We start from the raw sequence: 72,089 nt of genomic DNA, 5'->3' as shown, positions 1-72,089 counted from the left end.
TAATTTTAACTGGTTATACATCTTATTCATAGTCAATTGAGCTAGAGTACTATTGGAATATATTATAATGCTATTAGCGTTTAGGAACTACAAGGAAATAGTATGAGAAGTAGGATTTATTGCTTTCTAAAACTTTCACTAGGTTTACAGTCAATTACAAAGCTAATAGAACTCATTTGCATGATGCATTGGCCTAGATGCAATAAAAGTGCGGCCTCATTAGTTCATTGCAATTGATCCCTTCAAACTATTGGTAGAACCAGGGAAATTCATTTCGAAGAAGGTAAAGACTCGCAGTTGGTTCACTGAAATGGCTTGTCAAAACATGTTACTGCTGTCTGAAGTATTACATTGTCTCTTTCTGGAAACTAATTAATATCCATCTGTTATTTAACATATTTTAGGGTGTATTGGATATTACGACAACTGGGGTTGCAGATTCCGTAGTTGGAGGTGTCATGGCATGTGATAGTTTCAGATTTGATGCAATATTAGAGAAGAAGACTCCTTTGGTTCTGAGTGTGGGAGCATTGGATATGGTGAATTTTGGTCCTAAAGCTACCATACCTCCCGGCTTTCATCAAAGAAAGATTCATGAACATAATGAGCAGATGATTCATCTTTTCATTTTGCTCCTTGTTTGTCTCTAAAAGATTTCCTTAAGATATTTAGCAGTAATATCATCTAAAAGTTAAAGTTGGACCACTTACCATCTTACCATTCAAGTTTGACAAATATGTGGTCGTGAAACAAAGTAGTGTGTTTGATGTCATCTTGCATAACTTAGAACACCTTCGGAAAACATCTCAGGACGTCATGCTTTTTTTGTCATTAGGAGATATTTTACCATACTTTTGAAAGTTTATAGTATTGTGTCGTGACTGTGCAACTAAGCATAGGGGTTCAATTTGTAAAATATCAAATAAGTACTTGACGTGTGCCTTTTGAGTTAAATCAACGGAATCCTTATGTTACAGGTTTCCCTAATGCGTACGTCGGTAGGTGAAAATAAGAAATTTGCTGCATTTATAGCAGAAATGTTGAGCAAGGCATCATCAAGTGTATGCGTTTGCTTACCAGAGAAAGGTGTCTCTGCATTGGATGCACCAGGGAAAGCCTTTTATGATCCTGAGGGCTGAGGCCACTAGTTGTCTTACACATGAGCTACAGATGCTTCTTGAAAATATTGAACGTTGTCAGGTACCACAGTTATTTATAAGGAAGAGGATTGGCAGCCTATGGTGTTACGTTCCACTGCAGTTTCAAAAAACAAATGTTATATTCCACCGCAAAACTCGAATCAGATAATTGAAATGTTTGTTCACATATAGGTTAAGGTCTTTCCTTACCATATCAAGGATTGTTGGAAATTTGGGAGAGCAAGACAACACAAATAATATTCAAAACTCACTAGAAGAGAAATTGAGGAAAGATGATTTTCTATTCAACTTGGCTTAATTCAAATGGCTAGATTACATGACTATTTATAGGTAAATTTATCCATATATCTAGCCTAGCATACATGTATCACTATTAATAATTTCACACTTCACATCTTCCAAGTACATAAATAAGAACTCACTAAACTAATCTAGAATTTTCCACCAATTCATGTATCTCCTAATACATTAATCTACAAGTTCATGAACTAAATTAAATATAATGTGAACAAATTAAATAATGCGAACAAGTTTATTTTTTCAACATCCCCCTTAAACTTGATTCACTACTCCAAGAGCCATCCGACTTTCCGAAAAATATCAATACGCAACGGCTTGGTGAAAATGTCCGCAACTTGGTCTTGAGATTTCACAAACTCAAGCTCTACCTCCTTCTTCGATATGCAATCTCTAATGAAATGATACTTAGTATCAATATGTTTGCTCCTTTCATGAAACACTGGGTTCTTGGCCAACGCAATGGCCGATTTGTTATCAATACAAATCTTAGTTGCATCTTCTTGTGGTTGGTGAATTTCTTTCAACAAGCTCCTTAGCCAAATTGCAGGACAAACACAAGAAGAAGCTGCTACATACTCTGCTTCACATGTTGACAAAGTCACAATCGGTTGATTCTTGGAATTCCATCTAAATGCAGAATTTCCAAAAAGGAAAACAAACCCGGTAGTACTTTTCCAGTCATCAACATTACCAGCCCAATCACTATCACAATAGCCAATAAGCTTGAAGTCCTTGGAAGATGAATAAAAAATTCCATAATCAAGTGAACCTTTGATGTCTTACGGAGTATTCTTTTGGCTGCTTTTAAATGAGAAGTTGTTGGAGTTTCCATAAAGCGACTGACAAGTCCAACACCAAAAATAATATCGGGTCTCGTACAAGTTAAATACCTTAAGCTTCCAGCAAGACTCGTGAAATATGTGGGATTGATATTTTCTCCATCTTCACGCTTGGACAATTTAACTCCACAATCCACGGGGGTGCTAACAGGCTTGCAATTCTCCATCTCAAATTTCTTAAGAATCTCCTTTGCATATTCTCCGTGAGAAATAAAGATGCCATCATTCTTACGCGCTCCACTTTAATGCCAAGATAGTATGACATTAGGCCAATGTCTGTCATCTCAAATTCTCTTGTCATTGATTTCTTGAATTCATCAAACATCTTTGGATTATTTCCTGTCAAGATCAAATCATCCACATACAAACAAACAAGTAATGTGTCACCATCTTCATTAATTTTTACATAAAGTGCATGCTCATGTGACACTTTAAAAAACCATTTGCTTGGAAGTATTTGTCAATTCTACAATTCCAAGCCCGTGGAGCTTGTTTCAAGCCATAAAGAGCCTTCTTCAATTTCAACACTTTATCTCCATCTCCTTCAACCTTATAGCCCAAAGGTTGATCAATGTATACTTCTTCCTCCAAAATCCCATTCAAGAAAGCCGACTTCACATCAATTTGATGGATTTTCCACTGATTCTGAGCATTGCCAAAGAAATAATCAAGCGGATTGTCTCCAAACGAGCAACCGGTGCAAACACCTCATCATAATCAATACCGGCCTTTTGCTTGTACCCTTTGCTACCAATCTTGCTTTGTACCTCTCTCTTCTCCTTTGGAATTTTTCTCTAGCTTGTAAACCCATTTGACTCCAATGGTGCTTTTTCCTTTTGGAAGTTTTGCCAACTCCCAAATGTCATTCTTCTTGCTTGCCCTGATTTCTTCATCCATCGCATCTCTCCATTTTGGATTATCGGCAGCATCTTCATAACTTACAGGCTCGTTGTCCACCAATAAACAAAAGTGAGTTCAATCACTTAAATTTTCTGTTACTTCTTTTGTTGCGTCATACAAGTCTCGAAGACTTCTAGACTTTCAAGGTACACTGCTTGAACTTGATTCCCCAACTTCTTGAACTTGCGGTGGAGGTGTTGTAGGTGGTGTAGTAGGCTGCTTCATAACTTCTTCATCATGTTCATCATCAAGGAATGGACTAAAAGAGTAATCTTGCTCTTTAGATTTCCATTCCCAAGTACTATCTTTATCAACTTCAACATCTCTGCTTATGGTAACCTTGCCGTTTCTTGGGTTATATAACTTATAACCTTTAGATCTTTGCGCATAACCAACGAAAACATACCTCTCACTTTTTCATCAAGCTTAGATCTCTTCTCATTCGGCACATGTGCATAAGCAATGCTTCCAAACACTCGCAAGTGAGCAACTTTTGGTTTGAAACCACTCCAAGCCTCTTGCGGTGTTTTGCCACGAACACTTTTGGTGTGACGCCGATTTGATAAATACACCGCACAAAACGCTTCAGCCAAAAACTCCTTTGGCATATTTTTGCTCTTCAACATACTTCTTGCCATGTTGAGAATAGTTCGATTCTTCCTCTCCACCACGCCATTTTGTTGAGGCGATCTTGGAACGGTCAAAAAATGACGTATTCCATTTTTTCCACAAAAAGCCTTGAATTCATTTGAAGTGAATTCTCCACCATTATCGGACCGAAGTGACTTTATTTGGTAGCCACTTTGTTTCTCCACCATGCTCTTAAAATTCTTGAAGTTTTCAAACACCTCAGATTTTTCCTTCAAAAAATATACTCAAGTTTTTCGAGAATAATCATCAATAAAGAGAAGTAAATAATTACTTTTACCAAGTGAGGCTGGCTTGATAGGTCCGCACACATCCATATGAATCAACTCTAAAGGACACCGTGCACTTGTCAATGACTCTTTGGGAAAGCTTTTCCTTGCCTGCTTTCCAAAAAGACATCTTTCGCAAAGCTGATTAGGATGGTTAATGGTTGGCAACCCTTTCACCATATTTTCCTTTTTAATCAACCTTAGACTATCAAAATTCAAATGGCCAAATCTCAAATGCCAACGCCAAGATGAATCTTTGACACATGAAAATAAGCACCTTGGTACATCACTTTGAAGATTCAAAACAAACATTTTATTTTTAGCCATAGGAACTTTGGCTAACAATCTCCCATTTTCATCTTTCATAGTCAACTTTTTATCTTTCAAATGAATGTCATAATTTTTCTCCAAAAGCTGTCCCAAACTCAGAATATTACTTTTCATTTCCAGTATATACATGACATTGGAGATAAATTGATGACTTCCATCGTTCAAACGAATTAAAATCGTCCCTTTTCCTTTGATTTGAACTTTTGAAGAGTCTCCAAGAGTGATGTTGCCACCATTAAATTCCTCAAACTCAGCAAATAAATGCTTCTTCCCGCAAAAATGGCTACTTGCACCGGAATCAAGGTACCGCTTATTTCTTTCTACACTTTCTTCTTCTTTACATGCCATGAATAAAGTGTCATCTTCATCTTCATTTTTGCTCTCTACAAAATTATTTATCTCCTCCAAATTATTTTTACATTCCCAGGAAAAATGACCATATTTATGACAAGTATAACATTCAATATTTGATTTGGCATACCTTTCTTGATTTGACCTCCATCCTCTACCTCTTCCGCGGCCTCTTCCTTGGTTGGAGTCTTGACTTCTATTTTCTTTGGTCAGAGGTTGACAACCACCTCTTCCTCCTCTACCACGACCTCTTCCACGCCCACGACCTCTTTGTCGTGAGCCATACCTTTCATCTTTATCCTTCGAAGAAAGTTTTGCTTGCAAAGCTTGTTCAACCGACTCTTGTTACCCGTGAGTTCTTCTATGTTCATGGTGTCCAAGTCCTTGGACTCTTCAATGGCAACAACAATATAATTAAATTTTGAGTCTAGGGATCGTAATATTTTTTGCAACGACCCTATCATCATTCAACTCTTCACTATATCTCTTCATTTGATTGACAACCGCCAAGACTCTTGAAATATAATCCGAAACTGATTCGGATTCCTTCATTTGCAGCGATTCAAATGCTCCTCTTAAGGTTTGGAGACGAACCTTTTTCACCTTGTCCAAACCTTTTAAGGAAGTTTGAAGAATATCCCATGCTTGCTTGGAGTTGGTTGCATTTGCAACCTTCTCGAACATCTTTTCATCCAAACTTTAATGGATGAGTGTGAGTGTCTTTTGGTCTTTCTTCTTTGTCGCAGCGGCATCATCTTCTTCATCAACGCCACTCTCCACAATTTCCCATACATCATAGGTTCCAAGGAAAGCCTTCATTCGGATGCACCAACTTCCATAATTTTCTTTAGTGAGCATCGGAGAATGGAGTTCCATTGGTGTTAGTCATTTTCTCTCTACGTTTTGTTGTCTCTCAAACACACCGGCTCTGGTACCAAATGTTGGAAATTTGGGAGAGTAAGACAACACAAATAATACTCAAAACTCACTAGAAGAGAAATGGAGGAAAAATGATTTTCTATTCAACTTGGCTTAATTCAAATAGCTAGATTACATGACTATTTATAGGTAAATTCATCCATGTATCTAGCCTAGCATACATGTATCACTATTAATAATTTCACACTTCATATCTTCTAAGTACATGAATAAAAACTCACTAGACTAATCTAGAATTTTCCACCAATTCATGTATCTCCTAATATATTAATCTACTAGTTCATGAACTAAATTAAATATAATGTGAACAAATTAAATAATGTGAACAAGTTTATTTTTTCAACAATGATGTGGAGTTTGCAAATGTTTTAGTTGATTCGTTCTTGGAAATCTCCTCAAATTCTCAACATGTTGAATATCAGCCAGCCGAGTCTGAATCTATCCAAGATATTCAGAAAGATATTGCTGTTCGCCAGATAAATTCCCCACGCAACGGATAAACCTTTCCCGCGTCAACAACTTTCCAAATGCAAAAACAGGTGACAATTCTTCCTAAAGATCCTATGGCTTCTTCTTCTGTTTACTTTTTAAAATTTTGTATCCATTTAGTGAAATCCACTGACTTAGGATATGTGTCAACCTTAGCTTGCCACAGAAGCCAGTTAAGTGAAAGATGACAAGAGAGTAGCATTTATATTGATCTTATCTCGGGAATTATTTGCTTATCAATGGATTGTTATTTGAGGCTAGATTGAAATGCCATCATGGATTCTTGTCCTTTATTGTCATCATAATCATCTCTATTATCGTTCTGTGAGTGTCTTTGAAATGGAATATGTTTGGCTTATCAGCAGCCAAATGAATTTCAACGTGTGCAAATATGTTTTCCTCATATTAAGTTAGTAAATCAATTTTTTGGCTTTTTTTTTAATCATTTATTGTTGATTTATAAAGTGCAATACTCTTTTATATGAGTAAGGTCTAGTTATACAGTGGAAAGAACTCGAGCAGCCAAAATTGTCATGCACAAATGTGTCGGGCTTTGGGTGTTACCTAAGCCCGTCAACCGGTCCGGTTTGACCGGTTCAAATCGGTAACCGAACTGGTTAAACCGGAATCGGTGGAACCGGTTTACCGGTGAAACCGGTTTACTGGTTACGGTTAACCTTAGATTTTTTACCGGTCCGGTTTGCATTTTTTGGGACCGGATAACCGGTTAACTGGTAAACCAGAACCGGTTAAAACCGGTTAACCGGTCAAAAAAAAAAAATAGTGTTGTTGCTGACTGGGCTGGACCGTTAGCCAACAGTCCATTTTGCAAAAATGGCCGTTGCCAACAGCTCCAAACTCTCCTTTTGGCCCCCCAACTCCCCTAAACTTATTTTGTTAACACTTTAACCCATCCCCCACTCCTATATAAATCCCTCTCCATTTTCAATTTTAATCCACACCAATTCACTCTTCTCTTTCTCTCAATTTTTCTCAATTATAGCTACTTTGCAACAATTAGCCACTTTAAATTTCTCTCAATTAAATATTATAAAGTTTTATTCTAGTTTCAATTATTAGTTTTGCAATTATAAAAAAAAAATTGTTGGTGGAGTTGGTGATTTTGCAACAATCCGAAATAGCTCCAAAGCTTTGGTGGATTTGCAATTCTAGCCGCCTTCACTTTGTTGAAAATTAGTCTGGCAATTTGGTACCTTCGTTCCAACTCAATCTTTATTTTCCGCTATTTAATTTACGCAATTTAATTCTAGCAATCTAATTTGTTGCAATTTATTTTCTTGTGATTTATTTGAGTGTGATTTAAATTAATTCTATTTAATAATGGCGAAGAGATTTAGACGTGGTGCCGGTAGTAGTGGTATTGTTAGGGGTGGGTTTAATGAGGAAACATTTGTGAACGGAACACCAAATTTAGGTATTGATATTGGTGGAAATAATTCACTTTTAGATCATGAGGTAATGCAACAACATTATACCGATACTTTTAATGAAATTGATGATGATGATGATGATGATGATGAAATACAAGGCCCCGAAAATCCCATAGGAGATACAGGTCATGCACAATTACATACACAAGACAAACCGCCAAGAACTCGTAAGACAACCTCTAAAAGTTGGCAATTTATGATTAAGGATAAGGAAAGACAAACAGTTGTTACATGTAATTTATGTAAACAAGAATTTATTTTTAGGCAACAAACTAGTAAGGATGGTGGAACTGGTACACTAACGAATCATATGAAAGGTAAACATAAGGATGTTTGGGGAGAGCAAACAGGTTCAAATGTGGAGGGTATCCAAATGACAATAGACCCACGAACCGGTAAAAATTTTAAGTATGATAAGAAAAAAGAGCGTGTAGAAATAGCTAAAATGGTAGCTTATGATTGTTTACCATTTTCCTTTTCTTCGGGTTTAAGGTTTGTTACTTATATTCAACGTTGTTTTAATCCGTTATTTGAGGATATTCCTAGAAGTATTTGTAGAGCGGATGTTATAGATTTGTATGAAAAATATAGATTTTATTTGCGTCATGTATTTAATTCTTTAAATTGTAGTGTTTCTCTTACTGCCGATTTGGGTCTTAGTCTTAACAAGTTAGATTTTTTTGCTATTACATGTCATTGGATTGATGATAATTGGGTGATGCAAAAAAGAATTATAGCTTTTTTATATGATGAAGGGAAAGGTCGTCATGATGAAAAAATTTTAGCGGATTCAATGTCTACTATTATGAAATTTTTTAACATTTATAGAAAAATACTTTATATTACTTTAGATAATGCTTCTAATAATACAAAAGTGGTTGGTTTTTTAAAAAGGGAATTAAACCCTCCGCTAAAAAATATTTTTCATATGAGATGTAGTTGTCACATTTTAAACTTGATTGTTAGAGATAGTCTTAACTATTTTGAAGATTCTATTCAAAAAGTTAGAAATGCGGTTGCTTTTCTTTTTTGTAATGCTATAGGCATAAAATGAGAGATTTTAGGAATTCTTGTGTGGAAAATGGCCTTAAACCTAGAAAAATTCAAGTAGAAGTTGACACTTGGTGGAACTACGCTTACATTATGTTACAACAAGCATATGATTATAGGATTCCCATACAATAAGTTCACAATCATTTTAATAAGGATAGTGATAATTGGTTAAATATTACTGATTGGAAAGATGTTAAGGAATGTATTGAACTTTTACCAAAAATTTATAATGCAACTCTTGCTTTTTCTAGACAATTTTATCCCACCATAACCGAAATTTTAGCCTACTTAGTGAAAATAGCTAGAGTTTTATATGAGTATAAAGATAAATCCGGTTGTCAAGGGGCTATTTTTAATATGACAACAAAATTTAAGATGTATTTTTTTTCCATCTCAACTTTATTTATATTGGGTTCTCTTTTAAATCCTTATTTTAAAATGTCTTATATTAGAGCATTGGTTGGTCAAATTTATAACTATTTAGAAATTAACGAGGAAGTTGAACCATCTTTAAATGAAGCCGAGCTTGCGATTGATGCCGAGTTTAGAAAAAATTTTAGTCATTATTCTAATTTGGAAGAAAGTCTTTACACTGTTCTTTCACACCCTACTACTTCTCAAAGTAGCAAAAAGGGCTTAAAGGGTTTGTCAAATTTAAAAGTTTTACATTCACAGCCAGCTCCTTAATGCAAACTTTGATGCAGCCAAATGTGGATATCAAGGAACTAGATGATTTGGACGTCTTAGCATGGTGGAAGAGATACAACACGAGTCATCCGGTACTTTCAAGAATGGCTCGAGATATCCTTACGGTTCAAATATCAACTGTGGCTTCGGAGAGTGTATTTAGCCAAGAAAGACAACAAATTGGAGACCATAGACCCTCATTATCCGAATTTAGCTTGTAAGTACTAGTGTGCATTCGCGATTGGATTAGATCGGAGCGAGGCAACCAAAACTTAGAAGCGATGGAAGGCGAATAGGAAGAGATTGAAGATTTGATAGCAAGTGGAATGGATCAAATGGAAGATTTTGAAGATAGCTCCATGATCGAATATGATATGAGGATATTAGCCAAATGATTGGCACTTTTTGATTTTATTATTCTACTATTTCTTTACAACTCATGTATTATTTGCAAGTTAAAAAAAACTACAACTTGCAAATAAATATTATCCATGAATGAATAAAATATATGGCTCATTAAGCTTTCTTCTATTTACTTGTGTTCATATTTTTACTTATATTAAGTTAGGAATATACATAAAATATACTAAGAATATACTTATAATATACATCTACTTAAATTAAAAATTAGAAAGTTATATACTTGAAAAATAACTAAAATATACTAAGAATATACTTATAATATAAATATACTTAATTTATAAAATATGAATTTATAAACTTAGAAAAAACTTAAGTTATAATACATATAACTTAAACATACATACATATAAGTTATATAAGTATATATAGTATATATATAACTTAAACATATATGTATATATATATATATATATATATAAGTTATAACTATATATAGTATACATATAACTTAAACATATATATATATAAGTTATATAAGTATATATAGTATACATATAACTTAAACATATATGTATATATAAGTTGTATAAGTATATATAGTATACATATAACTTAAACATATATATATTTATTTAAGTTATAATACATATAAGTTAAGTTTTTTTCTATTAGTTAAGTTATTTATAAGTTAAGTTTTTTCTAAGTTTGTAAATTTTTATTTTATAACTTAAGTATATTGATATTATAAGTATATTTTAGGTATATGTAGTATAACTTAAGCATATAACTTAATATATATATATATATATATGCTGTTAGTTAGTAAATATATAAACTTTACTTATAAACTTATATAAATATACCTACAATATACTAATAAATACTATAATATATATATATATACAAAAAACAAAAACAAAAAAGGTTTTTTTAATGGTTTGGACCGGCCGGTTCCGGTTCCGGTTTCCATGGTTGGAACCGGTGGCCCGTTTCGATTTTTAGACCGGAAACTGGCCGGTTTACTAACCGGTTACCGGTCCGGTCCGGTCCGATTTGAACCGGTTGCCAGGCTTAGTGTTACCGAATAAAATAAAAAACCACTAAAATATTACTCCTTCCGTTTCAAATTAGTTGTCATGTTTCTTTTTCCGAGTAAAGCCCAATTAGATCCGATGAACTCAATATTTTATAATTAAAATTTAAATATTTAAAAACTATATGAAAAAAAAATTACAAGTTGTAATTTTTCTCATGTCAATATGATGAAAAAATACATTTTAAAATATTGATCAAAATTTACATGATTTGACGCATGAGAGGCTAAACATGATAACTAGTTTGGGACCGAGGGAGTACTAGTATATTATGACCGACCAACTTGTCACTTTGCAGAGACGAATGAGGTGCAACAAGATAATAAAAAGACAACTTTATATATACTGACTAGGGGTGTATGGCCCGTGCCAACATGAAAGAGATTTTAAGGGTATACAATTAGATTTATTTGTAAAAACTTGATACTCACTTTTCAATTTTTGAGTATATGCTATAAGCTTCGAAATGCAAACATACCAAGACTGAAAAAATGAGCTTGTTACATATTAACCGCTTGATGCAGTCCTGTACCGGCACGGACATTGCGTATTTTTGATAAACCAACGTTTATATAATAAGTATCAAATCAGTCGAACAACACTACATGATAGCTAATTGCGAGATATAATATACATAACATTTTGGAATAACATCCATGGCTGCATTCATATAAAGTAGTACATACTTTTTACATTATATATGGGAGAACTGTTCATAGGTTTATTGTTACACCTCGCATTTTTGTACGTTGAGTTTCGCCGAGTACTAGTTGTCCTAGTCTTGGGAAGCAGGACGAAATTTTCGAGGTTATGAGGATAGATATGTCCATCTTGGGTATATAAGAGAGCAAAACCATGTTTAGTAAGCTTCGGGAAGGTTTAAGACTTGTCAGATCATCGAAATTAAGTTTAAGCGGAAGTTTGACAAAGTGTCACATTATGGCGCTATATGTGGCTCTCAAAGCACAACATGTGGGCCGCAAAGCACGCTTTGAAAAGACGCAGTTGTGCAGCATAGTGTGACAAAAAAATTTGGTGATGTTGCGAGGTCTGCAACACAACATGCGGCTCTCAAAGCGCGCTTTGCAACGCCGCAAACCTCGCTGCATGTTGTGTCGGTCCAGAATTTTCGGGACTACTATAAATAGACCCACTTCGACCCTAAATCATTATTTCACCATTTTTGAACCTAGAAACTACTAAACTCTCTCAACAAGTCTTCTTAGGATTTAAGACCAAAATCAAGGGGCAAACCAAGTGATTCTAACATAAAGAAGTCCATGATCATCATTGGATTGTTCTTCCTCTTGTGGTGTTGAATTTGGAGACTTCTTGGAGGTGAGGGAAATTCGAATTTAGAGTGATCCTTGTGATTGAGGGTAAGATTATCACTCCATCTTCATGTTTGTAGTATTATTTGGCATTTATACAACTTATGGGAAGGAGAAATTGTGAAAGTAAGGTTTAAGTTATGCTAGAATTTGTTCTTAGCTATGTTTGAGTTATAAATTGTTCTAGACTTGGCATGGTTGTGAGGTTGTTGGGCTGGTTTCTGCAAATAAAGTTGTAATATGAAGTGGTTGGATTGTTAAGTGAGTTGTGGAGATGAAAAGGAACTAGTGAAGGATTGATGGTACCGATATAGGTATAGGATTGAGTGAAAAAAGCTACATGAATCTTATGCACATAAAATGTTCGACAAAATGTCTAAATGAGTTCTCTTATAAGTTATGAACCCATCGTTGATACGGATACTTCGTTTACTGTAGATAATCATTCATAGAGCGTACGAGGACTCATGGGATCCGTATACTAAGGAGACAAGGTATGTTAAGGCTAACCCTTCCTTTCTAAAGGCATGATTCCCTTATTGTGAACCCACACATGATATCCATAATGTCCTATTTCCTAGAAATGCTAGAATTCATATCATAATTCTCAAGGTTCCTATGGCATTGTTGACAAAAGTTCCCTATGATGATGATGATGATGATTCCATTTCTAGAAATATCAAAGCTTAAAGTTGTTGATGTTCTCATGATATTATTGAACTTGCTACATGATTATTGATTTTATTCATTCTTATTGATCTCACCTTGTGGTAATTATTCTTTTAAGGTGAGATATAGTGATAATGATGATTCCGTAATGATAATCGGAGGTTACCGACCTTACGTCACTCCGATAGACTTATAGCTTCTAATTGGGCTCTCATGCATGCTTTATATATATGTATGTATTATCTTACACCGCGCCGCGCTATAATCAGCCGGGCAGGCACGCAGATGTGCACACCACTGCAGTGGGCAGCTTATGATATCATCCCGGACGCGGGATGATGATAATATGATGATAACACCGTGCCTATATGGCCGGGCAGTATATTATATATATGTATGTATAAGATGTTCTTTTTAAAGCTAAGTATGCATGACATCCGCCTTAAGAGGCATCCAGATGTACAGGGTGTCTCTCTTATCTCATGTTATTTTCCACATCTTTATTATGTTGTTATTCATGCCTTACATACTCAGTACATTATTCGTACTGACGTCCTTTATGTTTATGGACGCTGCGTTCATGCCCGCAGGTAGGCAGGGAGACAGATCAGATCCCTAGGAGCTTCATCAGCGATTGTATAGGGGCGCTCCATTTGTTTCGGAGCTACAGTCTATGGTACTATTCTTTTGGTGCACATATGGGCATGGCGGGGTCCTGTCCCGTCTTTATGATTCCTTGCACTCTATGTAGAGGCTCGTAGATAGATGTATATAGTTAGAAGTTCCATAACCTTACCGGTTCATATTTTTGTACATTATTTTTGGCAGGCCTTGTTGGCTTTTATATATATATATATATATATGGGCATAGTTGATGATGATCATATAGATGAGCTATTATTTTGTGGATTCATGCCCTTATAGATTATAATATTCATAAGTTATCTTTCATGGTCCACCTACAATGATAATGAGAAGTATGTTAAGAGGTACTCAGTAGGTTAGCTCCGGGTGCCCGTCATGGCCCTCCGGTTGGGTCGTGACATTTATATGGTATGTGTCTATGGTCCTATTGAAAAATGGTATGTGTCTATGGTCCTATGTTTAGTCTTATTTGTAGCCTTCTTCTTAGCAACTTTTGAAAAAAAAATATGTACAGTTGTGGAGAATTAATCAAATGTTAGTGCTTCTATCTTGAAGCAAGAAAAGAAAAAAGACAAATAGAAATAGACATTTGCCAAAGCACAGGGAAGGGGAAAAAAGGAGCATGTTAACATTCAAACAATATTTGCAGATAAAGTGCTAAACGAATCTGCCGAAATAGAACAGTGTACTCCTCAATGCTAAAGTGGTTTACATAAATACAGAAAATAAAAATCCTAATGCCATTCTGCAGACTATTGGAACAAAAAAACAGCTCTCCCATTATAGATGTAAGGAAGGCACAATCTTCTTAACTTAATACTGTTAAGAAATATAACACGCATTCTCTACCCAAAGTTTGTATTTATTTTTTAATCCACGGGAAGAATACAATCTCGGCTGGTAGTAAATGTTTTTTCATAGTTCGTTAGATTTAAAATCGTTCACCAGCTTACACATGCCTCAATTATCTACATTCTTTCCTCCCCAACATATCGACATCCAACTTAGACAGCCTCAATCACGTTCGGAACTAACAATTCAGAATTCATTTCTAAGTCTCAAAATCAATAAACAAATAACAACCATGTTTTTTCATTCTGATTACAAACCAAAATGCTTGTGGAGGCTGAAAACCAAGTAGCATTTGGATACCTTCACATGACACATCCTCTGTTTCCTTCAATCTTGACTTTTACAAAGGCAATTGACACAAATTAAATATGCACCAGAGAACTCCTCATATCAGCCAGAAACTTGGAGAGAACAAAGGATAAACATCACTAATAATCACTGGAAAATATATTTTAGAGACATGTCTTCTAGAATGCACGATCTAATCTACAAATGTTAAAACCTGTGTTGGCATGTTTTCATCTCACACTGTGGCAACATAACGGCAGTGAAAAAACAAACAACATCGTACATTGAATTTAACATAAAATTTAAAGCAATATAACTCTTCTAAAGTTTCATGTTTGATTCATTCATCCTTAAGTGGAACACTCATACAACTAAACTGAATTGCAGGCTAACTACAGGGTGCCAGAAGTTGGAAATTAAATAAAAAAATTTAAAAAAAATAACAAGGAGAAATGATAATATAATTTATGAAATAATCAAATCCTAGAACAGGTGGAATTCACAATACTTACCTTGCAATATTAATCCTGACTAAATGCAGTAACAAATAAATTGCAGGGCAAAACTTTACTACCTATGTGGTCAGCCTGTCATCTTCCATGGTCACTGCAGAATGGCACCCTAATATCATTAGAGTTTATTGGCAATCTATATATGTGAAACGCAACCAAATCCCTTTAGGGCTTTCATCTATGAGGCGCACTTACCTGAATCATACTCTCGAAGTTTTTTTAACATGATTGAATGCTTCCCAGTAGGGTCGGCACATTTATTCTACAAAAACAAACTACAAACCACTTCCAGTTCAAAACGAAGGAAAATTTACTCTAAAAACATTGACATGGCAAGGTATGCACTATCCTCACCATTAGAAAGAAAAAAAATATATTTAGTTTGACAAGTACAAACCACTTATACGAAAAATGAAAGGATCAGAGATACCCCAAATAAGAATTTATAAAAAGAAATAAATATATGTAGCATGTGTTGGATATAGTTTTACTCTTTTGGTACAAGGGTACAATTGAGAGGGTTTTACCAGCGCTGATACCGATGGTTTGAAGTTGTCTCTGATGTTGCTCAATATAGATTTCTAATGACGAAATTAGATGACGCAAACGAAACAAAGGCAAGGCAAAACCCCAAAAACAGGGGACGAAGAATAAGAAGAAAAGTTAGCGAGAAAGGTTCAAGGAATAGTAATGGCAGACAACTGGGTAATGGTAAATGAACGATCCTTAAACTCGCTGGCGGTTGCAGACGACTGCACAAGGCAACAATGAACGGATAGATCTAAACATCATTCCAAACGGTTAGATTACTTCAATCGTGGTGCACATGATTCTTGAAACTTGTACTTATGACAGTAATTAAAATAGGTGAACTCGAATATTAATTACTGTATCATTAAAAAAATTAATTATCACAAAAGGGTATAGAGATTACCTGATTTGATGATGATTAGAAAAGACTCAAAATCAAAGATGAAGTATGATGATGATTAGAGAAGACCCAAAATTTAAGAGTAAAGTAAAGCCTAGGAAGAAGCAGAAAGACACGTAGCAAAGTAAATATTTCAAAATGACTAAAAGAGCCCTCATATTGAATTCTAATCCCACTAAGCAAAGAGAAATCTTCCAAACTCAAAAGTGTTATAATCTATATACAAGATACAAGAGCTTCGAGGGAGAGTTTGCATAAAGAGTAATACGTACTGGTTGAAAGACTCAAGTTGAGAGTCTGGAAAATGCCATTTTCAACTGGTTCGGCTTGGATCAGCACTCCTAATTATCCAAGTATCGTCCAAGATCATCTGAAGGAAACTTCTCTTGATAATGTTCCTCACAAGAAACTGAACAAACAAATAGAGTACATCATTAGGCATCATTGTTCACCGAATTGATGCATATACACCTACGTTCTTACATGGCTAATGAAATTCTAGAGGCATTAGATGATATACATAAACAAACAATGAGCTGCTGCTTCCCCGAGTGATTTTATATGAAATTCATGAAATTTTAGCAAATGAGACATAAATTATATATATGTGACTGCAAGGAGCTCTTCGATAACAAAGAGAACCACGAACATATAATTCTTTGTACTGGATTAAATTTTCAAACCCCACTTTAATTTAGTTCTTGATAAATCAGTTTTTCTCATTGGGAATTCCTAAAATCTTCTGCAACTATAATCTCTCATCATGTGTGGTGAAAATAGAAAACATAAAAGAGGGGCAAGAAATTAAACAGTACCAAACATCGTTTGTATTTCTATTTTCTCTCTTACCTCTAGAGGATGGAAAAGACCACGGATGCATGGTGGAACAGAAAAGCCTCCATCAAAAGTTCCTATCACATAGAAAATCGAAAGATTTCAACAGCCAAAAAAACATAGAATCAACTGAGTTAAAATCAAAGTGAAGTAGAATTTGGATTGAGCAAAGAAAGAGATAGACTGTACATTGCGAATTAAACCAGAAAATCAGCAACGAAGACTGAAGATGGAAGAAAGGTCACCACAACGTAGAAAGAAGAGAAAACCTCGGAAGGTGATAAGAATGAGGAGACTAGTGATTGGTGTAGCAATCAAAGACCAGATGTGAGATTTTCATATGTGAATGAATCTGGATTTCAGTTCTTCCAAAGAGTAAATTGCAGCAATAGGAAAACGCCAGAAGGCCGATCGGAACGTAGCGATAGAAGACATATGCTACGTGGTTATTGCTGCCAATACACTTATTAAAAATTTGTTGCAAAGTCTAATATGCCCTTAGTTCTGAATTTATTTACATGTAAGCAACCTTGTTGAAACCCACACTTATATAGAATGTATGTAAATGTAAATGTAAAAATGTATAAATATAAATATATTCCTTTCAATATTATGTTTTTTTTAATTAAATCCATGCGCCTAACCTTAATTAAATTAACAAAAAAAATGATACAAAATGGATGGTGACATAAACCAAACCTCCACCTAATTATGGCACACTAGTTAACATCCTTACTAAAGGTTGTCAACCTGCAGACTCCATTTTCAAGATATTTCAATACTCACATACCTTAGAATTTGTCACGACTTCATTTTCGTGAGCCACGACTGATACCCTACTAGGCAACACGTATATTCATCATCTCATATGAATTATAGATCAAAATGGAAAGCGTATTATGGATGAGAGTCTAATAGTTTGTTTGGCCAAATTAAACTTTCAAAATTTGCTTATTTTAAAAAGTGTTTTTCTAATTTTTTGAAAAAGTGCTTTTTAGAGAATAATATTTGGCTAATCAATTAGGAAACCATGGATTTTGAGTTTTCGCCATTAACCACAACTCAGCGAAGTAGGTGACAAAATAATAGTTGTTGAGCAAAAATGACAAAGGAGAGATAACTCGCTTACACAATTATACGGGATGTGCATGGTACAGTATTTGAAATTTCGGTAAGGTAATTTTGGTTTTCGATTTCTAAAAATACTATACCATTACCGTACCAAATTAATTCGGTATGATTCGGTATTTTAAAGTTCGGTTTCGGTATTTTACGGTATGGTAAATCGGTACTATAGTTTGTCCGACTTCGACTTACATATATTCATATCGTGGAGAATTATGACTTCCACTACTTAAGAAACGTCTCAATTATTATGTACTAAACACCTTACACATGTAAAAATATTTCAAAGAAAGTACAAGCAATCCCCTTCATAAATTAATTACACAAAAAAGACATTTAAATCAAGATAGAGTAGTCAAAGTTCCAACGTTTAAACAATTAGTTGTCTAATAATACTAGTTTATATATTTGTTAGTATTATAATACTAAGATATATGAATTGTATATGTAATTATATACGCGGTATGGTATTCAGTATTTTCTTTATGAATACCGAATACCAACCTTTTTAAAAATGCACACCAAATATCGTACCAAATACCATAATACCAAAACTGCGGTATAAAAATTTCAATTTCGGTATGGTAATCGATATCTACCATACCATGGCCACCCTGCCCACGTAAAGCTCTTTAACGGACCCACCCTATTAATTTTCTCTGCATACTAATATAAGCACATTCAATTGTTTAATGGATTACATTTGACAAAGTTGAAATATCAAGCGATGCATATTTGTGCCTATGTACAAACACAATTTTAGTATAACTAAGTGTATAACAAATATTCTTGTGACTTTTTCGTAATAATGAAGAAATTAGCTAGGAACCTGATGAATTAATTCGAACAATTATCTAGGCAATCCACTATAATTTTGAACAACTGTTATGTTAACTGCAACTCTGAAAGTTCAAAATAAATATTGTATCAACGCTACTCTATCGACTTTATGGGACGATAACAATGAACAACGAATTGTGATATACCGACCAACAGAAGCACAAATTAACCATATGACCTGTCAATAATCATTTTAAGATTACGCATAATTGCAGCCTTCTTTCTAAATAAAAGAGGTAGTTATATATTAATTGGAAGTAAAATTGGACTATCGTGACTCATCACCATTTTAGAAGATCACAAAATCGAAAGAGATAATTAAGTTATATATTACTCCCTCCGTGTCAATTTGGGTCGTTTAGTACGCGGGATGGGTTGAGTAAGGACATCCATAAATTATTTTATTTCACCTTTTATATGGAATAGTAATCCCACAATTTTAGTATAACTGGTGGGATAAAATAATCTCAGGATTAGCTAATACCCCCAACCAAACATGGAATAAAGTTAATCCCAAATTTATTCTGGGATTATTATTCTTATCCCACGTACCAAAACGATAAGTGTCTTATAGCATGTTTGGCCAAGTTTATTTTTCTCCAAATGTACTTATTTTTTTCAAAAAATGCTTATTTTAAAAAAAGTGAGGTGTTTGGCCAAGCTTTTGGGGAGAAAATAAGATTTTTTTTTTTTTAGCTTTTTTCGAAGCTCGAGAAGCACTTTTTTGAAAAGCACTTATGAGAAAAATACACTTAAAGCACTTTTTAAAAGTTTGGGCAAACACTAATAGCCTGTTTGGTCAAGCTTCTGAAAACAACTTATTTTAAAAAGTATTTTTTTCAAAAGATTTTCAAAAATTTTTTCAAAAGATCTTTTCAAAAAGATCTTTGTTAAAAGATCTTTTCAAAAAAGTACTTTTGTTAAAAGTAGTTTGTGTTTGTCAATTAATTTAAAAAGTACTTTTGAAAGAAAGAATTAGTGTTTGGCCAAGCTTTTAAAAAGTGTTTTTATGTGTATTTTTCTCAAAAGCTATTTTTTTTAGCTTCTTAAAAACTGTTTCTGCTACTCCTCAAAAGCACTTATTTTCTCCCAAAAACTTGGCCAAACACCTCACTTTTTTTAAAATAAGCACTTAATGAAAAAAATAAGTACTTTTAGGGGAAAAACAAGCTGGCCAAGCAGTATAAATTCTTTGCTCAAAGTCTTTTTAAATTAATTGGCCAACCGTTTTCTGCCAAAATCTTTTTTAAAAAGCACTTTTCAAAAAAAGTACTTTTCAAGATAAGCTGATTTTAGAAGTTAGACTGTTTGGCCAAGCAGTTAAAATTTGCTTATTTTGATAAGTACCTTTTTTGAAAGTACTTTTGAAAAAGTACCTTTGGCGAGAAGCAATTTGTGTTTGGCTAATCATTTGAAAAGTGTTTTTAATAAGTAGATTGTGTTTGGCTAATTTTTTTAAAAAGTGCTTTTGAATATCAAATTACAAAAAAGGACAAGTATCAATGAACATTTAATTGTTAAGATTATTTTAAGGAGAGAAATTATTTTAAATATCTATTATGAAAGACTTTAATTAAAATTTGTACTTTTAGTTAATCAAAATTAAAAAGTACATATTAAAATTTTCAATCGATATAATACATAGATAAATGAAAGAAAATATCAAATATTGGTATAATATCAACATGATGATTTAAATATATTAAAAACGTCGAGAAAAATAAATTATATGAAATGCATGATTAAAGAATCAGAATGAAATGAGTTGCTATACGTAGTAACCAAACGGGTTGTTTTATAATTAAAAATTAATGAATAATGAGGGATATACTTGTTAAATATTTATTTATGGTAGAGATATTTTTGTGTAGGGAAAAAAAATTCTGCTTCTGCTTCTTTCAAGAAGCAGAATTTTTAGCTTTTTTCCAACCGCATAAAACCTGTTTCTGCTACTCCTCAAGAGCAATTTCTTTTTTTGTTACTCAAATCAAAGAAAAAAGTGCTTCTAGCCTAAAAAAAAGCTTGGCCAAATTGGCTTTTAGTTTGACTTGACGCGGAGTTTAAGAAATAAAGAGAAACTTTTGAATCTTGTGGTCCTAAATTAAAGATGTGTATAGTGTACTAAAATGTTTTTTGTATCTTGTGATTATAAACTTACCGTGTAGAATATTTAAATTATCAATTTATTAAATATAAAGAGAGACACTCTTTTTTAAACAAACCAAACAAAAAAATAAGAAACTTAAATTTGAAAGGAGGGAGTAACTAGCAAAATGACTTTTAGACTTTTTAAAATAAGGTAAAAAGGCAAATTAAGAAAAGGAAAGAAAAGAGACCAAATGAGGCAAAACAGGACGGGTGAGACAGAAGCAAAATAGAGTTATACTCTTGGTCAAAAAATTATGTCACATTATCAAACTACAGATCGTAATAATAATATAAGTAGTAGAGTATATATTTCATTAATGTGGGCCCGCTGGAATAAAGAAATTGGAAATCCTTTTTCTCTCGACGGGTGTTCTGCCAGATGATCGAGATTCGACAAGTTACCGAACCTTCTCACTATCCTCACAGTAAAATAAACTCTACCCACCATTTTATGATCTCAATTAAGTTTATAACACAAAAAAACTATAGTGGCGTTTTAGTTGAGGAAAATGGCATCTGCAGAGAGTAACTCTGTTAGAATTTTCTGTATTGGAACAGCTGATACTAAACTCGATGAGCTTCGTTTCCTAGCCGAATCTGTTCGATCCACTCTTAAAACCTTCTCCAATAAATCCTCGTCTAAGGTTTGTTAATTAAATACACTTTACCTTTTGGTTTTTCTTTGTTAATTGTTGAAATATCATATTCTGTTACATTACAATTTGCTATTCTTTATAATGTAAATTAAAATGTAACTCCCTCTCTGTATTCAATAATTTAAATGTCTTACTTTTCTTTTTGGATACCAAGAAAGAGTGTCTCTTCTACTGTATTTAGTAAATTGACAATTCAAACATAGTATAATAATATTTTTGGTCCCTAAATTATAGGTATATTCTGATTTTGGTCCTTCTGATATATGACAAAGCATATTTAACCTTCAATTAATCGAAATGTGTGTTTTTAGTCCTTTTAGGTAAGAATTCTGTTGTATTTGAACTACTTTGAGAACTATATTACCATCAAATATGGAGTAACAGTACAAGCTTAACATAACACATGGGTACTTGAGTGGTGGAACGACTAATAATTATGGTAAATTTGTAAAAATTCACAAGCAAAGGGATCAAAACTGCACATTTCAATTAATTGAAGGTTAAATATGCTTAGTTAGATATCACAAGAATCAAAATTAAAATTTACCATTAATTGAAGGACCAAAAGTGCTATTAACCCTACAAATATGCTACATGGCAAGTTTAAAACTACAAGATTCAAAGGATATGTTAGTACATTGCACACATCTTTAATTTATAACCACAGGATTCAAAAGTCTCTTTTTATTCCTTAAACTTTGTGTCTAATTAAACTAAGACACTTAAATTAGGACAGATGCACGGAGGCCCGCGGTGCGGAGGTGTGTGAGGTTGGATATGGATGATTTTAGGAGAGGTAGACGTAGGCCGAAGGCGTATTGGGGAGAAGTGGTTAGACAGGACATGACGTGTTGCAGCTTACCGTGGACATGGCCTTAGCTAGGGGGTTGTGGAGGACGCGGATTAGGGTAGAAGGTTAGTAGTTGGTGGAGCGTAATCCCGTGTATCCATTCCGTACTAGTAGGCGTAGTGCTATCTTTGTAGTTTCTTGCCTTTTGATTTCCTGTTACTTTCTGATGTCTCTTGTGCTTCGATTATCGTATTAGTTTGCTCCGTTTACTGTTACTTATTTTCATACTGCTTATTTATAGTATTTTGCCTTGGTTCCTTTACTTTCATCAATTCTTGCCTGACTTTTTGCCCTGCTTTCTCTACCGCCGAGGGTCTTTCGGAAACAGCCTCCCTACCTCCCAAGGTAGGGGCAAGGTCTGTGTACACTCTACACTCCCCAGACCCCACTTGTGGGACTACACTGGGTATGTTGACTTGATTACTAATAACAAATACCTGACCTTATGGCATAAGTCATAACTGAGAAATAAAGGTCTTTCAATGGCCTTATATTAATTACGAGAATGTGCCTCGTAGCTTCTGAACTGCAAAAAGAGACCGAGAGAACAATTTAGTCTAACTATGCAGTTTGCAGTTGTTGAAACATTAAGAGGAAGGATTTAAGTTATATAGATACTGATTGTGTAGGGATAACTTTAAACTGTCGGTGGTTACTTACCTTGTTATAGACAGTTCCGTCCCAATTTATGTGGCACCATTTGACTAGGCACGGAGTTTAAGAAAGAAAGAAAGACTTTTGAAATTTGTGGTCCAAAACAAGCCTTGGATACTTGTGTGGCTGTAAATTATCTCGTTAAGGTTAAAAGGGGAATTTTAAAGTTAAATTATTTCTAAGTACAGAAATGTGACACTCTTTTGGACGGACTAAAAAGAAAAGTGTGCCACATAAATTGGGACAGAGTGAGTACTTGTTTAAAGTAAGCTGACAGGCCAAAAATTGTTTACAGAAAATAACCCTTAAGAGAACTAGTTTATAAAGTCAGCTAAAAATTATAATTTGCAAAAGTATATAGTAAATTAGATCATAAGTGGAATACTTTGTTGTAGAACATTTTGACTTCCTTTGACTGATATCAACCTTATGCTTATACATGGCAATGTATAGGTAGGAGTGACAGTTGTTGATGTCTCAACCAGCTTGAAGGAGACAGATAGTTGTGCTGATTTTGATTTTGTACCAAGGAAGGATGTGCTGTCATGCTATGCACGAGGGGGAGAATCTGTGGTCCAGCTTCCAGATGATAGAGGCCAAGCTATTGCGATTATGAATAAAGCTCTTGAAACTTTCCTGATGAAGGCTCATAATGACCAGATTCTTGCCGGAGTGATTGGCCTTGGGGGTAGTGGAGGAACATCTCTATTGTCATATGCCTTCCGATCGCTTCCAATTGGGATCCCGAAAGTTATAGTATCAACAGTTGCTAGTGGCCAAACTGAATCTTATATTGGAATATCAGACTTGGTATTATTTCCTTCAGTTGTAGATATTTGTGGGATTAACAATGTCAGTAAGGTTGTTCTATCTAATGCGGGTGCAGCTTTTGCTGGAATGGTGATTGGAAGGCTTGAAAGATCGAAAGAGCATAGCATCACTAATGAAAAGCTTACAGTTGGTGTAACTATGTTTGGGGTTACAACTCCTTGTGTTAATGCTGTCAAAGAAAGATTAGCTAAAGAAGGATACGAGACTTTGGTTTTCCACGCCACTGGTGTCGGGGGCAGGGCCATGGAGGATCTTGTTAGAGGAGGTTTTATACAGGTAATCCTGTTGCTCCATGGCCACTAATGGTTTCAGCGGTATGTAGTATTGATATTTCCTATTTTCCCTTATGATGAACTTTAAAGTCCTAAAATTGAAAATTCTATGGACCAATAAATCCTCTCTTCCTAACATCCTAAAAGTACTAAAATCTATTTACATTATGTAGTATTTTGTTTCAAACCCCTATTTTCACTATTGGACCATTGGACATCTTATCACGTAAAAATACCATCTGATTTAATCATAATAAAAATATTTAACTATTTAAGCACGAACAACGATGATAGTCATGGTAACAGTAGTGAGAAGCTAAGCAGTTTTGGTTAGTGATTCTCTTGTACGTTCATGTATTGCTTTGAATGGTTTACAACTTCTTAAATGATTAATTATAACGTATAATTATTTTCCATTTATATACAGTAATTCATATTTAATTTTCTAATTCCATGAGTTTATTCTCCTTTTCAAATCGAGAGTGTTCCATTTTTAACAGATAAACTAGTGCAAATAATTTGTTTATTTTCAATCTTCATTTCAATTTTTTGTTGTTGTCGTCATCATTAGTATGATCATAATAAACCAATTCATATGTGTTACCCTTCGCATATTATCATAATGAGATTGGATAATAAGACTGGGTGCTTTCAATATAAAACTGGCTAAAATTACGATCCTCATTATTATTCTAACTATTACTTCATTAATTTTAACTGGCTATACATCTTACTCATAGTCAGTTGAGCAAGAGTACAAATGGAATATACTATAATGCTATTAGCACTATAAGAAAATAGAATGAGGTGTAGGATTTATTGGTCTCTAAAACTTTTACTAGGTTTACAGTCAATTACAAAGGAAGTAAGACTCATTTGCCTGAGGCATTGGCCTGGATGCAACAAAAGTGCGGCCTCATTAGTTCATTGCGATTGATCCTTTCAAACTATTGGTAGAACCAGGGAAATTCATTTCGAAGAAGGTAGAGACTTGCAGTTTGTTCACTGAAATGGCTTGTCAAACATATTACTGATGTCTGAAGTATTACATTATCTCTTTCTGGAAAACGATTAATATCCATCTGTTATTTGACTTATTTTAGGGCGTGTTGGATATTACGACAACTGAGGTTGCAGATTACATAGTTGGAGGAGTTATGGCATGTGATGGTTCCCGATTTGATGCAATATTAGAGAAGAAGATTCCTTTGGTTCTGAGTGTGGGAGCATTGGATATGGTGAATTTTGGTCCTAAAACGACCATCCCTCCCGACTTTCAGCAAAGAAAGATTCATGAACATAATGAGCAGGTGATTCATCTTTTCATTTTGCTCCTTGTTTGTCTCTAAAGGAATTCCTTAAGATATTGAGCAGTAGTATTATCTAAAAAGTTAGTGTTGGAACACATACCATTTACAGTTTGACAATTGTGTGGTCGTGAAACAAAGTAGTGTGTTTGATGTCATCTTGCACAACTTAGAATAAGTAGAGGTAGCTAGCCATTTGGAAAACATCCCATGACGTCATGCTTTTGTTGTCACTAGGATATATTTTGCGAATCTTTGAAAATTTATTATATTGTGTTGTGACTGCTCTATTAAGAATATTGGTTTCAATTTGATAAACTATCAAATAAATATTTGAGATATGCCTATTGAGTTAAATTAACGGAATGCTTATGGTACAGGTTTCCCTAATGCGTACGTCGGTGGGTGAAAATAAGAAATTTGCTGCATTTATAGCAGAAAAGTTGAACAAGGCATCATCAAGTGTATGTGTTTGCTTACCAGAGAAAGGTGTCTCTGCATTGGATGCACCAGGGAAAGCCTTTTATGATCCTGAGGCAACTAGTTGTCTTACACATGAGCTACAGATGCTTCTTGAAAATAGTGAACGCTGTCAGGTACCACAGTTATTTATAAGGAAGAGGATTGGCAGCCTATGGTGTTACATTCCAGTGCAAAAATCAACTTGGATTATTGAAATGTTTGTTCACTGATAGGTTAAGGTCTTTCCTTACCATATCAATGATGTGGAGTTCGCAAATGCTTTAGTTGATTCATTCTTGGAAATCTCTCCGAAATCTAGACATGTTGAATATCAGCCAGCCGAGTCCAAATCTATCCAAGACATTCAGAATGATAACGCTGTCCCTCAGAAATATTCCTCATGCGGCGGAACAAACTTTTCTCGCCTGAATGACTTTCCAAATGCAAAACCAGGTGATGATTCTTCCTAAAAGTCAGGGCTAACAATTTCCATCACAATGACATGGCAAATAAGCTGCTAGAGAATTACTGAACGGTTTCCCCTATATGATTACTGCAAGTGAATCCTGGTTTCTTCTATTAATTTATGTACCTGTTCCCGAAGTAGTGTTGGCCTGTTCACATTATTTTCTAGGTTTAAGAAAAAGCTTTCTTCTTATCTTTGCCAAAGCTCATTGAATCCTATCCTCGACACCAATGTAGATTTAAGATGATAAGTGGAATAAACTGGCATTTATGTCAACCTTAGTTTGCCATAGAAGCCAACAAAGTGAAAGATGACAAGAGAGTCTTCTTTATACTTTCTTAGAGTGAAATATGATTGATCTTGTCTCAGGAATTATTTTCTTACCAATAGGTTGCTGGTTATGGGCTAGCTTGAAATGCCATATCATGGATTGTTGTCCGTCACTGTCATCATAATCATCTCTACTATTATTATGTGAATCTCTTGGAAATAGAATATACTGGTTCATTAACAGGGAAATGAATCTAACAGCTTCTCAGTTAATGATTTTTCTTTTCTTCCTTTAATTTGTATGAATACTTGACGAGAAACTTAATCTTTCTTGAGCAGAAACTTTGCAGAAAAGAATTGTGATACTGCAGAAATTGAAAGATCAAATAAGTAAGGGCAAGCCCGTTATTGGGGCTGGTGCTGGTACAGGTATTTCTGCTAAGTTTGAGGAAGCTGGTGGTGTAGATTTGATTGTCTTGTACAACTCGGGGCGCTTTAGGATGGCAGGAAGGGGATCCTTAGCTGGTCTATTGCCTTTTGCTGATGCAAATGCCATTGTACTTGAGATGGCCAACGAAGTATTGCCTGTAAGTCCTACTTGTTGTGTGCTACTTTAGTTCTTCTGAAAACCTTATCGACTTTTAGGCTCAGCTTCACCGATCTTTTATTGTTTGATTTTAGCTCGGGTTGGACTTGAACACGACTTTACTGTTCAAGTAAAATACAACCTGCTGTCAAGCAGTTCATGTTCAATTCAAAGGCTTAAGAAATTGATAAAACCTTATTTGACTCAGCATGAACGAAGCACTACAAGACATACCCCGTCCAACCCACCCAAGTTTGGGCTGATCATTGACGCGCCCATTTATAAGCTCAGTCCATTTCAGCCCATAAAAGATTGGCTCTGACAGCCGAAATTGACCCATGAGAATTCTTGTCAAAATATTGTCAAAAAGATATTTTTTATATTTGATATGTTATATATATCCATAATAAAGAAAAAAAAAAACTATTAGTATTAGGTACTAAAAAATTATAAAAGGAAAAACAAAGAAATTAAAACTTAGAAAGAGTTGAGCGGTTTGGGTTATGACCCGCTTTTTAGCCCAAGTAATTTTTGGGTGGGTCAGTAACCCGCCCATTTATTAACTCACCCATTTTGACCCGTCCAAATTCAACCCAACTCGCCCATTTGACACCCCTAGTCAGACACATGAAAGCTGATCCATGTCATATCTATGATTCTTGTCAGTACCTCTTTCTGGGAGTAGAACTCGCAGTGTTGCCTCAAAAAGACACTCTCAGGAAATCCCTGCCAAATTTGCAGTAAGTTATGGACACATCACTCAATGGTTGGTTAGAGATGAAAACAAATGTCGATAGAATTGGAACTAACTTCAATCCAGCTTGGGCTTTCAACAGTTTCTATATTGTCAAGTCAATCCGACCTTAGTCTTAATCCAGTTAAATAGTTGGACTTCTCGCACTTGCTGAATTAGATGAGAAGTGACATAGTTGATATGTCCGCTTATGTATTTGGAAAATCAGAGGTTTAACTTCGTTGCGTAGAAGACTGACTAAACCCTGCAGAACCACCTATCTGACTGGGTATCTATTAATTGTGAACTTTACGTGCTACATTTGTAATAGGGCAAAATAGCTCACAAGTCCAGGCATGGAACTAAGTTGTTTTTAATATTCTTCAAAATTTCAAAGGTGGATTACAATAGATTTTATATATATATATATATATATATAGAGAGAGAGAGAGAGAGAGAGAGAGAGTTTTCATATGAGTTCTGTTGCAAATGATAAACCATCATTGAGGTTTCTTACTATGTCCTTCATAGGGTGGTGCATTATCTAGAAAGTTTCTGAGTGATGAGAATATTTCTACTGATGGTTCATTGAGATGCTTTGTCCATTTTTTTCGTTAAAAGGAAGGTCCTTTCTTTTTCCTCCGGAATGGAGGCTTAGTTTCTATCAATGTTGAAATCTTCAGGTGGTTAAGGAAGTGGCTGTTCTGGCTGGAGTTTGTGCTACTGATCCTTTCCGCAGGATGGATAACTTCCTGAAGCAGTTGGAATCTGTTGGATTCTGCGGAGTGCAAAACTTTCCTACTGTTGGTCTATTTGATGGTAACTTTAGACAAAATTTGGAAGAAACTGGAATGGGTTATGGGTAAGTCTCAGTAAATATGTTTTAGTAAGACTTAAAGCTTATATCCTTCTTTTAATTGTAACAATGGCGATGGCATTTCTTACAGACGAACCATATCCTGATATCTTAATTTTATATTCAGCTTGGAGGTTGAGATGATTGCAACAGCTCACAGGATGGGCCTTTTGACAACCCCATATGCTTTCTGCCCAGATGAAGCCGTTGCTATGGCTAAAGCTGGTGCCGACATCATAGTGGCCCATATGGGGCTTACAACATCTGGTTCAATTGGTGCAAAAACAGCTGTCTCATTGGAGGGAAGTGTAACTTGTGTCCAAGCTATCGCAGATGCTACTCATAGGATAAATCCTGATGCTATTGTGCTCTGCCATGGAGGTAAATCCGCGTAAATCCGCGAAACCTAAAGTAACTAGAAAATTCTTAGGCAAAAAGCGAAAGAAAATGGCTGGACCAATTCTGTGTTATTAGTGTAGCCAACTAAAGCAAAATCTCTGCCATATTCCAGCTAAAATAATTTGATAATTAAGCAGTACTCTGATGGTGTACCAGATGGGTTCACTGGCTTCACTAATATTGAAGTCATTTTGACTAATTCCTTGGCGTGTAAACAATAAGTTAGGTAGACTACTGAAAGCTTAAGCATATGTGAGAGCAGCTTCTCATATCACTTGTGAGGATTCTCATACAATGTTGTTATTTACAATGTCCTATCCCAATGGTACGAGTACCAGTCCTAAGGTAGTTGCCTAATTTATGTTACACCATTTAATTAGTGCACTATACTGGATTATAATATTAATGAACCTAGAGATTCTAGTAAAAGAAACATTTTGTCAAGTGGTGAGGTTTGGTAATCTGCTGTCTTTCTTGAATGTTCCATGTGTGTGTAACAGTCCATATAGATTTAGCATTGATTCACTGCAGTTTCTCCATTGTCTCATGAATCATGAGTTCATGACCGGGAAAACAAATGCTGGTTGAAACTTTTTGGATTTACAGCTGCATTTTTTATGGTTTATTTCCCTTAAAGTTTGCTCAATTATTTTCCTACGAACATATGCTCTGGTTATCTTCCATTATATTTGTGCAAGTAGACATTTTCTTTATTCGAGGTATGTTGAGGTAGGCTCTTAGTACTCCTTTGAATTTGTGTTTTTCTGAGTCCTATAATGTAGGTTCAATTTCTGTATGAAATGAGGAGGTGTGTGTTTTTTATTTGCTTTCTTGTAACCAGAAAATTGTATGATTCAAACATATACTCCCTCCATTTCAAATTATGTGAACCCATTTGACTGGGCACGACATTTAAAAAAGAGTGAAAACTTTTGAAACTTGTGGTTCAAAATTAGTCTTGAATATAAGTCACTTCATAAAGTGAATTTGTTTCCAAATTAGGAAAGAGGTCATTCATTTTGGCACGGATTAAAAAGGAAATAGATTCACATAAATTGAAACAGAGGGAGTATTTTGCTTCCCCTATCAGCAAGAGAAAAAATTGTTTTATGATGGATAACAATAGATACTTGGAATGAAGTCCGCTCTAATTCATGTAATGAATGAGGCTGTTCTCTTTTGTTTGTCTCTCTTATTTTTTTTCCAGTATCTCACCAAAGACTTGGTATATTTTGCAGAATATCCACGTCATTTTTTCTCTAACATAAAATATCTGCTAGTTAAGTAGATAATGTCAGTTACTATCATTTTGTAATCCAGCATTTTTCTTGTCATTTTTTTTTTTAAAAATAAATCAATCTCCTCCATCTCGCATTTTTCTTGTCATCTTAATCTTTTTTTTTTTTTTTAAATCAATCTCCTCCATCTCTATCACTAGAGGATGGAAGAATATATATATATATATAGAGTCAGTACTTACAAAACAGAGGAGAAACTATCTCCATGTACCTACTTAGAAAGGAACAACCTCCATTCTATGTGATAAGTAGGCTTTCTAATCAGCTCTCAAAAAATCAAATCAAGGTACATCAAAATTATAAATTCTAGACATGCATCTCTCCATAGAGAAGGAATTCCTAAGTGTCTTCCTTTTAAATGAGGAAAATGAAATTTGTCCATTCTCAATTCACCTTTAGCATATTTAGGAAGCATGTTGCAATCATTCATCTTAATCTTGTTCAAAAGCAATAATGTTGTTCTTTTTCTGCCAGACAATCCGCGAAGTCTAATTTGGAACAAAATCTTAAGTTGTCAAACAAATACTAGTGGTTATCAAATTTTACAATTATCTGAGTAAGATTAACATGGGGGGAGTTGATCTTATCTTTGACAAGTTTTTGTATCGTCAATTTGTTAGTCTTTATCACGACGGCACGTTCTTTTCTTCTCCTTCTGATTTATTTAGTCGCTAAAGTGAAGAATGTTTGCTCTATTTGCAGGCCCTATATCTAGCCCTGAAGAGGCAGCATATGTACTGAAGAGAACCACAGGAGTTCATGGATTTTATGGCGCTTCAAGCATCGAGAGACTACCAGTTGAGCAAGCTATAACTGCAACTGTCCAGCAGTACAAATCTATTTCTATGGAGTGAGATGAAATGGGTTTAGGTTCCTTAAAAGTCCGAAACCTATATGTATGATCTTCACCTCTTTCTTTATATATTAGTCTTGTTCCTCTTAAGCTCTTCACTGTTGAAAGAAATTTGTAGCTTGAACCTGAGATTGATGATGTATGATGCAGATCGCGTATGTGCAATATCTCTTTTTTGTCTAATATGTTGTGTTAATACGTTTATGAAGCTTTCTCCAAGTGTTTCTTACACATTCATAATCACCTTTTGAGGGCAAATTATTTTTCTTTATTTCAAAGTTCTTAATATTCGGAGTTCGGGCAAAGGGAAGTATACATGGATAGTTACTCTGAGCCTGTCCTTGGCTCCTTTGTACTCATCTAGCAACTTGACACGCCACAACAATGCAGCTGCAGTTGTGTATCCAAATGTTTTCAGTTTAACAAGTTATCTGTTTAACCCGAAATTAGGCAATCAATTAAATTTGTAAGTGAGGTATAGGATATGTGGAGAAACTTTAATCTATTTTGGTTTTTGTGGGAATATTTATATATGTATGGAATCGTGTCTAATGGTTTGCAAGTATGAATATATGCGTTAATAACTTGGAAAAATACATTGCATATGTTGCTATGGATGATTAAGTAAAAAGATATTAGAAGAGTGAAACTAACAATAATACTCCACAGATTCGGACTAAAGAGAAGTAATATTTTGACTTGCTATTACAATGCTCTAGATTCCAACCAGCTAACCCTTAAAAGTAGGGAAATGCCCCTTATTTATAGTTTTGCCTTATGGGTCTTGCATACAACATAAAGCCCTTTTTAGAATAAAGAAAACCCTAAAAGGATAAGGTTGGGCCGTACGGTCTGACACCCGTACGATTGGCAGTACAATGTAGTAGAACGGTCTTGACGCGTGGCAATTTTGTAACTGATCAACCGGACTAACGGCCACGATCAACTCGGTCATGGAGAAACTAGGCTAACGGCCACGATCAACTTGGTCATGAAGAAACCGGATCACATGATGCCGAGTTTGGTCCGGAGATATCGGACCAAACAGGTTTGCTTCACTTTTCCTAGGCGCGGCCAAAATGCAATTCCATCAGTTCTAAGGGCAGACTCGGTGACCATGCCTGTTTCTTCTTATCTCCGGTCCCCGGTTTCATCGGTCTTGCGTATATCCGATTTTTACCGTATACATGATCCATGATCTCTTCATCATCAACCTTTTACATTGGCTGGATGTGAGTCCCTCTGCAGCATGGACTGCGTGAAGTTCTCGTGATGTTCGTTTCCATTAAGCGATTGGATATTGTTGTCTTGAAGTCTCCATTAGCTCCAACGTGCCTGGACTTATTGCTTTATATGCTAATCATATATGGATTTGCGAGGTTGTAAATAAACATATTCTACATGGAACACGAATTATCTTCCCCCTTTTCATAATAATTTATTTTTCAATGTTAGTATGTTTTCATGGTGGATAGAAAATTCTCCTACATGTTGCAACACATCTTTTCCTGCATGCAATAATCAACTCTAGCTATATCTGGCACCTGATCGTGACTCGAAATGGTAGAAGGCAGCAGAAACTTCACTGCAGTTTCTCATAATCGCTAAGCTAATATAATATGAAACTGTTAAAAGTTTGGCATCTTATTGTATCCTAATGGAGTACTACCAGTCTACTGGACAAGGCGTAGAAATTATGCTAGACAAGGCATAGTTCTGTAGGATAAGTTAATTTCTACAAAATTATATTGGACAAGATATAGTTTCTATGTAACTTAATTTCTACCGAACTATGTCAAATAAGGCATAGTTTCTATGTAGAACTATGTTGGACAAGGCATAGTTTCTATGTAACTATGCCTTGTCCGGTATAGTTTTGTAAAAATTAAGTTATACTACAACACTATGCCGGAAAAGACATACAACATAATTATGCCTTAAGGCATAATAACTTTGCCCGAATAGGCATAGTTTTTATGAAAATCTTGCCTTACAATTTTTTTTCCTACTCTACCGGGATTCGAACCCAGAATGTCGAGGATATTTTTGGCCGCTTTTTTATTACTTAAAGTGCCGAAGGCAAAAATTAATGACCAGCGATTTGAGGGCCAAAAATTAAAGACCACCCCCAAAATAGGGATTTGTGCGAATGACCCAAAACAATTACCCAATATGGCCATTCGATGATAGGTTGCTGCTTCATTTTGTTCTGTGATGGATTCCGGCGACAGTGGGTTCCCCCCATGATGGGCCACTACTACATCTTATACCCAACGTGCTTGTGTGTGTAGTTATTTTTTTAAATTTCTAATTTGTCTTTTTTTTTCTTTTTAAAAATAAAAATAAAATGCAAAGATAAAAGTATTAGCTAATTATTTTAAACTAATAATAATATAATTAAATTAAATAATTAGATTATAAAAGAAGTAATTAAAAGAAACGCTAAAGTAAAAATTAACTTGCTAAAATGATATAAAAATTAAAATATTAAAATAAATTTAAAGGAATGAACCTGTCCTTTGTGATACCCTCTCAGTATATTTTTTTTTTAATTACATAATAGGGGGTAGGGGAAGGGGATTATAACGTAGGGATTTGAACCTTCAACAACAAGGTGAGAGTTCAGGTAGCTAACCAATTGCGCATGTGAACTATTCTGAACTCTTACCTTAGAGGTAAGAGCTAGAAGTTATGCTTGATGGACAACAAAAGGCTCTTGCCTATAAGGCAGAACTTGTGGTCAATTGAGCAGTTCACTATCTTGAAATATCCTGAACTCCTGTCTTAAAGGCAAGAGCTAGAAGTTATGCCTGATGGATAACAAAGGCTATCGCCTATAAGGCAGAACTTGTGGTCAATTGAGCAGTTCACTATCTTAAAATATCCTGAACTCTTGCCTTAGAGGAAAGAGCTAGAAGTTATGCCTGATGGACAACAAAGGCTCTTTAACATAAGCGAGCTTGTGGTCGATTGAAGCGATTTTCTGTCTTGGAATATCCTGAACTTATGCTTTATAAGCAAAACTAATTTATATCTCCAACTTATACTCGATGGACAACAAAAACTTTGTCTAGCGAAGTTTCTGAAGCGGATCCATTTTTTAAAAATTTTGTTAAGCGGGGCCAAAAATCAAGACCACCCCTTATGGAGTCCATTTGTGAACTCTACAAAACAAAGAGTGAATAATCTCTTCATAGGGTGCTAGAGCTGTACAACCATAGTACTGTAGGGATGGTGAGAGTTCAGAAGAGTCCGTAGTTAGATACCTCTTTAAATACAATTTTTTGCACGGATTTTTTCTTCATACGGGATGGTCTTTAATTTTTGTCCCGCCGGTCTTTAATTCTTGCTTCTACTTCTTATATAATGAAAATTTTTGGGCCATAGTACCCTTATTCTCTGGTCTATGAAATCAGAGATTCTGGGTTCAATCCCCAGCATCGTCGAAAAGAAAAATCACAAGGCAAAATTTTTTCGGGCAAAGTTACGTAGAAACTTTGAATTCTGTAGAAACGAAGTTATCCAACATAAGTTGTGTAGTAACTAATTCGCTCGGCATAAGTTACATAGAAACTATTCCATGTCCGACATAAGTTCTGTAGAAATGAAGTTATGCCGGAATTTAGGCCGAACAAGACAAAGTTTCTATGTAACTTTGCTGCCTTGCGAAATTAGGTCACAAACAAGGGTAGGCCAATTTTTTTTTTTTTCCGATGTCAGGAGTATTTTCGACCACCCTTTTGTTACTTAAAGTGCCGAAGAGCAAAAATGAAAGATCAACTATTTGAGGAACAAAAATTAAAGACCACCCCAAGATAGGGGGTCATTCGTGCGAATTGCGACTAGACCGACAAGAGTTGGGCTGGGGGGCAGGGCCCAACTTGGAAGGCCCAATAAGAAAAAGGCCATCCAGTACTTACAGCCGGATGTCTTGCTGAAGACGAATCCATCTCGCTTTTCTTCATCTCTTTCTTCACTCGCAATCTCACACACACACACACGCACACAGAGCTAATCAACATGACGAAGCAGCAAGCTAACTGGTCTCCTTATGACAACAATGGAGGGTAATCTGTTTTTTATTCTATTAATCTATTGTTAGTTTCTATTTTACTTCTTCCTCTTCTTTTTTTTAAGCCGATGCTAATATTTAATCCGTACTTTGTTACAGAACATGTGTTGCGGTAGCAGGTGCAGATTACTGTGTAATAGCAGCAGACACCAGGATGTCCACTGGCTACAACATTCTAACTCGCGATTATTCCAAGATCATTAAACTGTATGTTCTTTAATTTGCATTCATTTTCTCTACTTGTGCTGGTTTAATGCTTTATCTCCTTGAAATTGCCGTACTTTTGGATTAGCCTTGTTGTATCTTAGGTAGATATCATCGAACTATCAATATATTAACTCAATCTCCATCCCAAACTAGTTGGGATAACTTATGTAAAGATGATAAGTTGGATCCAGGATTTAAATTTTGATCGGTTCAATCTTACCATTGAACATATGGAATTATGGGTTTGCAATTTAGTATTTGTTGAAGTATTAGTAAATCTTACATAGAAACTTATACTACTATGTATAAAAGGTGATGAGTTCTATTGAACCCTAAGTTGCGTGGACTCTTCGTTTTTGGTGCCGATCCCGTCTCGACACGGGTCGGGAGCGGAATACGTCATATGGTCAACCAAGTTTGGATACTTTGACCGGAGTCCATTGACAAATTTGGTGGAAAATTGAGATTTTGATTTCTCAAAATTAAAGATAATGGGGGGGAAGATGGATTGATTTTGCTTGTTTGGAAGCTAGTGGAACAAGAGGGGGGATTCTGTTGATGTGGGACAAAAGAGTATGGAGGGGGGATATTCTTGAAATAGGTGCTTACACTCTACCTGCAAGTTTGAAGCACAATTACAAAACTTCTCATGCCATATCACAGGAGTGTATGCTCCAAACTCTTATAAAGAAAGAAGACTGGTGTGGGAAGAATTAGGTTCTGTGAGGGGCTTAATGGAAGGGCCATGGGCTGTTTGTGGAGATTATAATGTCACTAGGTTTATCTCGAGAAGAAAAACTGTACTCAAAGAACCAGGGGATGAAGGAATTTTCTGATTTCATTGAAGACATGAACCTAATTGACCTACAGCTTGAGGATGCTACTTATACTTGGTTCAAAGGTGACAATCTAGAGATAGCTTCTAGAATTGACAGGATATTAATCTCAAAAGAGTTCGATGATAGTTTCAACAATTTGAAACAGATTCCTCTTCAAAGACTGGTTTCAGACCATATTCCTGTTGCTTTACAAGGTGGTTCATGGAATAGGAGTAAAAGTTATTTTAAATTTGAAAACTGGTGGCTAGGTTCCGAGGGTTTTGTGGATAGAGTTAGGGGTTGGTGGAATTCTTTTAACTTCACAGGCAAACCAGACTACATACTTGCTTGTAAATTAAAAGCTCTAAAGTCTAATCTTAAGACTTGGAGCAGAAGTGAGGATGGAAACTTGGGCTCTAAAAGAAGAAGTTTGCTAGGACAGATGGCTGAAATGGATGTAGTGCTGGAAGAAAGAGCCCTAACAGAAGAGGAATCAATCAAGAAGGCAACTTTGCTTATGGAGTATGAGGAGTTGGTCAAGAATGAAGAAATATCTTGGAGACAGAAATCAAGATCACTCTGGTTAAAAGAAGGGGACAAGAACACTAAGTTCTTTCACAAAATGGCAAATGCTCACAGAAGATATAACAATATTGATCAGCTTGTGATTCAGGGAGAAACAATTGAGGAGCCAGCTAGAATTGAAGAAGAGATAATTGATTACTATCAAAAGCTATATTCGAGACCACGCAATGGAGGCCACCTGTAACTTTACAAATTGCCCTACTATATCAGAGGAGGAAAAGGAGTCTTTACAAGGCAATTTTGAAGAAAATGAAGTATTGAGATGTCTAAAATTGTGTGCGATTGACAAAGCCCCAGAATACCCTTATGGATTCACTATGGGTTTCTTCATCAAATGTTGGGAAGTAGTGAAGCATGACATAATGAACACTTTTCACAACTTCCATGAGCAAGGAGTTTTTGAGAAAAGTTTTAATGCAACTTTCATTACTCTCATTCCTAAGAAGAAAGGTGCTAAGGAACTAAGGGACTTCGAGCTATCGCTTTGATAGGTAGTATTTATAAAATCTTTTCCAAAGTGTTGGTCAAAGAATGAAAGGGGTCATTGCAAAACTAGTGGACTCCCGGCGGATGGCCTTCGTTAAGGGCGGACAAATTATGGATCTTTGTGCTAATAGCTAATGAAGCGTAGATTCCAGGTTTAAGTAGAAGAAACCTGGAATCCTTTCAAGTTAGATATTGAAAAAGCATATGATCATGTAAACTGGAGGTACTTACTCCAGCTTTTGGAGATGATGGGTTTTGGACGAAATGGATCCAATGGATCAAATTCGCATATCAAGCTAGTTTCTCGGTTCGATTAATGGTTCCCCAGCAGTTTTTTTAAAGCACAAAGAGGTCTCGAGCAAGGTGACCCTTGTCACCTTTCCTGTTTTTGATTGCAATGGAAGGTCTAAACAATATGATTAAGACAACAAAGGTGAATGGATGGATAAATGGTTTTGAGGTGGCTAAGAGCTGGTAATGAAAGTTTGGAGGTGACACACCTCCAATATGCAGATGACACACTGATCTTTTGATGCTGAAGAGGAGCAACTAAGGTTTTTAAGGTTGATACTAGTCCTATTTCAAGGAATCTCTGGGATGCACATTAATTGGAGGAAGAGTTTTTTGTATCCTATCAATGAAGTCCCAAACATGAACTTGTTGGTCGCAAATCTAGGTGGTGAAGTTGGTACTGCCAACTATCTATCCGGAATGCCTCGGGAGCCAAATCTAATTCAACAGAGATTTGGAACAATATGATTGAAAAATGTGAGAGGAAACTAGCCAGATGGAAGAGCCAATATTTGTCCTCGGGGGTAGAGTGACACTCATCAACTCGGTCCTGGATGCCCTACCAACATATATGATGTCTCTGTTCCCAATTCCACAGGATTATCAAGAGGTTGGATAGCATCGAGAGAAATTCCTGGCAAGAAATAAAGAAAAAAAAAGAATTTCACTTGGTGAAGTGGAAAGTAGTGATCACTGGCAAGAAGAGTGGGGATTGGGAATAAAAGATATGAAAATGCAGAGCAAAGCACTCAGAATGAAGTGGCTATGGAAGTATGCCAATGAAAATCAACTTTTATGGAGGAAAGTTATCAATGCAAAATGAAGAGGAAGATAGCTGGATGACAAAGGAGGTTACCACACCGTATGGGGTTAGTCTGTGAGAGATCCATAAGAGCCTTATGGAATGAAGTTAAGTGCAACTCCAAGATCAAAGTAGTGAATGGGGTCAAAACCAGATTCTTGAAGGATAATTGGCTTGAGGCTGGTCATCTCGAAACACTATTTCCAGATATATACAACATTGTCTTAGATCATCAAAGGACTATGGCTGATTTGTGGACACCTCACGGATGGAATTTCACTTTCAGAAGGCAAATCAATGATTGGGAGATACAAAGAGTGGTTGATTTTCTTAACATATTGCAACAATTTAAGGGACTTCAGGTAGGAGAGGATGTTTTTTGGTGGCTGGGGAATAAAAAAGGAGTGTTCAAAGTTAGTTCAGCCTACAGGATGATGAATCATTCAATTCAAGAGATTACCAACTGGCCCTGGAAACACATTTGGAGATCCAAAATCCCACATAAAGTTAGCTGCTTTGTGTGGCTTTTAGCTAAAGAAGCAGTTCTTACACAGGATAATTTGATGAAAAGGGGGATAATTTTATGCTCTAGATGTTTCCTATGTGGAGAAACAGCAGAGACAGTTAACCATCTGTTTCTACACTGTAAGTTTACACAACAGCTGTGGAGAATATTTTTAAATCTCAAAGGTATAGCCTGGACCATGCCTAGCAAGGTTTCAGAGGCTCTAAAGAGTTGGGAAGAGGCAGGATTGCAGGCAAAGAACAGAAATAGATGGAGAATAGTCCCTGCCAGCATATGGTGGGCAATATGGAAGGAGAGAAACTCCAGATGTTTTGAGAGTATAGAGAATGGAGTGCAGAAGGTCAAGTTGAATTGTATTTTATTGCTTTGTTTTTGGTGTAATCAGGCTTACTCAGATGATACTATTTCCATTATTGATGTATTAGATTCAATATAGGATTAGAATAGTAGAGTCTTGGAGTACTTTTGTAGATATGGTTTCAGTACAACCTATGTACTGTTTTGTTCATGTGGAATACAATACAGTTACCAGTTTCAAAAAATTAAAGATAAAACAGATCTAAGATAAGGGAAATGACATATCTTCATTATTATAGTACTTTTGTCTCATTTTTGCTGCTTCGTGTTTCAAAGAATATGCATGTAAGTTTTTCATAGAATATCTCTCAACATTTATAGCTTTACGTTTTATAATTTTGAATTTTCTTAGCCGAATCCCCGCACCTGTATCCATACCCGGATCCGCACCCCCGAATCTTAAAATTTAGATTATGCCGAATCCGACACTCGAATCCGTACCCGTATCGGATACCTGCACCCGACTCCGAGCAACTTAGGTTGAACCCGTAGCAAACATGCTATATCTGCCTTTGTCCTCATATATTCTGCTTTTTTCTGGAAAACCTCGGTAATTTGTAAGGCATATATGTATAGTGCATACAAGTTTCTAACCAGACTAAAAAGACTCCTTCAAACAACAAATTCTAATCCAAGTATAACAACAATAGCTAAGTCTTAAGAAAAGGAATGATGAAGTGATAGATGAAGGGTGTGGCCTAGGGAAATTAAGTTGGAATGAAGATAATGATAGGCGTCGTTCAAACCATTGAAGTAGCAAAAAAAGTTAGGTGATTCCTTTCCATCTACCTTAGACATTGTGGGTGGTTACCAATACTTCTACCGGTGAGAGAATACGAGTACCCTATAAATAATCGAGGTACGCCATGGCCGGACACCACTGTATATAAAAGAAGTCCTAAGTGAAGTAATGTAACTACGAACGTGGGTAGCTAAGGTGTTCATCTATTTGACACGTGCGAAGTATGTCAGCCTTTTGTTTACGCAACACCACTAGATAACAAGAAAGAATCGCTATTAACAAAGTTGAGAATTTGTCTTGTCCGCCTGCTATGCTGGAATGCTTGTAACCATACCCATGTGAAGAAGAGGATTTGGAACACCATTGCATGTGTGTGCTATGGATACTGGATGGAGAGAAGTACAGATGCTTTGAAGGAAAGGCTGAAATCATATGTAAATTAATGTATGGATGTTCCTAACTGTTAGATATGTGGTGTAAGTTCACTGATGTATATTACATAGATGCTCTACTATACCTTTTAGCAAGTTCTCATGAACAAACACGGATAGATCTGCAAATCTTTTGTTCCTCTCCCTACAGTTTATGGTTGATCAATAAAACGTGTGTCTTATATCAAAAGAAAAGTAAAAAAGAAAACAACAAATAAGGCTTAATCCCAACTATTTGGAATCATCTATATCAATCCTTTGCTTCCATCTTTTTTGTTCTTATCTAAGTCCAGATTGATGACAAAAGATTATATGCCTTTTCGGATAATTTCTACCGAGGTTCAGTTGGGAGGAAGGGATAATGTGGAAGAAAGTATCATGGCAAATAATTGATTGGTTAACCCCTGAAGCACAGGAATCTGTAGATCGACTTATGGTGTTACTGTTTTGGAGGAACATTTGCAATTTATGGCATGCATTGCAGGATTTAGTTAAATTGGGAATATGCAATGGAGGGAAAATAATGATATGGAAGGATGCATGGTTGGAATATTCTCTTTTGATGGTGACCTTCCCAGATTTATATGCTTTGCATTGAACAAAGAAGGAACTTTAGCTGACTGTAGCGTAGGGAACAAATAGAGCCTGCAATTTAGAAGTTTCTTTGATTAGGAGATTAAGAGGATGTCATAACTCATTGGAAAATTGGAAGCTTCAAAATGATAGATTGATCTCGAATGCAAAAAGAGGATGGAACCTTTATACTACAGCCATGATATAAAATATTAAACAGCACAGTACGGGACAATCGATGGCCATGAAAAAACTTGTGGAAAAGTAAAGCACCTCTAAGTTTCGCAAGTTTCAATTGGAATTTTCTACATAGAGCTTGTTTAACACAAGGAAACTTACAGGGGAGGGATAAGATTGTGTAGCAGATTTTATTAGCACTTTAGCTCTTGACTGAGACATTGTATTTGAGGCAAACAATGTTCTCCTACACTTTTGTTCTTTTGTAATTAGCCTCCTGTAACTTTGCATCTTCTTGATGCGTATCTATGAAACACATTACTTCATCAAAAAAAAAAAAAGATTGTGTAGCAGATTTTTTTTTGTGTGAAGCATGTATTTTGCTTTGAATCAGAAGATTAAGAAGCACCTTGAGGAAAAGAGCACCTACCTCTATGCATATTATGGACAATATGGAAGGAAAGGAATTCCAAATGTTTGAAGGCAAAGCATCTGCATTCCATTGTATAAAACATAATAAATAGTACGTAACTGTTTTTGGCGTTTCGGTGTGCGATGAAAAATTAAAATATTTTGATACCTATAATAAATAGGTATTTTCATAGTTAAGAGTTGTTATTCTTCTCTGATAAGCTCCCCCCCCCCCCCTTCCTACTCCCACGCGCCACCGGCCTCGGGAATCTCTCGGTTATTAAAAAAAAAAAAAGTCCCGCTCCTACACTTTGGCCATGGAATGCTATTTGGAAAAGCAAGGCTCCATACAAGATCAAATGCTTCTCTTGGATGGTAGCATACAAAAGATACTTTGGACAACTTCCAAAAAAGGCATGCTTCATTTATTTTCAACATTACCATTCTCAGAAAAAAAATAGATGCTCCCTCTGAAGGAGTGAAAAGGAAAGATGATAGTCACTTATTCCTCCATTGTGACTTTACTAGTCAGATTTGGAACTTTTTACTCAATGTTTTTGGTGTCAGGTGGTGCATGCCAAAACATAATGCGGAACTCCTTCCATCTTGGCACAAAATGGATATACTTAAATCCTCTAGGAGCATCTAGTGGTCTATTCCTGCAGGATATGGTTGGTAAATGAGTTATATGGGCAAAGAAATGCTAGAGTTTTTGAAGACGGGAAAGAAAGTGTCATTAATCTTAAACACAAGTGTATAAGATTAGTTTTTGCTTAGTATTTGGTGCAATAGGGCAGCGACAAATGTATTGGACTAGATGCCCTTGTTGACCTTCTTAATTCTTTCCTTACACACACTGTAAAGTTCCTTCTTTTGGATGTGCTCTCCTACAACATTTCCTTGATGCTGGATATTACATTAATGTAATATTGTTACACTACTTACCCAAAAAGGTGGGTGGTAGGCATACCATTGGTTGCAATTCACAAGATTGATGGTCAGATATATGACATCCTTCTATGGATTGTAGTGATAGGATATGAGTAATTGATATCACTCATTTCACAAGCAGAAACTTTTTCTTCTACCTTATAACACAAGTAGTTCTAGGTTTCCTCCTTGTGATCTTTACACATTGCTGAAGATATTTTTAAGTAAATAAAAGTTTGTTCTCTCACACAACATAAGCTTTTAGATGAGAGGGTCACGCCCTTTAACATGGTATTGAAGAAGGAAGAAGACTCAAGAGGTCTTTGTTCGAGTCTCACTGCCACTTATTATCAAAAAAGAATTATCATGTGATTGGCCCATGAAAAAGAATCAGGCACACAAGTGAGGGGTGGTATCGAAGATATTATTGAGTAAATAAAAGTGTGCTCCCTTTGACAATTTAAGCTTTTAGATGAGACAGTCACACACTTTAACACAGACCAACCATTTTAACTGTGGCAGCCTTTTCTATTAATTAATTCTTTGTCGGTATGCAGAGCGGATAGATGTGTGATGGCCTCCTCAGGATTTCAGGCTGATGTGAGAGCTTTGCAAAAGGTTTTGGCATCCCGGCATCTGGTAAAATGTTCGACTATTCTAAATCATCCTCTACTATACAGATACTTCAATATGGAAAAAAATTCTTGTTTGCAATTCTACTGATTTTCTGTGGTTTGCCTCTTTTCAATATGAGTTCTTTTTTCTTAGTTGGGATTACATAAGCATGTGGGGTGCCAAAGCCTTCAATTTTTTTGTGGGATAAGTCATGGCAGAGCCAGAGAGCATTTATTATTCTCCTAAACTGGGCTCTTTTATTTTGTTATGTATCAGCAAGACAGAAAGTGTTTATAATCTGAGAAGTTTTAGAACTTTTCAATTTATGGCCATGATTGAGAAATTACTCCTGTAACATGAACTGGTATGGAACTTATGTTTACTAGATAGGACACAGCGGGGAAGGCGCAAACTTGCCTGTACAAAACAGTTTTTTTTTTTGTGGGGGGGGGGGGGGGGGCGTTGGTGGTTGGGGGGGGGTGTTCAAGTGAAAGAGCAGGACACCTGGTGTAGCAGCAAAGAAGAAAAGAACAAGAGAGGAAAGAAGCATAAGGATAGGGAAAAAGGGATAGCTTAAAGCGAATTCCCCTCAATTTTCAAGTCTAATTGTCCATCTTCTTTGTCCCGTGTTTCATATATTAAGGGATCAAAATATGATTAGAAGCCAAAGTTGATGGATGAACAAATGTTCTACTTGAATATTTAGAGCGACGTACTTTCTGTGGTAATATCTAAATAAATATGCCTGTTTTAGTGTCTTCTCTGAAAAAGAAGGAAACAAGAAACCGACAGTCATGACCTAGAGCTTATGGGTCTCGCTTCCTCGTAGCCTTTCTCTCAAACAATAAAAAAGTATTAAATGAAGAAATAGAGATCCTTTCGTACATTGATATGAAGATAAATGATAGAATTGAAAAGCATGTCATTGTGAAAACAGTAACACTAAAATCACTTGTTCATTAAAAATATTTTGCAATGAAAATATTGGTACTTATGTTTGACATTTTACATTTCATTATTTAATTACTTAATGGTTTTAGTTATCCAGAAAAGGAAGAAAAACTTTCCTTGTAGCCTGCTGGATCTCCTGATACATTGTTTCCTTCTGAATTAAGTAGCAGTGATGGCTACTTCTGAAGACTTATCTAATGCAACTTGTTGCTTCATTTCTAAATTGAATCTTTTTTTCATTTACTTTCTAAAGATAATTTTCCTTGAAAGAAAAATCTTAACATTTATTTTCACAACAGAAAAGTTGTGGAGCGCCCGTTTTCACTCCTCTCGTACAGTTCCTTCCCTCAAACTAAACTGTAACCTACACCTGATGTGCTCCCTAGAATAGCACAATATGCTACACATTTTCTCTTTTTTCTCTTAATATTGTGCAATCAGGAGCAGGTCATCTTAACTTGCAAAAGAGGAGTATTATGTACTCTAGTTGTATGGGGCTTATATTTGAATGAATGTGATTTTAATTGTTGAAATCATATGCTATTTACACTTTAGGATTTTAATTTTTTATTTAATGATATTGGAATTAATATTCTGCTGTTTGTTCTTTGAGAATAGATCTATCAGCATCAGCACAACAAACAGATGAGCTGCCCAGCTATGGGTCAGCTACTTTCGAACACTCTTTACTACAAACGCTTCTTCCCCTACTACTCCTTCAATGTTTTAGGTGGCCTTGACAGTGAAGGTAACTTATTATTGTGGAAATGATCTCAAGGTTCTTATTATGATTCTTGGCTGATAAAGAAGCTTATTTGTAATAAAACCTTGTAGGGAAGGGGTGTGTTTTCACGTATGATGCTGTTGGATCCTACGAGAGGGTAGGTTACAGTTCTCAAGGTTCCGGTTCAACACTTATCATGCCTTTCCTGGACAACCAGCTAAAGTCTCCTAGCCCTCTCTTGCTGCCTGCCCAGGTCTGTTCAATACTGCGTTTGTCAGGCTTTGGATTAAATTAATTTGGTTCCTGGTTTGATTTTAGAGAGCAGCTTTTTTTTTTTTGAGAAACCAATTGTGAGTGTTTGGATTTTGATAGGCAGTTGGTTTTGGGAAAATTGGTATTGGGTCTTTTTGGGGGAAGATGACACTGAAGCCCAAAGGAGTTCGTTGAGAATTTGGCATGGGTGAAATTAATAACATGCTTTGAATATATTTTCGAGTAATGGTGGTGTTCGGGCCATTTTGCACGCACCCAAGAAAACAAACCAAGTTTGATAACTAAAATGTTTATTCTAGAAGCAAACTTCTGTACCCGCAAGGGTGGCTTAGTTGGTTGAGCATGGAGCTTTCATAATGGAGGTCTCAGGTTCGAAACCCCCTGCCTACGGCAGCAGGGGATTTGCCTTCTGGGTCGAGCTCGTCGCACGGGGCTTGCCTAGTGCTGGTTATCTCTCCTGTATGATTTGCGAGCTATTGCATAGGAGCTGGGTTTACCCTGTGCGCACCCAAAGGGTAGCGGCTGCAGGTTCCCAAAAAAAAAAAAAAAAAAAAAAAAAAAAAAGCAAACTTCTTGTTAAGATGGGTAGAGAAGGAAAAAAAAAAAAAAAAAAGAAGGGAAAAGCAGAAATGATTTTCTTGTTTCTTGGAGTCTCAAGAAAATGGGATAATTGCTTACCAGTTTCAAAAAAGATTCTATGTCTCTTCCTTAAGGTAGGGAACAACAGTGGATCCAAAATAAAATTATGTCCCTCTTCAATTTTATTTCTCTATTCTCTCAAGTCTAACCGAACTAGCAATGAAATGTTTATCACTTTCTACTCTTTACCTAGTTCCTGAGCTAGACTGTCTACCACATCTGTCTATTTCATCCAAAGAATGAGGGGAAAATGAAAAACGTGCTCTCTGACTAATAAAATTTCCATTACCGCACAGGATGCTGTTACACCACTTTCTGAATCAGAAGCCATTGATTTGGTGAAAACATGTTTTGCTTCAGCAACAGAAAGGGATATATACACCGTAAGTCAATTATGTACTCTGCCTTTTTCTATTGGTTCGATGGTTTCCTTGAGGTCTTGTTCCAGATGATTATGGAACAGTTCATTACATCCAATTTCTTGAATGTGTTGCTTCTTATTGCAGGGTGACAGTCTGGAGATAGTCATATTAAATGCCAATGGTATTCGTAGGGAAGAAATGGATCTCAGAAAGGACTGATTTCTCACATCTTGTTCTACTGGTTCATGTTTGAACTAGTTCAAAGGCCAGAAAGCGTAGCCGGTGAATTCCTGCAGTATTCATTTGTATGACTATTGCACTTCAGTTAAAGATTCTATTTTGAATGAATGTATTGCACATCAGTTATGAATTCAATTATGAGTGAATGTGGTATGAAGTGTATTTCCTATTAAGTAGAAGTGTGTTACTAAAAATAATGAAATTTAGCAAACTTTTTTTGGCTTGAAAAAGAAGGTAAGAAGGTCAGAGGTGTAGGTGGGATTTTAGTTCCCAATGAAATGGGGTCCTTGAATGCTATTTGTGAAGCATTTCAAAGTTGATTTTTATATTCAGTAATCGATGATCACTGATCAGAAAGTAAACTTTGTGCTAAGTAACAGTATTTGAGGTCACAATCCAAGTTGTTTTTCCTCTTTTTAATTATTGTCATGTATACTTCCAGAGGTTGGTTGATCTCTTTCAAGAAGTGACACTATTGTGAAAAGTATGCTGAAATATGAGTCACTGTTCTCATCAAGGAGTAGTGAAAGTATTGGAGTTTGGTAATTCATGATGACCTTTCTACTAAAGTTGCCAACTAAATTGTATGATTTTTCTTTTGAATTAATGACCCTTCTTTTTAAAAGAATCAGCCTTGATGGAAATGCAAATCATTATGTGTCGATCTTATAAGATGCTTCAGTTTTGGCATATTGCGGTGTTACTTGTGGAGTACCATCACCAGAACAGGGATGATTGTGATTGAGATCAAGCAATATTTGCTTCCATATAGGGCACTGTACAAGACGCGCAAATCCGCATTGAAACAATGATATCTTATTTTTGAAGTGCAACTCCTCTTCTTTTCAACAATTTTTCTTGGATAGAAGTGACTTTTTGAAATTTTAAAAATTGTCGTTTTCTTTACTAGGGTAAAATTCTAATCATTTAACCATTGAACTTGTTGGACTTGGAACGTGCATATCTAATCATGTGGTACATTAGTGGTATAGTTTTCAACTAGCAAACGTTTCATCACACAGAGTCTAACGTGATAAGTATAGTACTCTTCTTCTGTTCCATTAATTTTAAAAGTCAATTAAAAAAGAATGACACTTTTAATTTGTCTTAGAATTTTTGGTTTTAATTTGTCACCAAAGAGCATAACTGTGTTAATTTATACAAGAATGACACATTTTTAAATTTAATGCATTGGTAGGAGTGTAAGGGGTCGTATGGTGGAGTGTATAAGAATGGTGCTGAATAAGGTGTATTAGCAATGATGGTATTAGTTATGTTGACATTAGATATGCTGAGATTATTTCTTATCCTCTGACATGCATTGCATAGTTAAAAAAAAAAATGATTTGTTTACAAAAATATCCTCCACATTCTTTAGCTTTGAGGGACTTGAAGGGCAATTTTATCTGTAACCATGCTTATGCATGCATTAATAGCCTTGATATTGCTAATGTCATTGTTTGCCACGAATCAAAGCGACTTCAAGGGCAATTTTATCTGTAACCATGCTTATGCATGCATTAATAGCCTTGGTATTGCTAATGTCATTGTTTGCCATGAATGAGTTATACATAGGATAATGTGTATAACTAATACTTGCGTTAGTTATACATAAGTTGAAAAATTATACCAAACAAGAGATTAGTAATACCAAAAGCTAATGCATGCATTATTTTTTTTAATGCATCCTACCAGATGACCCCTAAGTAAGGTGTGGATCAATTATTCATCGAGTACAGTCCTGATATTCGATAATTTGCGATAGTAGAAAAAGAGAGAGTAATGTAGCCCGTGATGTGATTCCTCTTGAGCACATTTCTTTTATTAGTGGTTAGGGTACTCCGACATGATTTGGACCACTTCAGGTTCCTTTTTCAATAGTACAGAAATAGTATATATATTAGGACATGTGTCGACCTCGGACTCTATATATATATATATATATATATATATTCCTTTAACACATCCAATGGTAGTGAACTTACCAGCTCATCCTATGGCCTCGGCTTCCTTTGCCAACTTCCAAAAATTTCTTTTGCATCTACTGTCTTTTAAATACGAAGTGGCCTCCAGGATGTGGAGTACTTTTTATGGATTTAATATTCACAAGAAGTGCGAAGAATTTTTATATCATATGTATAATTTAATATGTTGTACGTAACGTGTTATTAATCTTATTTGTAGGGATGGTTACATATTATTGTTTAGGTGATCTGATAATAAATACTTGTAACGTATAAAAGTTGATTTTTTTTTTTTTTTTTTTTTTTTTTTTTTTTTTTTAAGTTAAGTACCGATATCAATATGTAGTTCTTCACAGGGACGGATATAGCATGAAAAATACGGGTTCGACATGTTCAATAGTTTGGTGCAAATCTTATATATGTGTTGAGAAATTCCCTGAATATGAATTTTATTGAAATTTAAACGTTAGACCTATCTTTAATTCTTCTTGATAACGAAAAGATAAGATAATAAATATGTTATAGTGAATATGAAATTGTACGATGATGCCCCAAACAAGTTAGGATCATATTCCTTCATTCAACTATGCTAATAGTATAAAAAAGTATTTACATGGTAAGTGCATATACCTCGGATCCTTTTTAGATTCCACTAATAGTAGAAAAGGGGAAGTTTCTTATTGTAGTAGCAGAGTACACTACTTACTACCTTGTGAAGGGGTTGCTAACTCAAACACCTTGCAGCAAGATGGTGAACTTCTCAGGATTGCCTTCACCTTTCTCAATATTCTCTGCCTATGCTTCAATGTCTGCTTCAATTATGCTGTTTCAAGCAATGTTAAATCAAGTGCTTCCCCGTCAAGTCCAAGACTACATTTTCTCAAAAATTCATTATTATTTTAAGCCTCTTTCTTCTTCCACTATTACTCTTATCATTGAAGAAAGGGATGGCATGTCTAGCAATGAAATCTATGATGCTGCAACAACCTATTTGTACAACAAAGTTAGCCCTGAAATTGACCTTTTCAAACTTAGCAAACGCCCCAAAGAGAAGAAATTACGTGTCAACTTTGCTAAGAGTTGGAAAGCTGTTGATTCTTTTGAAGGTATTGAGCTCATTTGGAGGTTTGTTTCTGAAGAGTGCAAAAAGACTTATGAGGATTTTGAGAATGATAATTTGGTCTCTGAAAAAAAACATTTTGAGCTATGCTTTGATAAGAAGTACAAGGACAAAGTGTTAAACTTTTACATGCCTTTTATATTAAAAGAAGCCAATCTCATAAATGCTGAGAAGAAAATTGTCAAGTTGCATGCTCTTGGTTGTGTTTCTTCTCATTCATCATCGCAGTTTTGGGATTCCATCAACTTTGAACATCCTTCAACATTTGATACTTTGGCCATAGATGCAGGTAAATGTGACAAATGGGCGGATTTGGTGAAATTTGAGCGGGTGATTTACAAGAATGACCTTGGAAATGGTTGGTCTTCAACTTTTGGCCTCGCTTGCCCGATGAGCAGAACTTTAAGTTTAACAAGTTTTGACTTTTAACCTTGAAGCGGGGTCAAAATATCAAGACCGCTTATTCCTAAGGTCATTTGGTGTAATTTCCTGAACTTGAGCGGGTCAAAAAGGGTAGATCAATAATGGTCATGACCTAACCCATCTAATGTTTGGATTGTATTTTGACTCGTTCGGTTATATTATTTTGATCCGTTTTGACCCAATAGTTCCATGAGTCATTTGGAGTTAAATTCATTGAGCCAAGAATAGTTCCATGAGTCATTTGAAGTTAAATTCATTGAGCCAAGTCAACTAACGAGTCATAACCAATTTGTTTAGACTTGAACGGATTAGGCAGGTTACTAAAAATTGAATTAGTTTTTGTGACTTATATATAATGCAGGGCTGAAGAAGGCAATAATTGAGGATCTTGACAGGTTTCTAAGAAGGAAGCCGTTTTACAAGGAAGTAGGAAAAGTTTGGAAAAGAGGCTACTTATTATATGGACCTCCAGGCACGGGGAAATCTAGTTTAATTGCAGCAATGGCTAACTATTTAAAGTTTGACATTTTTGATTTAGATTTGGCTAATGTTAAGAGGGACTCTGACTGGAAAAGGTTGTTGTTGAGGACCACAAATAGGTCCATACTTGTCATTGAAGATGTTGATTGCAGCATTGAGTTGCCAGACAAAAGAAGACCTACAAGTTTAGATTTGGCTAATGCTGATGCTCGACCTCGTGATCAACAGGTTTTCTCCTTTTGTCACCTAAATTCAAACTCCTGCACCCAACCTCTTTTTGTTGAAGTTAATATCTCCAGTTATTACTCCCTCTGTCCGAATTTAAGTGTCTTAGTTTGACTTAACACGGAGTTTAAGAAACAATGAAAGACTTTTGAATCTTGTGGTCTCAAATTAAGGATGTGTAAAGTAGCAAAAAGTTATTTGAATCTTGTGGTTATAAACTTGTCATGTGGGATGTTTGAATTGTCAACTTACTAATTATAGAAAGAGAGAATCTTTTAGAGACAGATCAAAAAAAAAAAGTAAGACACTTAAATTGGGACGGAGGGAGTAATATATCGAATAACTTGGTAAAATGGGCACGTGAACCTTTGGTCACTTTATGTAGTTTTGACCATGACAAAATCTTTTCAATGATCTTATGGTTGGCTCATGTGTAGGCCAGGGCCAGAGCTACATGTAATATAGGGGTTTAATTGAATTGCTTTCGTCGAAAGTCTCACACACACACACACATATATATATATATATATATATATATATATAGAGTTTTGCTAACCTATAACGTGAAGGTAGTAGTATGGCAATGTACTAATTTTTTGAATCACAAAAATACCCCTGCCAACATTTAATCTTTTCATTAATAAAGAGGACAATTTTGTCTTTTTAAATAAAAACCTCCAATCTCCGGCCATCCAATCTACATTGCTATCGTACAACCTTCATGTTGTAGGTTAGCAAAACCCATATATATAGTTGTTGAATTTCATTGGTATTTGAAAAACTTCGAGTACAGTGGCAAAAAATATTTTAAAACTGCTTTAATTGTTTAGTCGAATTATTAGGTGTGACATTTTTGAATCTTCTTGTTTGGGTTCTTATCTCCGCCACTAATCTAGGCCTTAACAGAGGCAAATCTATGACGGGTTTTGGAGGTTCAACTAAATCAATTATTTTTTGTTCGAATTAGTATACATATGCAAAAAAAATGTATACATTTAATAAAATCACGTTCATCATGAACTTACTAATTCTACATCTTGGATTTATCTCGGCTCTAACTCCTCTTTTTTCTTTTGATTTTTACATCCAGTTTACACTTGCTGGACTACTAAACTTCATCGATGGCATATGGTCAAGTTGTGGAGATGAGAGAGTTATCATATTTACCACTAACAACAAAGACAAGCTTGATCCAGCTTTGTTAAGGCCAGGGCGTATGGACATGAACATCCACATGTCTTACTTAACTATTGAAGGATTTACGGTTTTGGCAAAAAATTATCTCAAAGTGCATGATCAGCAAAATTGGTTTTTTACAGAAGTACAACAGCTGATTGAGAGTGTACAAGTCACCCCCGCAGAAGTTGCTGAGGAACTTATGAAGAGCGACGATACCGGTGTTTGTTTAGAAAGACTAGTCAAATTTCTAAAACGCAAGAGGATCAGGAATGAAGATGTTAAGGATGATGGAAGTGATGTGTTGGAACTCTATAAAACAAAAAAGATGAGAAGTTTTGACAATATGATGAATTCATTAGAAGTGATATAGTTAAGAAACAGGTGTAAGGAAAAAGTTAGATTGTTTATATGAATTTTGAAACATCTTTTCCCTTGCAATGTGAAATTTTAAATCAGTTGGGATCAAACTAAATGAGTCGTTTATATTCTTCGTTTCATTCAGATTCATTTCATTCTAATACTGATTATGAGTATGATTACTTTCTTCATTACTGTTGATAAGAGAATAATCTCTATCCTTTCTTGTTCACAAAGACAAGTTTTATCAAATTCAGTCCTTTCCAATTTTAAATAGCGCTTTATATACAATTCCTAAAAAATGAAGAGAGTATATATATATATGTTTCATCATCAGTAATAATTTTATATATCGAAGTTCTTTATGAGATTGTAGACAATTAAAATCACGCCGAAAAAATAATAATCAAGACAGGAAAATATCGCAACAATCGTAGTATTTGATTTCAACTATGATGAGTGTTACAATCTCTATGATTCCTCTGATTCTTCTTTACGAATATAAATCCAAAGGCTTTTGGGCTTGATCTTGAACTTGATGGATTTGATCTTGACTTGTGCTTAAATTCAAGGGCTTTTAAGCTTAATCTTGAATTTGATGGTCTTGATCTTGACTTGTATTTGAATTCAAGGGCCTGAAGCTTGATCTTGAATTGTAATCTTGAGCTTGATTATGGATTTGATTTATTCGTCTGAACACTTTAATGGCCACCACGAACAGTATTTAACCCACGAACAAGTAACTTTGATCTTGAGCGCCTCATTCTTGATCTTCAGGTATATGAAACTTGTAGAGGCATTAAACTTCTCAAATTACCTTTTCCTAAACTCCCCTAAAACGTTAGATTAGGGCTGAAATTTTGCCCAATCTTCTCAACTTTTGGTGATTGAGCACATATTAGGAAGGTATGTACTGGACATTGATAGCTGTCCAAGAGGTAAACGTGATTTTTCCTTATTCTTTATTTTCATGTTTGGTTCCACTTTAGATTTTTGGATTGTTGAGCTTGCCTTAAGTTCATATTTAATTGAGAAGTATGCTTCTCTATGACCTACTGGTAGGTAGAGTAACTCGATACTTATGTTGGTGGAAGGTAATAAGTATTCAATGCAATCAAGGGTGTATCTACTTGGAGCCAAGGGGGTTTCCTAACCCCATTAGTCAGAAAATTACATTGTGTATATAGGGTCAGATATATGTGTTATGTGTATATATATTATATGTTGAACCCCTAACATCAATCAAAGACTTAGCTTGGGGGTAAAGGGGTTCCAAATTTTCATAGAGCATGCACGTTTGAGTCTTGCTTATAACATTTTTTCGTTTCTTTAATTTTTTAACCACCTTGGCAAAAAATTTGCCTCCGCCATACGAATGCAATAGTCACTGAAGTTGGCTTATACACTAACCCTTAAAGGGAAGTGATGGAGAAGCATTGAAGTGGCTTGGAGGGTCTATAGTTGATAACATTTAGGTTTTCATTTTGTGCGTGTATATATTGCAAAATTGGGAAATCGAACACATTAAAATTATCTTCTAGGGGGGTCTATTTGATAACCAAAAATTGCTCAGCAACAGGGGGACGATGGGGAATGTTGGGTTGAACCAGAAAAACTCTTTCTTCATCATCAATCGAATCATTGTTTGTGACCCAGGATCCTATTTATCATCAATTCAATTATCGTTCACGTTCTTTTATTTTTCTTATCAATTAATATTAATATATCTCTTTACTTGTATGACTTAGCGGAAGACATTCTACCCAATAAAGACAATACTTCGGAATCTACTTGGACGAATCGAAAGATAATATGTCTTTAAATAGAAGTGTGTCTTACTCATTAAGATCTCAAAAATATTCTACCATAGTTAAGACAGTTAAACCAACTCTCATACGAGGTCCGACGGTTCATTCATCTGACAGTAAAGTAGGGCCACTCTGACGGTTCATTCATCTGACAGTCAAGTAGGGCCACTTTTGGTACTGCAATATTTTCTTCATTAACCACTCCAGGTCTTTTCATTTCCATGTAACGATCATTTCCTCATACATATAGGCAAAAGACATAGATTTCACTCTAAACTATACCCGAAATATCGATATCACACTCCAACTATTAAGGTGACCCATTACACCCCTGACAACCTTAAAAGTGAATTTACTCACCCCTCCGGAGACCCAAACCCAAGTTTAATGAATTGTGTGGGAGACACTCGCCCTCTGGCGATGCCACGTATTACATGAAACAATTAACGTGTTAATTACATCTTTATCTAAATCTTTTACCTAATTTAGTTATCCTAATATTTTAACCCCAAACCCATTTCATTTTACCCAAACCATTATTTCACCCCACCCGTAAAAACCCTACCATAGATGAATCCAATCGACACCATCTAAAAACCTTGAATATTTTGCCTAAATCGACTTCATCTTCTCAATATTTGTTGGATTTCATAGATTTTTTTAGTTCATCTTCTTTTTACACCTATAATTGAAGTTTTGTCACTGATGTAAATCGAAGGTTATACCTATTTCATCAACGAGTTAAAGGTTGACATTTTTGTAAAGTTTGGAGGACAATCTAAAAGGTTACACCTATTTCATCGTCTATATTGCTAAAAGGTCAGCCCCATGTCTCATTTTCTTTCTATGTAATGCGATTAGAACTAGGACTTTTCGTCTTTATTTTTTTCTCATTTTTACAGTATAAATACTTGGGTAAAAGCTTGAATATGTTAAAATAAGTAGTTGTGGCATCTGTTGTTGTTTTCCTTGAATATGCTATTAGAACTAGGGTTAAGATGTTTATTTGGTCGTGTTCAAGAGTCTAATTTTACATATAAAATTAAAGTATTTCTATTGTTTTCGGGTTGTAAAATGTCTTTTGAACTGATTACTTTGAGATTTTACCATGGCGGGATTTCAAAGAAGGGAAAAAACCTATATGTTGGTGGAGAAATTATTGATATTACAAGTTGGATTTAAATAGGTTCTGTTACTTTGAATTGAGGGATTGTATAAAAGAACTAGGCTATGACCCTGGGGATGCCTAGTTTATATGAGACTAGCTAATAGTGTGCCATTGATAGAAATTAAATTAGACAGGGATAAAATGAGAATTTCTGCATGTTTAAGACATGGAGATATTTTGGAGACATTTGTGTATCACATGATTGAGGAGCCTATAGTGGTCCCACCCTTATTAAAATATGTAAGCCATGTGGAGGGAGAAAGTGGTGTATCTTTCGATAAAGGGACTAGTCAAGACATTGGGGTAGTGGGGGAACATATCAACTAGGAGATGTGCATAATGAAGCTTTTGATGAAGACTTGAAGTCATTCTTTGAGGCTCTATCTGAACCAACACCACATGTCCAAACTACTACTCCTCTAACCCCTACCCTTGTCCAAACTACTACTCCAACTCCTCCCCTTCTCCAACCTACCACTGCTCTAAATCCAACCCCCTGTCCAAACTACTACTTCTCCAAATCTAGCCCGCGTACATCCTACTACTGCTGAATTATCACAAACTAAGGTTGTACTTGATGATGTTGAATTTGATAGGGATTCTTTAGAATCCGATCTAGAAGGATCATTTGATGAAGGAGAAGTAGATAGTCAGAGTCATGTACATGAGGAGATAAGGGTTTTTAAGGAGGAAACAAGAGTAACGCAAGAGAAGGAAGAGGGTGAAATACCTCCTGTTTCTGGATATGTTAAGCTAGGAACAAGAAAGAAAGGGCCAGATGTGGGGTTTGATGAATCAGAAGGTGGTAATAGAGACAGTTTGAAAGGCAAGTTGGTTGGTGATGAGCCTTATTACCCTTCAGATGGAGCTGACAGTTTTAAAATTGATTCAGATGACCTAAATGATGATGCAGAAGTGGTTCGACAGAGAAAGAAAGCAAGAGGAAGGAAGACGGCAAATAGAGTTGTGTTTAATAAAACCTGTAAGAAGGTAGTATGGGAACAAGTCTCTAATTTGAATGTGTTGATGATTTTATAGTTGATTTTACCAAGTATGCAGTTGATTAACATGTTGCTATTGAAAAGCATATTAATTAATCTATAAGGGTAAGGGTTAGGTGTACAGATGGTTGTCCTTGGTTTTTATTTGCTAGCTTTAACTCTAGGACTAACAACTTTGTAGTGAAGAACTACAATCAAATTCAAAAATGTGACCCTACTAATAGGAGCAAACTTTGCAATTCCAAATTCTTAGTCAGTCATTATAATGAGAGGATAAAAGAACAATCAAACATTAAAATTTTTGAGTTTTAACAACTTATTAAGAAAGGGGTGGATCTATATATTGGAAGGAATGTGTGAAGGAGAGCAAGAAACAAAGTGATACAAGAGATGATGGGTGGTCATGTTCAGGAGCTTAGGAGAATTTTAGATTATAAGGATGAGTTGCTAAGATCAAATTCAGGTAGTACATGTGTAGTGAAGCTTAGTGGGGAGACATTTGAAGGTGGTAGAAAAATGTTTCAAGGCTTCTACATATGTTTTTATGTAATGAAGACAATCAGATACTGCCACTAGCTTGGACAGTAGTTGAGGTTGAAAACAAGTACACTTGGACATGGTTTATTAAAATTTTAAAGAAAGATCTTTAGCTGGGAAATAGGACAGACATGGCAGTTATAACAGATACGTGAAAGGCAAGAATTAAGTGTTAACTTCATGTTCATATCTGTTTTTTATTAATATATTGTCTTTTTTACTAATACCATGTTTTTAGTCTTTACTGGGTCTTTAAAGTGACATTACAGAGTAGCTGCCTTATGTTGAACATAGGATGTGCACTAGGTGTGTCTTAGCAAACAGTGGGGAGCCACAGCATTGTTTTTACAAGGTTAAAATTATTTTTTATGTATATATAGTAGATGTTGAACCCCCGTAGGCTTCTTCGTATGTTTGCTTTCTTATATTTTGAACCCCTTAATGAAAATTAAGCTCGCCCTTGTTAACAAATGGTTTTAAGTAATTCAGAGGCTTGAGAGAAAGAATTGCTTTTGGTAGTATGCAAGGTCTACCTTTAAGGCTGGCTTGAGGAATAACCATGACTACATGAAAAAATTGGGAGAGAAATGTCTTGATAAGTTGTTGTACTACAACCAAGAAAGATGGATCAAGCTTTACTTCAACTTTACCACATAACGTGATAGTGTAGACAACAACATGGTTGAATGTTTCAATGCTTGGATATTAGCTGCAATGCACAAGACTATAATTACAATACTTGAAGAGATAAGGGTGATAATGATGAAGACAATAGGACAGATGAGACAGTTTTACAACAGTTGGATCTGTGATGTTTCTCCAATAGCAGTGAAACTTATGGGAGATAGCACAAAAAAGTCTATGAAGTGCAACATTGAGTGGAATTTTGACATGGGGAATCTTAGCCCCCGTTTGGCCATAAAAATTATTCACTTTTTTTCGGAATCAGCGTTTGGCCATGAAAATTCCGAATACAACTTGAAGTTGTATTCTGGAATACCAAAAACTCAAAAAACTTATTTTTCAAATTTTTTTCACTTTTTTACAACTACATTTCACCAAAAACTACAATTTCAAAAACTATGGCTAAACACAACTCCAACTCCAAAATTCCAAAAAAAAGTGAATTTTTTTTGGTATCTATGGACAAACGGGACCTTAGTAGCTCAGTTGGTTGGCTACCTAAATTTTCACCTTGTTGATGAGGGTTCGATTCCGCACCTTATAATCCCCTTCCTCATCTCCCCTTCCCCTACCCCCAATTTTCCCAAAAAAATAAAATAAGAAAGAGTGGAATTCTGATATACGATATGAGGTGCTTCAGGGATAATATAGGCATATTGTGGATCTGCCTAAACAGACTCATATCTGCAGAGCATGGATGTTGAAAGGCATCCATGTCCTCATGATGCAATAGCTGCTCTTCACCATATTGCTGCGTTGTGACAAATCTTGCTCTTATGTGGTCCAAGTTCCCTGCATTGTTTAATTTATTATTTGCTTCGTTGTGACAATTCTTAAATTTCTGATTCTGTTTCCGAATTTTAGAGATAATGCAAACAAAAATATCTTTAAAGTAATAAAAAGAAATAGCAAGCTCAGTTGGTTATACCCGAAGAAGGAATTTATGTTGAACTTGTAAACACTCCATCCCCACCCCCACCCCCTACCCCCCCAACAACCAATCAAGACATGTACTACAGAGTGAAATAGAGTTCGGGTAAAGCAAGAAAATAGAAGAAATTGGGAGAATTTTGTACATTCATTGATGTTTGGGTTCAATTGTTGAAGAAGAGAAAGCATTACAAATGCCTTTTCTGCTTGCCATATTGCCAAAAGTATATTGGATGATATAAAAATTTCTGCAAAAAGTAGATAGATTTAGGTTGAAAAGGGAGAATTTAGACTAAATTCTACTATAGTCTCACCATTGTGAGTGAGAGATTGAAAAGAAAAGAAGGGAAGGTGAGCTTGAGGGAAATGAATTTGTTTTTTTTATGAAATGACAAAAAGGTCCCTTATCTTTATACTCTAGTAAAAATAATAAGGGTATTTAGGTGAACTAAAAAGTGGGTAGGATTCTAATCTACTACCTTCATGTAGTAGGTTAGCGAGGCTCATACATATTTGTCACGCCCTATTTTGAACGGGTCCAAGATAGTTTACAACTTCACGGTTCTTCTAACTGGTTTAAAAAGTTAGAGTCGCCACCTTATTTTTAAGGAAAAAAATAGGAAACCTATATGTATTTGTGTGTCTACTCCATTTTAGTCCACGAAACCTATGAGATTTTAGGTAAGGATTTTATTTACCCCGAGGGGAAGGTGTTAGGCATCCCTCGAACTTTGTCAGGACGATCTTTAAACTTAGTTTAATTAATGCTAGAGGGAATTTTTTAATCTATTTTATTATCACCTATTTAAAGAATTGCGGAAAGAAACTACTCTCTCAAAATTATTTGTATAAAATAAATAAGGGGTTTTAAAGTAATTGTAACTATGTGAACGAATGTGTATTTGTAAAGGAAGTAGTTAATGCTAAGGTGTGCGTGAGAAAAATATGTATGATAATTATTTTTTATATAAGAACAATATGTATAATATAGAAGAAGATATATGTATATTTTTTTTTATTATTATTATTACTATATATATATATATATATATTTTTTTTAGAAAATAACGTATGCATGCGATATGTATATCATGGGCAAAAATAGTTATTGAAGACATGATAATACTATATAGATGCCTATAACGTAAAGATAACCAAGGGAATTAACAGAGATAAAATAATATGTGTGTAAAAAAAAATATAGTGTGTAGGCGCACTCATTGTGAAGGGAAGTAATTAATACGAGTTGCAAAATTCTATGCACTAGGGATGTATACTATTTACAAAAGCACATGTGTATTTTTTTTTTTTTTGAAGATTTGGGTGTAAATACGGTTATTGTATTTAAGAACAAAATATATAACATAGGGTATAAGAGTATCTATTATTTATAAGAAAATAATATATACATGGAACATGTCTATCATATATAAAATAGCATAAATAGGTATACTTTTATAAATATCCATGAAAAATATAATAATATGTATAAGTATTCGTGATAGATATATGTATACACATAGTGTAACAATGATTGGATGATTTAATAAAAGAGTAAGATTGTATACATATGTATATAAAAAAAATAGAGTATGTACCTTGTAACTCTCGTAAAATAGCTTTGAGCCACTACACTCGGGCCCTAATATAATTTCCTTAATTAAACTTGAAAAAATAAAAAAAAATCTACTTCATGTGAGTAATACAATAGTCGAAAAAACTGATTTGGGCCCTTTCTCAAAAAAAAAATTTCTTTGAGCCAACGCAACCTCTTTGAAACCACACTCAAATCCATTTTGAGAAAACAAAAAAAAACCTTGGTTTACGCCCTTATGCTTGCAGATGGGCGGAAAAATATTATTATCCGCAACATAATTTGTGAAGAGGTTTCTATCGTTTATCCTAAAAAATTAAAAAAGAGAGCCAAAAAAAAGTCATCTCACCCTGAAAGTATGCTAAAAGAAGGGAAATTAGTGAGTATTCACTATCGCGTAACAGTCTGTTTACGCAAACCCAAACACAAATTAAACAAAGCATAAATACAAATACCAAATTGGTACAATTGTTAGTCAAAACATATGTATAAAAAAAAAAAAAGATAAGAGTTATGAAGAGAAGGAAAAGGACGGAGACTCGAGACGAAGGCTAAGGATGCTAGACGCGAGCAAAGGAGGCCGCTACTGGTTTCGTCTCTGATCTGGGCAGAGGACAGAGTTGTATCACAACTCCAAATGCACTCCCACGGATTTCATGCAGAAAAAGAAATAAAGAAAGAAAGATTAGAGCAGCTTTTATCCCAGAAAATGGAGTAAAACAAACAAGACCAAATAATAATCCGTACTTCAGGAACCTTCAGTGAGATAGACAGGTTTAACTAATTCCTACAACTGGGTTATCAAACAAAGACTTTCAAACATTTCATGGTCCATCAAGCCTCTTCGAGAGGGTGTCTGCTATTTATACAACAATCAATCCCCAATCACCTATTTTTCAAGATTTTTACCAAAGAAAAGCATACAACAAACTGGTGCCAATATCCCAGCATGACTAATCAATTCTTAACATAACTTAAATGGTTTTGAACATCCACCCAGAGGTTTTATGCATATGTATTTCAACAAGCATAATTCAGATTTAGGAAGAAGCCATTATTTGCATAGCGACTTTAACCATGGTATTAATCATAAGAGAAAAGAGAAGGTCACTACCGGGCAAATATTCAAGTAAAACAAAACAGACCACTTTTCATTCAAATTTATTTCAGATCAGTAGTTCAATCTCTAGCCGGCAAAGAGGATTCAAAACTCACAACAAACTTCAAACCACACTTAAAGAAAATCTTTGCGACTTATTGTCAAGACAAGAAACCTTATATCAAGTACATCATACAGAGGAAATGAGTACAGCAGCCATTGCTGCTCAAACTTCCTAGTGTTATGGAGCCTCAAACTTTATGAGCCGAAATAATAAAATACAACAAACTACCGTATGGGATTTCTCTCGTAGGAATCTCTCAGGTGTTAAGGAAAGAAATTTAAGAACATCAAATGATCTTAACAATTCTAACTGGTTTAAGTCACTTGGCAAATGAAATAAAGCCATGAATTGTTCATGTTTTCAGATGACTCTATTGACCCTAGTATCATGTTTATTTAATTCCTAAGCCTCTCAAATTCAGGAAATTGACCAGTGGCACACCCTTTTTTGCTACTTAATTAGTTAACTAAATGTCATGCTTACAACAAACTTAAGAAAGGAACTCCTATGGTGTTTTATGATTAACCAAGTTAATGATCCATCAGTTACTTGATTAAGAGGAGAAGCCTTATGTACACTCATATTTCAGCCCAAAACAGATTAGCAGTAAACCTCTATATATGCGTAGGAAGCATTAATGTTTAACTAATCATGCTGGTATTAAACAAAGCAGAAAATGAAACTATAAATTCCAAACAAAGAGAGTAATAACAGAAAAATGAAAATACTAACAGACTATATCGACACAGAACTGGAATTAAAAAAAAAAAAAAGTAACCAAAACAAGATGAAAATAAAAATGAGAAAGGGAGAAGGTTACAATAAAATAGCCCCAAGTAAAGGAAAATAAACCAACATTTGTTTTAAAGACTAAATGTCATACTTCACACTTCATGCTTACACATCAGAACTGAAAAGAAGACTGAGTAGAAAAAGAATGTGAATTTCTAGGCAAAACACCTTAACCTAGGCAGAAAAACATAGAACCAAAGTCATTTCAAGATCTTAATTTAACTTGCCAGAATGGCATACAAGCAGACTAACTTCTATAATTAAGTGAACATTTCCAAATTCAAACTAAGTAAACCCTTTTCAAATTTAGTCCAAATGTGCAGCCCCTCTTCGATGTAAAAGACAATAGCAGCAATTCAATAAGTAAAAGAAGTTTCAGAATATTCATGAAATTCGAAGGTTAATCTTTCATTCTCAAGTTACCTTTTGAAAGTAACAGTTCCATCACCTTAACGATGATAACCTTACTAGTTTCTGTGGGAAAAGAAGTCGAACTGTTTTTTTTTTTTTCAGAATCAGTCATTCGAACCACAAGCGAGGAATATGTGTCTAGCATACAATGAACTTCAAGACGATGGAACAAACCACTGTTATATAATCCTATTCAGTTTTCCGATGACCTTAAACTCTAGAATCAAACCAACCAGATTTCAGGAAGGTATCAGGTTCATGTCTAAAAAATTTTTTTTTTTTTTTTTTTTTTAGAAACCTCAACAAAGAGAACTTCAAGTCGCAAAGCCAAAGAGGAGTTTACATCAAACCAATTCCCAAACATTTTAGAGTAAAGCATCCTATAACTTGACACTTTCGAGTGTGCAGCTAGGATAGCTGTTCGGGGGACCAGACATAATCACATAACTTATCCGGAAATTCAATACTTGCTTACTGATTCAGCCCATTGACTTCCACGAATAAGCATACAAGTCCCACAATAAAAGAGTCTATACTATAATGTAAAGGTGATGGTAATTATCAAAATACCATTTAGCGAAAAGCAGAACAGTCCCGTGACAAGAATTGCTCCTCATTCAATATGTTGGAATAATACTCTCATAGGTGTTGTTAGCTGTTTTTACCCCTTTTCATCTACTATTTAAAACCAACCAGATCCGACATAAACAGGGGACAAACCAGCAACTAACAAACAATCCAATTACTATATCTTTAGCTCTATTTGACCACAATACAGGCTGATTTAACCGACACAACAAAAGAGATCATAACAAAATATGAAACAGGATTTAAGCAAAGCGAATGAGCTCATTCACATGTTCTGCAATTTAATCGATAGTTCCTTCATGTATTCTTTTTCCTATTTAACCATTTTTTTCATATATAACTAAGGTAAACAGATCAGCACAACAGTTTTATCTGAATGCGTTGAAACCAACGACTAAAACAATTGAGTGACTATATTTAACTCTGCAAATTTAAATGAAACAAAAGATGGGGGCGGTGACTGACCTTCTCCGGGACAGCGAGCTGAGGCGACTATCGTCGTCGAGTCTTTGAATCCGCTTGAAAAAGTTTGTCGTTTCAGCCAAGAACTTGAAAAAAAAAAAGATTTCGACAACCAAAAAAGAAACTTAAAGTTAAAAGAGGATTTTCGAGAACTTGGCAAAACCATGGATTTTCGATTATGAAGACTTATGAAAAAGGAAGGGATTATTTTTTTTTTCAATTCAACTTTAGAATAAATATAAATCTCAAAATTCTAAGCCTGTTCCAAAGGGGATTTTCAGCCTTCCAAAACCCCTTTCTAGAACAGCCCAAGAAGGCCGTATTTATAGGCAAGCACTGAAGGTTTTAACAGCTTGAATTCGAAATTCAAAAATAAGGGAAAGGGGGAAATTTTGGGAGACATTTTCAACAGATGAGATGATGAAAATATGGATGGGACTCACCATGAAATCGGCTGAAATTGTACATGGAGCCTGCAAGTTTTCAGAGTTGGAGTGTGGGAAAAGAGAAGAGGGTGTAGGTAGCGGATTTTGTGGGATGTTGCTGTGGTGGTGGTGAAGAGACGTGACGGGGAGTGGGGTGGCAGTGTCGTGGTGGATGGTGACGAGAGAGAAGAGGGGTTGGGATGGAAATGGGGGTCGTTTGGTTGATATGGAAAGGATTGGGGATTGTTTGGTTAGGCTGATCTTTTAGGTGGGGATCTTGGGCTGGGTCGGGTCGGCGAGGAACTGGGCTGGGGCGGTCAGGTTTTGGGCTGGGGTGTTTGGGAATTGGGCTGCTGATTAGTGGAACAATTTTTTTGGGCCACTGATTTTGTAGAAGTGGGAGTAGGATTTGGCCCAAATTGTTAGTAGATGATTTAATTTCTAATCCCCTCTATTTTAATCAATTAATTAAAATATGCTTCTTTGCATTAATTAATTCCCACAAAAATGCATACCTATATAAATTATGACACAAGTGATTTAACATACGCATTTAGTTTTAAAAAATAGAGTAAAAGATAATTAATACGGTAATAAGTAGGATTAAAGGAAAGACGCCAATGCCAATATTGATATACGAATATCAACATTATTATTTTTTTTTTTTCCGAATGATTTTAATTATAAAAAAAATGTTTAGTCCTTTTCAATTATAAAAATATGATGTTTGGTCATTTTTAAGAGACAATAAGAATGTTCTTAATTTTAACGAAATATATCTCGAAAAATAGTGTAATAATTAGCGAAAATATTCCAAATTCATTTTCGGGGAATTTTCATGACTGAGAAGCATAGTGAAATTAATTAAATAAAAAGGAGGGCCAAAATTGGGTGTCAACAGCTTGTCCCTCTTTAACCAGGGATGATGAAAGAGTCTTTGGACGAAGACGTTGACGTAAACCCGATTTTGTCCCGACGAGTACATCAGATTGGGTTTGAAAACAGTACAACTACATAGGGGGTAATTCTTTTGGGAATCGAGGGGTGAGTTTATGAATTCGACCGAACTCTGGTTCCTGAGTAGCCTACATATCTCGGGTCATAAGAGAATCAGGTCGATGTAGTTCGAACAAGGATATGATAAAATTTGGAGAGGTCGCCAAATTTTGTCCCAGTGTCTGAATTATGAGGACACTGGCTTTCTTGTTATGGACAGGGGATAATACTTTGTTGGAGATTTGGAAGGTTGAGTCGTTGAAAATTTTTGAGTGACCCCTAAAAAATTTGTCCCAGTGTTTTAGTTATGGTAACACGGGATTTCAGAGACGGAAAGGGTAGTGGTTTTAACATAAGCGAAAATGGCTAGAATGGAATATGACTAGCTTGACTCTGAGACCCCTACGTATTGAAGGGGATGGGAATTAATTCAGTTAAAAGAAAACAAGAAGATAGAAAATTTTGAGGGATCCTCAAAATTTTGTCCCAGTGTCGAATTATGGGGACACTAGATGTTGTCAAGAAGATGTGGTCAAATTTTGGGAAAGATTGCTGATGAAAAAGGTCTTTATGATGACGGGATGTACTTTTACAGCTTCTTGATTATAAATGTGGCGGCCGCAACACACCCATAAGCGAGACTCTACACGAGTGCATCTATGTGCCGTCGTAGGACCATTTCAGCACGTCGTAGAGGACTAACTCTCAGGATTGTCCCAGTATCGTATTATGACGACCTTAGGATGCGGAAGAATTTGATTGAGTCTCTAGAATGTAGATCCACAAAAGAAGTGACTTCATGAAAAATTGAAAGAAACTGGTTGGCGAGCTAAAGCGGAGAGCGGATTCGTTGACTCGTACTTGTGAGTTTGATGTCCTCACTCGAGCGGGCGCCTCGGTTCGCCGTGTGAGATATAGTTCCACGTTGTATTGTGTTTATCTGCAAAAAATGTAGAAATACCTGTGCAGTTCAAAGTTGTAATGTAATAATAATATAAGGAAATAAAGGAAGGGATTGTAGACAAACTAGGATTGAAAGCTCCGATTTGCGAAAGAGACAAAGAATGCAAGGCTTCGACCAAGGAGCAATTGAAGGGGGTAAAAGCTTCCGCGCGGGCTTGAGCACCGTAATGTAAAGCTTCCGCGGCGGGAGCAATTGTAATGTAAAAGGGCTCTCGACTGGCGGAGCAACTGTAATGTAAAGGCTCTCGGCTGGCGGAGCAACTGTAATTAATATAAAGGCTCTCGGCTGGCGGAGCAACTGTAATGTAAAGGCTCTCGGCTGGCGGAGCAACTGTAATGTAAAGCAAGAATCTCCGATCGGCGGAGCAACTGTAATGTAAAGGCTCTCGGCTGGCGGAGCAACTGTAATGTAAAGCAAGAATCTCCGATTGGCGGAGCAACTGTAATGTAAAGTAAGAATCTCCGATTGGCGGAGCAACTGTAAGGTAAAGTAAAAATCTCCGATTGGCGGAGCCACTGACGAAGTTAGACGGCGGTCCCCGATTGGCGGGGTAATTGGCGTTGTTAGACGGTATTCTCGATTAGCGAAGTTAGTCGACGCAATTAGATGGTATCTCTGGCCGGCGAAGTTAGTCGCAGTTAGATTGTATCTTCAATGGGCGGAGTTATTCGCAATTAGATTGTAGATCTCCGATTGGCGGAGTTATTCGCAATTAGATTGTAGATCTCCGATTGGCGGAGTTATTATTAAGGAACAAGGCTGCTACGGGGGCCCCCATCTTCGAATAATCGACCTGGACCCTGTGGAGATACCTGCAAATTTAAATAAAACGTTCAGAGGCGTATATACTGAGGTGACAAAATAAAGTAGGAGAAGGTTATTTTGGCTCATGGCGTAGAGATGGATCTTGTGACGCCTCTCCGGAAGTTCGCTTCGATGTCATCTTGTCTTAATTCCTGTCAATCCTGCATTCAAAGAAAAATTCTTAGTTTGGGAGGGGGTGTTGATTTGTGTCGATCGCGGCCCTAGCCTTGTCACTTGAATGCTTTGAGCTTCTTTGGCTGCGGAGATCCCTGTACGGAGACTGGTAGGTGGGAAAATATATAAATGCACTTTGAAAGAAAAAATGTGGTATTTTGGAAATCGGATATGCATGTATGTATACTACGTATAAATGCAATAAAACTCTATCATTTTTTAGATTATGACATATTCCGAAACGCATTGAGCTTCTCCATTCTGATGCCTGCATCCAAACGGTGTCTTGGTATAGTCTGTTCTTCTGACGGCGCTTCTCCATATTCAAGCCAAGTGTCGCGATGCCTTTGACGATGAGATCGATCCTAATCTATAGTTACATTATAAAAAGGTTTCCTAAGGGGTATGACCGAACCTTTTTAGGTTGCCTACGTATCCCAAATAGGAATCGGTACGTACGTAGTTCGAGGGTACAAATGAAAAGAAAATGATATGTAATGTAATGTGATCGGCTCGACTCGAGCCTACGTATCCAAATGGAATCAGGTCGTAGCGTAGTTTAATTACAATAAAAAGGTAAAATAATGCAATGACCGAGCCTGACTCAGGCTGCCTACGTATCCGAACGGAATCAGGTCATAACGTAGTTCAATTACAATAGAAAAGAAGATTAATAAAGGGACCGAATCCGGTAGGGATTGCCTACGTATCCCACTACACGGAAATCGGGTCGAATCGTAGTTCCGATTACGCTAAAGATAATGTTTTGGGGTTTTATTACAAGAGATCGGACCGATGTGGGTTGCCTACGTATCCCGCCATGGGAAGTCGGGTCGAGCGTAGTTACGTTGTAAAGACGTACAGATAAACGATAGCAAAAGGGTGGGCGGGGGGAGAATGGAAAATTTGCCAACTAATTGTATGATAAATCTTGAGAGCTCGCTCCGATCATTCTTTGAGACGATGTTTCTCCTGTGGAGATTTGTCAACGCTTGGTTGTCTTTCCTCGCCCCTGGTAGTAGGGATATGGACGCCTTTCTTCATGTATTGATATCCCAGTAGCTTGTTGGCATCTATCTGCCGAACATTAGATGGAGCTTCGATACGCAAGGGCTAGGTACCGTATCGGATAGTATTTGCAGACATCATATCATCAGCAGGAGTAAGGTGAGATAGATTAGTAGAAGAGAAATTCGCGATCGGATTAGAAGCGTAGCTTGGATTTGGGCAATCGAAGAGATTCTCCATGTTAGGCCACGGACCTTTTCGCGCTATTTCCCTTGGAGTTGTTGTCTCATATTTGCAAGGTCTTCAAACTATCGCCGGTTGTGGGAAAATGCTTTGGCATTTTTACTTCATTCTTGAAAAATGATTCACGACGAATTTAGGCATTCGGTATAAGTCAACCTCAAAGTGGAATAATGCTTCTAGAAAAAGAAGCAATTTTTGTTGTTAATTATCTTTTTCAAGGGCATGCCTAAGATGAATTTTATTATGGAAATTTCGCTTAGACTGAAGAAGATAGCGAATGCTATGAATTTGGTGAGTGAGAAAAGCTAGTAGCCAAAAGAGAAAGATGGGGAGCTGACTCGAGTTGAACATCCCAGCCTTGGTTTGAACCAGATCCTAATTATAGCTGATTCTTGGAGCGTCCTCCATGAATCTGCCCTGACTTTTAGAGAAGGCATTCTTGATGCTTCCTTAGCGTGTTTCGAGATGCTTTGACTGAACATCCTACTCTTTCAGAGTACGCGTTGCTCTTTAAGAATTTTACTCGCGGCGTCTTCTTATCGTTAGAAAAAGAGGGGGAACAAGATTTCCTATTCTAAGGGGACCGAGCCTTATATAGGCTGCCTACGTATCCCGCCGAGGGAAATCAGGTCGCACGTAGTTCCAACATCGTGCTCTTTTTGATAGGTGTGTTTGCGCAGGGAGGGTCTTGTCGCTTGAGACTTCACTTGTGCTTTTCCTGTCCGTTCACGGGGTGTAACCCAAGAAAGACTTGGACATCAAATTTTGTATCCTATCGAAATCTCTAAAGCAGTTAGAACATCTATGTCGAAAGGAGTAACGAAAGAAACTTCTGAGGGCGCGTCAAATGGCCTCATGGAATCGATCGGCATTTCCTTGATGTCGGCGATTTCCAACTTTATTTTTGTCATTACGTACTCAAGTCGGTCGATCCTTATCTTGTGGTGTTCTTGATTAGTTTGCACGCATTCGTCATCTACCAGTTTAAATGCTAGGACCTGATTCTCCATGTCCGTGATGTTCAACTCAAATCGATTTTTTCGAAGAAGAATTAACACTGCTGGAATAGACTGTTCATGTGTCGTTTGAAAGAATGTGAACGACTCAAAAGGATTGGAGGGATGCATGTAAGATTTGGATTCCGTCGTGGGGCAAACGTGCTTCCGGTTAGAAAACCGATGAATTCGAGGACCCGTGATGGGTGGGTGGTGGGCTAAGAGAGTAAGTAGCCTTAGCGGATACTCCAAAGCCACAACATGATGATTAGTTAAATCGTAATATGTCTAAGATATGTAAGTAACTATAAATTTAAACTAAAAGATGCTGTCTTCCTGCAAAAAGGAAGACAACGTTAGTACACTTGGTAGCAAAAAGTTACGCAACAAAACAGATCACTCTGCAAGCAGTCTAAGCTAACAAACAAGTTACACAAAATTTACGCGTCCTAAATTTGTGCAAGACCTCTTTTTGCTAGAGGTAGGCTTACATTGCACACAAACTGATGGTAAATGATCCATTTGACGTATTCGGATTCAGAACAAACTGTAAGCTCTTCATTAATAAGAAGTGTGTCTTGAAAAGAGGTAAGACCGAAGAAATGATTCTTATCAAAATACCAAGGGATGCCATGAGGGATCGTTTGGTAATGAATAAGAGAAGAGAGCTGCATGGCGATTTATAAGGAATGTAAGAGAGAGGAGAAACCTTAAATCCACATCGCCGAAAGAGTGACACAACAAAGGATGTCAAATGAAGGCAGAGCTTTTAATAACTCCTCGTCTGTTGATGACTAGGAAAAAGGTAGACGGAGTTTTGGGAATTCTCCATGTTCGTCGACTCAAAGAGGATGTTCGACGTAGGTGGAGTCTTTGAGAATACTCCACGTCCGTCGATTAAAAGGGATGTCAAACGTAGGTGAAGTTTTGAGAATACTTCACATCTGTTGACCAAAAAAAGGGCGTCAAATGTAGGCGGACTCTACGCATGTTGACTCAACAGGATGTCAAACGTAGGTGGAGATTTTGACACTCCACATCCGCGACATGGGTGAAACTTTAAAGAAAGCCAACTTGTTTGATCTGAATCCGTAGTGTCTAAATTTTGTGGATCGTTCTCATTGTTTTACACAAAAAGATATGTCGTCAGGTCTCGAACCTTTTGACACAAGGGCGGTTTCCTATTCGCAGTGACAATACCTTGGATTGTCCTGCTTAGGGTGTATGCAGCATGACTTATTTTTCTAGAATAAGATTTTTTCCTAAGAGCATCGGAGTGGGACTGAATATCTGCGAGAAGGTACGTAGTAAACTACCGCACCGACTCTGAAACTAGAGAATCCAAAGAAGGGGTGGAGGTGTGTCAGACAACACCTCGCGTGAACCACAGTGTGTGTAAGTGTACGGCCAAAGACTCGATAGGAAGTGCAATGACATTATAAGGAAAGCGGTAAACAAATAGTATTTTCTCAAACAAATAAGGAACACAAGTTTGGCTTTGGCTTGCGTCCTTCCAAATACAGCAATGTAGCAACTCATAAATAACAGGTGATAAGATAAATAAACAAACATCCCTCGAGTATCTACTTCTTAAACTAAGTCTGCTAAAGTCAAAACCTAAGGTATGATCCCCAGCGGAGTCGCCATTCTGTCACGCCCTATTTTGAACGGGTCCAAGATAGTTTACAACTTCACGGTTCTTCTAACTGGTTTAAAAAGTTAGAGTCGCCACCTTATTTTTAAGGAAAAAAATAGGAACCTATATGTATTTGTGTGTCTACTCCATTTTAGTCCACGAAACCTATGAGATTTTAGGTAAGGATTTTATTTACCCCGAGGGGAAGGTGTTAGGCATCCCTCAGAGCCTGTCCGAGGACAGTCTTTAAACTTAGTTTAATTAATGCTAGAGGGGAATTTTTTAATCTATTTTATTATCACCTATTTAAAGAATTGCGGGAAAGAAACTACTCTCTCAAAATTATTTGTATAAAATAAATAAGGGGTTTTAAAGTAATTGTAACTATGTGAACGAATGTGTATTTGTAAAGGAAGTAGTTAATGCTAAGGTGTGCGTGAGAAAAATATGTATGATAATTATTTTTTATATAAGAACAATATGTATAATATAGAAGAAGATATATGTATATTTTTTTTTATATATTATTATATATATATATATATATATATATTTTTTTAGAAAATAACGTATGCATGCGATATGTATATCATGGGCAAAAATAGTTATTGAAGACATGATAATACTATATAGATGCCTATAACGTAAAGATAACCAAGGGAATTAACGGAGATAAAATAATACGTGTGTAAAAAAAATATAGTGTGTAGGCGCACTCATTGTGAAGGGAAGTAATTAATACGAGTTGCAGAATTCTATGCACTAGGGATGTATACTATTTACAAAAGCACATGTGTATTTTTTTTTTTTTTTTGAAGATTTGGGTGTAAATACGGTTATTGTATTTAAGAACAAAATATATAACATAGGGTATAAGAGTATCTATTATTTATAAGAAAATAATATATACATGGAACATGTCTATCATATATAAAATAGCATAAATAGGTATACTTTTATAAATATCCATGAAAAATATAATAATATGTATAAGTATTCGTGATAGATATATGTATACACATAGTGTAACAATGATTGGATGATTTAATAAAAGAGTAAGATTGTATACATATGTATATAAAAAAAATAGAGTATGTACCTTGTAACTCTCGTAAAATAGCTTTGAGCCCACTACACTCGGGCCCTAATATAATTTCCTTAATTAAACTTGAAAAAATAAAAAAAAATCTACTTCATGTGAGTAA

The 72,089-nt window shown here is 35.7% G+C and overlaps 3 protein-coding genes and 1 long non-coding RNA gene across 7 annotated transcripts; 3 read left to right on the top strand and 1 right to left on the bottom strand.

Moving 5' to 3' along the window:
• Positions 1-14,564: 14,564 nt before the first annotated feature.
• Positions 14,565-17,454, bottom strand: LOC132035133 (uncharacterized). 3 transcript variants are annotated; one of them, XR_009409179.1, is made up of 3 exons: positions 17,125-17,454; positions 16,951-17,012; positions 14,565-16,510 (listed from the first exon to the last, which is right to left on the bottom strand). It is a non-coding gene; the product is annotated as an uncharacterized LOC132035133 (long non-coding RNA). The 3 variants fall into 3 exon arrangements; XR_009409180.1 differs by having other exon boundaries at positions 17,181-17,454; XR_009409175.1 differs by lacking the exon at positions 16,951-17,012 and having other exon boundaries at positions 17,181-17,454.
• A 3,934-nt stretch (positions 17,455-21,388) lies between these two features.
• Positions 21,389-31,724, top strand: LOC132035115 (toMV susceptible protein tm-1(GCR26)). Of its 2 annotated transcripts, none has more exons than XM_059425426.1 (9): positions 21,389-21,692; positions 23,662-24,315; positions 25,415-25,621; positions 25,999-26,214; positions 26,314-26,533; positions 27,156-27,403; positions 28,819-28,997; positions 29,119-29,372; positions 31,391-31,724. In XM_059425426.1, the coding sequence occupies exons 1-9, from the start codon at positions 21,558-21,560 to the stop codon at positions 31,540-31,542; spliced, it is 2,265 nt and encodes a 754-aa protein (XP_059281409.1). In that variant the 5' UTR covers positions 21,389-21,557; the 3' UTR covers positions 31,543-31,724. The 2 variants fall into 2 exon arrangements, with proteins under 2 accessions (XP_059281409.1, XP_059281414.1); XM_059425431.1 differs by lacking the exon at positions 21,389-21,692 and adding an exon at positions 22,938-22,960.
• Positions 31,725-35,467: 3,743 nt separating this feature from the next.
• Positions 35,468-47,061, top strand: LOC132035104 (proteasome subunit beta type-1). The gene is made up of 7 exons (XM_059425417.1): positions 35,468-35,608; positions 35,713-35,820; positions 43,507-43,588; positions 45,134-45,263; positions 45,350-45,492; positions 46,448-46,534; positions 46,658-47,061. The coding sequence occupies exons 1-7, from the start codon at positions 35,562-35,564 to the stop codon at positions 46,730-46,732; spliced, it is 672 nt and encodes a 223-aa protein (XP_059281400.1). The 5' UTR covers positions 35,468-35,561; the 3' UTR covers positions 46,733-47,061.
• Positions 47,062-49,094: 2,033 nt separating this feature from the next.
• On the top strand, positions 49,095-52,581 carry LOC132047989 (AAA-ATPase At5g17760-like). Its single transcript, XM_059438941.1, has 3 exons — positions 49,095-50,126; positions 50,622-50,968; positions 52,056-52,581. The coding sequence occupies exons 1-3, from the start codon at positions 49,466-49,468 to the stop codon at positions 52,512-52,514; spliced, it is 1,467 nt and encodes a 488-aa protein (XP_059294924.1). The 5' UTR covers positions 49,095-49,465; the 3' UTR covers positions 52,515-52,581.
• The last annotated feature ends 19,508 nt before the right edge of the window (positions 52,582-72,089 follow it).

This window comes from Lycium ferocissimum, chromosome 2, assembly GCF_029784015.1.
Source record: "Lycium ferocissimum isolate CSIRO_LF1 chromosome 2, AGI_CSIRO_Lferr_CH_V1, whole genome shotgun sequence".
Classification (NCBI taxonomy): Eukaryota; Viridiplantae; Streptophyta; class Magnoliopsida; order Solanales; family Solanaceae; genus Lycium; species Lycium ferocissimum.
This window is presented reverse-complemented; position numbering and strand designations above follow the sequence as displayed.

Coding starts and splice junctions, on each gene's coding strand:
- LOC132035104 (XM_059425417.1), top strand. CDS start 35,562: ATGACGAAGCAGCAAGCTAACTGGTCTCCTTATGACAACAATGGAGG. Junction 35,821..43,506: donor TATTCCAAGATCATTAAACT/GTATGTTCTTTA, acceptor GTCGGTATGCAG/AGCGGATAGATGTGTGATGG. Junction 46,535..46,657: donor CAGAAAGGGATATATACACC/GTAAGTCAATTA, acceptor TTCTTATTGCAG/GGTGACAGTCTGGAGATAGT.
- LOC132035115 (XM_059425426.1), top strand. CDS start 21,558: ATGGCATCTGCAGAGAGTAACTCTGTTAGAATTTTCTGTATTGGAACA. Junction 21,693..23,661: donor CCAATAAATCCTCGTCTAAG/GTTTGTTAATTA, acceptor GGCAATGTATAG/GTAGGAGTGACAGTTGTTGA. Junction 26,215..26,313: donor AAAATAGTGAACGCTGTCAG/GTACCACAGTTA, acceptor GTTCACTGATAG/GTTAAGGTCTTTCCTTACCA.
- LOC132047989 (XM_059438941.1), top strand. CDS start 49,466: ATGGTGAACTTCTCAGGATTGCCTTCACCTTTCTCAATATTCTCTGCC. Junction 50,127..50,621: donor TACTTTGGCCATAGATGCAG/GTAAATGTGACA, acceptor TATATAATGCAG/GGCTGAAGAAGGCAATAATT. Junction 50,969..52,055: donor CTCGACCTCGTGATCAACAG/GTTTTCTCCTTT, acceptor TTTTACATCCAG/TTTACACTTGCTGGACTACT.